Source organism: Macrotis lagotis, chromosome 1, assembly GCF_037893015.1.
Source record: "Macrotis lagotis isolate mMagLag1 chromosome 1, bilby.v1.9.chrom.fasta, whole genome shotgun sequence".
NCBI lineage: Eukaryota > Metazoa > Chordata > Mammalia > Peramelemorphia > Peramelidae > Macrotis > Macrotis lagotis.
In genome coordinates, this window is record NC_133658.1 from 572,022,479 (window position 1) to 572,084,675 (window position 62,197).

General features: G+C 36.2%; 1 protein-coding gene across 3 annotated transcripts; it reads left to right on the forward strand.

Annotated features, from left to right (window-relative positions):
- Positions 1–7,480: 7,480 nt before the first annotated feature.
- TEX55 (testis expressed 55) lies at positions 7,481–57,400 on the forward strand. 3 transcript variants are annotated; one of them, XM_074234106.1, is made up of 4 exons: positions 7,481–7,912; positions 21,725–21,877; positions 24,425–24,487; positions 55,972–57,400. In XM_074234106.1, exons 1-4 carry the CDS (start codon positions 7,682–7,684, stop codon positions 55,996–55,998), a joined length of 474 nt encoding a protein of 157 aa, XP_074090207.1. In that variant the 5' UTR covers positions 7,481–7,681; the 3' UTR covers positions 55,999–57,400. The 3 variants fall into 3 exon arrangements, with proteins under 3 accessions (XP_074090207.1, XP_074090199.1, XP_074090189.1); XM_074234098.1 differs by lacking the exon at positions 55,972–57,400 and adding an exon at positions 28,740–29,394; XM_074234088.1 differs by lacking the exon at positions 55,972–57,400 and adding an exon at positions 28,070–28,145 and having other exon boundaries at positions 7,482–7,912.
- The last annotated feature ends 4,797 nt before the right edge of the window (positions 57,401–62,197 follow it).

Here is a 62,197-nt window from a genome sequence, read left to right on the forward strand (position 1 = left end):
GAAATTCTAAAAATTAAAGGAGAAACTAATAAAATTGAAAGCAAAAAACTATTGAATTCATAAATAAAACCAAAAGTTGGTATTATGAAAAAAAACAATAAAATTGATAAACCACTGGTCAATTTGATTAAAAAAAAGAAAGAAGAAAACCAAATGGCTAGTATCATAAATGAACAAGGTGAACTCACAATCAATGAGGAGGAAACTAAAGTAATAATTCAAAATTATTTTGCCCAACTTTATGCCAATACATTTGATAATCTAAGTGAAATGGATGAATATTTACAAAAATATAAGTTGCCCAGGTTAAATGAAGAAGAGATTAAATACCTGAACAACCCTATCTCAGAAAAAGAAATTCAGCAAGCCATTAGTGAACTCCCTAAAAAAAAATCTCCAGGGCCTGATGGATTCACAAGTGAATTCTACCAAACATTTAAGGAACAATTGGTTCCAATCCTATATAAAATCTTTGGAAAAATAGGGAAAGATGGAACTCTGCCTAACTCTTTCTATGAAACCAATATGGTACTGTTACCTAAACCAGGAAGAGTTAAAACAGGGAAAGAAAATTATAGACCTATTTCCCTGATGAATATAGATGCAAAAATCCTAAATAAAATCTTAGCAAAATGATTACAAGTCATCACTAGGATAATGCATTATGATCCAGTAGGATTTATTCCAGGAATGCAGGGTTGGTTCAATATTAGGAAAACTGTTAGTATACTCAATTATATCAACAACAAACCTATACCTATCAGATATCATATGATGATATCAATAGATGCTGAAAAAGCTTTTGACAAAATACAGCATCCATTCCTATTAAAAACACTAGAGAGTGTAGGAATAAATGGACTGTTCCTTAGAATAATTAGCAGTATCTATCTGAAACCATCAACAAGCATTATATTCAATGGTGAGAGGCTAGAGGAATTCCCAATAAGATCAGGGGTCAAACAAGGGTGCCCATTATCACCACTACTATTCAATATTGTATTAGAAATGTTAGCATCAGCAATTAGAGAAGAAAAAGAAATTAAAGGAATTAGAATTGGGAAGGAAGAGACAAAACTCTCGCTCTTTGCAGATGACATGATGGTCTACCTAGAGAATCCCAAGAAATCATCTAAAAAACTACTGGAAACAATTAGCAATTTTAGCAAAGTTGCAGGTTATAAAATAAATCCTCAACTTTTCTAAATTTGTCTAGCAAGAAACAGCAGGAAGAGCTAGAAAGTGAAATCCCATTCAAAGTAACCTCAGACAATATAAAATATTTGGGAGTCTATTTGCCAAGACAGACTCAGAATCTTTTTGAAAACAATTATAAAACACTTCTCACACAAATTAAATTAGATTTAAATAACTGGGCAAATATCAACAGCTCATGGATAGGGAGAGCTAATATAATAAAAATGACAATTCTACCAAAACTAAACTATCTGTTTAGTGCCCTACCAATCAAAATTCCAAAAAATTACTTTAACGAGTTAGAAAAAATTGTAAGTATAAATTCATATGGAGAAATAAAAGTCAAGAATTGCCAGGAGCTTAATGAAAAAAAAGTGCAAAGGAAGGTGGCTTAGCCCTACCCGATCTAAAATTATAAAGCATCAGTCATCAAAACTGTTTGGTATTGGCTAAGAAATAGAGTGGTGGACTAGTGAAATAGACTAGGTGTAAAAGCAGGAGATGATTATAGTAATCTGCTGTTTTATAAACCCAAAGAGTCTGGCCATTGGGATAAAAACTCCCTCTTTGATAAAAATTGCTGGGATAATTGGAAGTTAGTATGGAAGAAACTTAGATTAGACCAACACCTCACACCCTTTACCAAGATAAGATCCAAATGGTTATGGGACATAGACATAAAAAAACAATACTATAAGCAAATTAGAAGATCAAGGATTAGTCTACCTGTCAGATCTATGGAAAGGGGAACAGTTTATGACTAAAACCAATTAGATGATTTCAATTACATTAAATTAAAAAGCTTTTGCACAGATAAAACCAATGTAACCAAGATCAAAAGAAATGTAATAAATTGGGAAAGAATCTTTACAACTAATGATTCTGACAAAGGACTCATTTCTAAAATATACAGAGAACTGAGTCATTTTTTTATTTTTTTTATTTTGTTTTTTAGGTCTTTGCAAGGCAAATGGGGTTAAGTGGTTTGCCCAAGGCCACACAGCTAGGTAATTATTAAGTGTCTGAGGCTGGATTTGAACTCAGGTACTCCTGACTCCAGGGCTGGTGCTCTATCCATTGTGCCACCTAGCTGGCCCCCAAGTCATATTTTTAAAACAAAAGCCATTCCCCAATTGACAAATGGTCAAAGGATATGCAAAGGCAATTTACAGATGAGGAGATAAAAGTAATCCATAGCCATATGAAAAAATCCTCTAAATCATTAATTATTAGAGAAATGCAAATTAAAGCTTCTCTAAGGTACCACCTCACACCTCTCAGATTGGCCAGTATGACCAGGAAGGATAATGATCATTGTTGGAAGGGATGTGGGAAATCTGGGACACTATTACACTGTTGGTGGAGCTGTGAACTCATCCAACCCTTCTGGAGAGCTATTTGGAACTATGCCCAAAGGGCAACAAAAATGTGCATACCCTTTGACCCAGCAATAACACTACTGGGTCTATACCCTGAAGAGATGAAGAAAAAGGGTAACATTACTTGTACAAAAATATTTATAGCAGCCCTGTTTGTGGTGGCAAAGAATTGGAAATCCAGTAAATGTCCTTCAATTGGGGAATGGCTTAGCAAACCATGGTATATGTATGTCATGGAACACTATTGTTCTATTAGAAACCAGGAGGGACGGGATTTCAGGGAAACCTGGAGGGATTTGCATGAACTGATGCTGAGTGAGATGAGCAGAACCAGAAAAACACCGTACACCCTAACAGCAACATGGGAGTGATGTTCAACCTTGAAGGACTTGCTCATTCCATCAGTGCAACAGTCGGGAACAATTTTGAGCTGTCTGCAAAGGAGAGTACCATCTGTATCCAGATAAGAAGCTGTGAAGTTTGAACAAAGTGCAAGCACTAAGCCCCTTAATTTAGAAAAAATACAGATATCTTATTGTCTGATCTTGTTACCTCTTAGACTTCTATTCTCTTTAAGGATATGATTTCTCTCTTATCACACCCAATTTGGATCAAGGTACAACATGGAAACAAAGTAAAGACTGACAGATTGCTTTCTGTGGGGGGGGGGGGAAGCAAGATTGGGGGGGAATTGTAAAACTCAAATACTATCTTTAATAAAAATTAATTTAAAATTAAAAAAAAACCTTGAGTTCCAAATTGTCTCCCTTCACTTCCATTCCAATCTCCCTCATTGAAAAAGCAAAGTTATCTGATATTGATTAAAAATGTGTAGTCATGAAAAAAATCACAATAGTCATATTGTAAAACTAAACATAACCCCCCAAAAAAAACAGTCTCATGAAAAATAAAATATATTTCAATCTGTTCTCAGATACCATCATCTCTCTCTTTAGGATGGACAGTATTCTTTATCCATGAACTTTTTAAAATAGTATTTTGATAAGTAGATTTCAATATAATTAGTCTTCTTTAGGCAGGCAGGTGACACCATAGATACAGTGGAGGAGTCAGGAAGACCCGAGTTCAAATGTGACTTCGGTGTGACTCTGGGCAAGTCATTCAACCCTATTTGCCTCAGTTTCCTTATCTGTATAATGAAGGAAAGAGCAAACCACTTCAGTATCTTTGCCAAGAAAACCCCAAAGAGGATCATGAAGAATTAGACATGACTGAAACAAATGAATAACAAAAAAATTTTTGCAGTGGCATCATAAGAAGGCTAAATCCAAATATTCCTCTCATAAGCTTAGAGTACACTCCCACATAATTCCACAAAGCATCAATGAGAAGAATAGGAATAACAACAGCATTCACTAAACATAGGGAGCACATTGGTAAGACAACTCATTTCCAGTACTGTGGAGTCCCAGTATCCTTTCTCTTCTCATGATATGCTCATGTTGCTACCACTGGGTGAAATATCTATGCTTATCAAGTCACTCAGTGGGGTTCCCTGAGCTTATTTCTTTTCACAACTCAATTTCTGTGACTAATGAAAAGCCTGAAAAACAGAGTTTTCTGGATAATCAATAATCAATTTATCAATTATGTTAGCAAATAATAAATTAATTGTCAGTGGACTCCCTCAGTAACCAAAAATAAAACCATGGAGATCCTTGAATGCTTAAATACCTTCAGAAAAGAAAGTGTCTCTGACAGGTAAAAATCAATATTTATGGATGAACAATTAATGAGGGGAGGGCATATTAATGAAGAAGTGGGTCAAAAGTCTTCAACTCCTCCTTTTGAGGTGAGGCTCAGTCACTTCTAGCAATCTGGAGAAAGGAATTCATCTATAGTCAAACCACTCTGGATGGTTTTCTCCTTCATAAACTGGATCATCTTTGATTCTAATTAAGGGTTCCAACAACAGGAACTTATTTCCTAAAGGTAAGCATTCACCTAGATTAGATTCTTTTGTAAGGTCTTCTAGTTGGGTGGGGTCCTGCCCAAGATTGAAGAGCATGTACTCAGAGGATGAGTTTATCTCATCTATCAACAATATTCTTTAGAAAGTGACTATGACTTGCAAGGGCCGGTCTCTGAATGAGGAAATAGGTGAACTCTCAATTCTAATTTAATAATTGGTAATTAATATAATAGAAAAATATTCATTTCTCTCATTTTCCATGACCAAAACTATTCCTCTTAGCTCATAAAGCTCCAGTCTTTTGCCATGACTGGTCTATTTACTAAACCTATAACTCAGAATTCTATATCCTATCTATATGTCTTAGACAGGGTGACCCCATTCCCACATGGAGGATACACTCCCCTCTCCACTTATGCCTCTTATAATCCTTAGCTTCCTATAAGGCTTAAGTTTATATGCCACCTCTTATGGGAAGCTTCTCTTCGTTCCCCTAGCTGTTCAGATTTTTTCCTCAAATTATGTGTAAGCCAGCAGTCACCAAATCACAGATCACACACACACACACACACACACACACACACACACACACACACACACAAAATCAGCAAAATTAAAGTCAATTAAGGGATGTAATTGGTTGTTTTTTGAATCTGTACTCATTGTGCCAAGTTAATACCCTACACATAAAATGCTCTTAATAAATTAAATAAATTCTCTTGGAGCAGCATGGGTTCTAATGAAACTCAGATTCAATCCAATATCAATGTAAATCTAGTAGAGTTTGAGTGGAAATTGATTGAGAAAAATTGTTTAATTTCTTTGTTGATCATTAGGTCAAGTGATATGCTCACCACTCTCAATTCTCCTTTCCCCATTTGCTATGTGAAAGTAAATGCAATCAAAAAAAAAAAGAAAAAAAAAAAGAAAGTAAATGCAATCAATGAAATATAACCTGAATGTGAAAACCAGGGAGGGGAAAGGGTAGAGAAAATAATAGTATATAAAAAGAACACTGGCTCAAAAGTTCAAATTCCATTTCAGTTACTTTCTACCTATATAAGTGACATAACTAAGATTCAGTTTCTTCATTTGTAAAATGGAGATGGAACTAGAATATTTCTAAATTTCTATCTTCCTGCCCTTTGTCTATGAGCTAGGAACAGCCCTCTTTCCCTACTTTAACATGTACTCATTAAGCTGAGTGCAATGCCCTAATGGAAATTATTCCAACTATTGGGTGTTATAGGAATGCATCCTTTTTCTTTCCTTATACTTTTCAGAGTTCACTTGCTCCTCAAATTACCTAACACTGCCTAAATAAACAAGATCTCTGAACCTTCTAATTTCTCATTCTAAGTTTGATTGATCTTTCTCTTTAACCCTTCTATAATTTATCAAGTATACCTGTTTGCCAATGCTAAACCAACCTGTTGATTCCAAGCTTATCTGGAGGTAAGGGAAAGGGTACTCTGGATAGATGACTAGAAAATCAGGAAGACCTGAATTTAAATGCAGTCTAAGTTCCAAGCTGTGTGACTCAAGGCAAGTCATTTAACCTTACCCATTTCCCCCTCAGTATAATAACATCTTCCTAGGCTTTTTCTGAGGATGTTTGTTAAATGCTTTGCAAACCTTAAAATGCTACGTAAACTTGCAAAAAACCTAAAAAAAAAAAAACCCATTAATTAAAAAAAGGACGGCTAAGTGGTGTAGTGGATAGAGCACAAGCCCGGAGTCAAGAGTACCTGAGTTCAAATCAGGCCCCAGTCACTTAATAATGATCTAGCTGTGTGGCCTTGGGCAAGCCACTTAACCCCATTTGCCTTCCAAAAATCTAAATAAATAAATACACAAACAAACAAATGAAGGAATGAATGAAGAAAGAAAGAAAGAAAGAAAGAAAGAAAGAAAGATGCTATAGAAAGAAAGAAAGAAAAAAGAAGGAAAGAAAAGAAAGAAGGAAAGAAAGATGCTATGGAAGGAAAGAAAGAAAGAAAGAAAGAAAGAAAGAAAGAAAGAAAGAAAGAGAAAGAAAGATGCTATGGAAAGAAAGAAAGAAAGAAAAAGAAAGAAAGAAAGAAAGAAAGAAAGAAAGAAAGAAAGAAAGAAAGAAAGAAAGAAAGAAAGAAAGATGCTATGGAAAGAAAGAAACAAAGAAACAAAGAAAGAAAAGAAAAATGCTATAGAAAGAAAGAAAAAAGAAAGAAGAAAGAAAAGAAAGAAAGATTCTATGGAAAGAAAGAAAGAAAGAAAGAAAGAAAGAAGGAAGGAAGGAAAGAAAGATGCTATAGAAAGAAAGAAGGAAAGAAAGATGCTATAGAAAGAAAGAAAGAAGGAAAGGAAGGAAGGAAAGAAAGAAAAAGAAAGGAAGAAAGAAAGAAAGGAAAAATGCTATAGAAAGAACGAAAAAAGAAAGAAGAAAAGAAAGATGCTATGGAAAGAAAGAAAGAAAGAAAGAAAGAAAGAAAGAAAGAAAGAGAGAGAGAGAGAGAGAGAGAAAGATGCTATAGAAAGAAAGAAGGAAAGGAAGGAAGGAAAGAAAGAAAAAGAAAGAAAGGAAGAAAGAAAGAAAGAAAGAAAGAAAGAAAGAAAGAAAGAAAGAAAGAAAGAAAGAAAGAAAGAAAGAAAGAAAGAAAGAAAGAAAGAAAGAAAGATGTAAATGCTAGCCAGCTGATCTTATAAGGCAGGCACCTTTAGAGTCTCAGCACTTAATAATGAATGTTCATTTTAAATTCTGGGCCCATTTCCAGAGATTATATTCACATGAGAAACAGAAGGCTGAAAGAGGTGCTCAATTAAAAAAAATTAAAAAGCAAAGCAAAGTCAACTTTCCTTTCCAAGGAGCACTGCCATGATGGGAAGGCCGGCTTTCAGGAGCCCTCAGAGCCTCGAGGCGGGATGCCGCGGCGGGAGCAGAGGGTCTCCATCCGGGTGCCCGCGGCGACTTCCGGCTGCACACACACACACACACACACACACACACACACACACACACACACACGCGCCCGGACCCGGGGAGGACAGGCCCCGCCCTGGGTGGGGGGGGGAGCCGCTCCCAGCATCCTCCACGCCGAGTTTGATAGAGCAACAAAGAGCAAGTGATGCGGAGGGGCGGCCCACGAGTGCGGGCCGCTCCACGAGACACAAGGGTCGCGGCCGCAGAGGGACCATGAGTTTTGCGAGCAGCATATTGGATGAAGATGATCTCAGCGAAAGGCAGGTGGTGGAACACATGTCATTCAGACCCGAAGAAAAACTGCCCAGCGAAGATCCAAACAGGACTTACGACAGCAACGAAGTCGAAGGGTATTCCGACGGGGTCCACCCGCTTTCTGACGGGGCCTACGCGCTGGATACTGCGAGTATGCGATCCAGCACGTCCTCCCAATTACAAAACCAGGTAAAGGGGGTCCGGGGGTCCGCGGGGCCCCGCCCCCTCCTTTCCGGAAGCGCATGTGGGAATGGAGCCGGATGTTGTCCGCCATCCTTGTGGGCCCCTCGGCCTAACGGCCGCGGCCTTTCTCTTCCCCCTCACCCTCCCAACGAGTGTGGAAAAGAAGCTGCCAGTCCCGGGGCCTGTGTGGCGCAGTGCTTCGTGGGGTGCCAATGGGGGATGGGGACGGGACGTTGGGGGGACTTTACATTCAGCTCCGGAGCCCTCTCGTTTTTTGTGGGGGGGTTTTTTTTTGCAAGGAAAATGGGGTTAAGTGGCTTGTCCAAGGCCACACAGCTAGGTCATTATTAAGTGTCTGAGACCCGATTTGAACCCAGGTACTCCTGACTTCAGCCCACAAGTTCTAAAGCTCTCCAAGTCTCAGTTGATGCCGTGTTTCTCCTTCCACGAAAGACTTGGGTAATAGGGATATTTATTTGTTTGTTTGTTATTTGACTGTTTTTTAATTGATGTTTTATTTTTACAAATATGTTATAAAGTTTTTCAACCTTCATCCATATTCATTCCTTCCACCCTTCCTTTTCACCCCACCCCCTCCCCTCAACATCAAACGGTCATACATACATTTGTGATAAATATGTTTACAGAGTAGTCATTTTCCATATGAGGAATTGGGATGAAAAGAAAGAGATACATAAGAGACATTTTTTCTAAAGTGTTCATCAGATTCTGAGGTTTTTTTAATTTTTGTTTTGTTTTTCTTCCGCTTCATGGGAATAACATTGCCCATAGAGGATCTAATACGGTTGTCCTAACTCTCTGAACTGCTGAGAGCAGCTGCTTCCATCCAGTTTGATCATCTCACAATGTTGTTGTTGTTAATGTGTACATTGTTCTCTTGGTTCTACTCCCTTGGCTTAGCATCAGATCCTGTAACTCATTCCATGCTTCTCTAGAGTCTGGCCATTTATAGTTTCTTATAGAACAATAAAATTCCATAGTATTCTTGTATCATAACTTGTTCAGCCATCCCCCAGTTGATAGGCATCTCCTCAATTTCCATTTCTTTGCCACTACAAAAAGAACTACTATGAATATTTTGGAACATGTAGGACTTTTCCCATTTTTTTTTTTGATTTCTTCTGGAAAGGCCTAGAATTAGAATTGCTGGGTCAAAGGGAATGAACGTTTTTATTGCTTTTTGGGCATAGTTACATATTATTCTCCAAAATGGTTGGATCAGTTCACAACTTCACCAGCATTGCATTAATGTCCCAATCGTCCCATAACCTCTCCAACATTGATCATTTTCCCTTTTTTGTCATCTTAGCCAATCTGATAGATATGAGGTAATACCTCATTGTTTTAATTTGCATTTCTCTTATATATGTATGTATGTATGTATGTATGTATGCATATATGTGTATATGTTGAGCTCCCCTGTCCACCAGGGGATTCATTCAGCTCAGGAGAGAAAAAGAAACACATATACACTCAGATGGGGATACTAGCAGGACAACTAGCAGAGCCATTTATTGAAAGTATCAAACAGTTCTCATAGCAGAAAACCACAAAATTAGCATACAGGATAAAAACAATGATGTAACTCTATTTTGGGCAGGATGTAACCTAGCAGGATGTAACTCAGGTCAAGAAGTTCCAGAACAGGGCTGTCAACAAGTGAGGCTACAAATGATGCAGTTGTCTTATCAAATCAGATTTCCATGGAAAGCCTTCAGTTGGAGGGCCACCAAAGCTTAAGTCTTAGTCATAATTGACCTCCAACACAAGCTTGCTGAAACAAAAATCAACACTTCCCTCTTTTTCGGTTTACACAACAAGCTCACAATTACCCAACCTGATGCTCAACCTGGGTTATACAATTCTGAATTCTATTGATAGTATATATAGTAGCTTTGGTTACAGCAAAAATATTTTGATTAAACTTGGAAAACAGCAAAGTAGAAACATCCAAAGAATCAATATATGTCTGATCTTGTTATCTCTTATACTCTATGTTTCTTCCTTAAGGATATGATTTCTCTCTCATCACACTCAATTTGAATCAATGTACAGCATGGAAACAATGTAAAGACTGGAAAATTGCCTTCGGGGGGAAGTAAGATGGGGGGGAAATATCGTAAAATTCAAAATTAAATAAATAACTAAATAAAAGAGAATCAATATAAGACACAATTACATAATACTCTGGGACCAATGCCCAAAGAGGGTAGGATGATGAAACCACTTAATCATCTTATTGGCTGTCTTTTCAGGAATCAAGTCCCACTCAGAGGCTTCTTGGATGTCTTTAGCCAACTTATACAAATCATCAGTATCAAAAGATAATTCTTTAAAATGAGAGACAAACAACAAATGATCAATATCATAATTATAACAATCTGAAAACAAATAATATCATGTAACCATGTACCAATTATAGGTGGAAAAGACAGCAAATCATACAATGTCTTGCTCAAATTTATATATTCTTCCCTAACACAAATTGTTCATTACAAACGATTGTAATGCATTAATCGAATGATAAAGATTTTCTTAAAGTCTTCTTCTGAGCCTTAAATGCTCTAGTAACATTTTCTGACAATTCTTGAGTATATTTTGCTTTTATCTTTTCCTTATTCCTCAATTCTTCACATACACATGCTCAAATAATGCAGTTGTAACAGTTAATATTATTTCCCCTCTTTTTCTCAGTAAAAGTCACAAATTTCTCTATATGGGGTGTGATACTATTTAAGCCAGAACAATTATACCTAACTTCTCAACATCTCTTCTTTGATATTCCCAATAATAACTTTGTTATATCTCAAACAATTTTCAGCTTCTCTTCAGTCATACTTTTCTCTCCATAGTATAGTTTTGAATATGTCCAATATTCAGTTCCTTTTGCACTCACCAAATTGTTCACAATTAATATAAGAATCACAAGTTGTTCTATAAGTCCATTTTGTGCTTTCCTTTTTGTGTGGTCTGTCCTTTCTCTTATGCTTTCTTTTTCAATTTCTTAAGTGTGAGTTATTCATTTTCTGTATTACTTTGATCATCTGGTCTGCACGGTCTGATGTTCCTTCCTGACATCCAGACAATTTCTCCATCTGTGGACAAAACAAAAGTATACCCTCGACCCCAGGGTTGATCAAGTCCTTTCCAATGTCTATCTTTTGTACCCTTCCACATTACTCTGTGAGTACTTTTAATATTATTTATTATGTTATCTATGGTAATTTTGTAACCAAAGTGTTTTTCAATCAGAGTTATCATCTAAAGTCAAATAGTTAATGAATACAATGCTTTATTTAGGTGTGCCCAGTATCTGCTCTCCCACATTCCCCCTTTTCTGTTTATGTAGGAATATTTATAATGACCTACTCTTCCTCTCAATTAACCCATGGGAATTATAAGGAATCCCTGTAATATGTTTTATATTGTAATATAGACAGAATTGTTTAAATGCCATAGAAGTATATCCAGGGCCATTATCTGTTTTTATAGATTTTGGTGTCCCTGTAAAGCAATAGAATAAATGATCAATCACACCTTGAGTAGCCTCTGAACTTTGTGCTGTTGCTATTGTATATGAACTAAATGTATCTACAGTAACATGAATAGATTTCATTTTTCCAAAAGGTGCATCCATCTGCCATAATTCATTAGGAGTTTGGCTTCTAGGATTCTTAAAATAATTTGGAGGGATAGGTAGATACCCCTTTGTGGAAAGGATTTTACTATATTCCTAGCTTGCTCTCTGGTGATTTTTAATTCTTCCTTTTAGTAAAGAGGCAATATGATTACTTTCATTATAGATAGATAGATAGATAGATAGATAGATAGATAGATAGATAGATAGATAGATAGATGATAGATAGATAGATCCAGACAATCCAGGGTGGGAATTTATATGTTCAAATAAAAAAAGAATTGTATCTATTTCTACTAACTAATTAGTAATTCTTTAAAGAGTTGATATAATACCACATCAGTGCTATGATTAATAAAGGTTGTTTCTATGCATCTGACGACATGATAATCATACTTACTATCTGTAAAAATGTTAAGGAGTTGTGGTCATTCTCCTAATAGCAATAATATAGCATATAATTGCTTTTCTATCATTGCATATATGCTTGGACCTACAGGTTTAGAATAAGGTCCATTACATTGTTTAAAAAATTCAGGGAACCCAGAGGGTCATTTCCCTCATTATTGCTACAAAGCAATCAATCATTAGTTCTAGGCTCAAATATTATAACAGTAAAATAGCTTATATAGGCAAAACTAAATCACATAACTTTTTCAACATCTTACTCATCAGCAAGTCATCTAACTATGGGTTATATATTTTTCAATTTTCCAATCATCTTTCAAAGTCCCTCACATATACTCAGTATTATTGGAAATAATTGCAGTTAATATATACTTCCTAATCTCTTATACACTCTTTTTCTGACTTTACCATATAACTTGTTTTAAATTGAACATTTAACTCTTAAACTACATGAAACATAAGATCTCCAGGCTAACATCTCATTGCCTTAAAGCAGAAACAAAACAAATTCTCTTAAAGTTAACCTTAGACCCGAATATCTTTCACACTCAAATTTCTTTCACATCTCTGTATTATAAGCTTATTTTCTTCTTATTCCAAATACACTATTTTCAAAAAAAGAAAATAAGATTCTCTGTGAATTTAGTTTTAAAAATATATAAATTTTCAAAAATCCTAATGTAAATTTTTTACTAAGGCCAGTGTTACAAGATACATATACAATTTCTAATATATAATAATTTCATAAACATGAGATGGAAAAACAAAGCTTTTCACAAACTCTCTGGGCCAAAAAAAGACCTCAAGAGATATAACCTGTTGGCAAGGTATTCTCTAATTTTCTTATAACAAATCTTTACAAATATAATGGATGACACTTTAATTCATTCACATTTTGTTATTGTAACACAATTTTAAATTTTCAAAAGAATTGTTTGAATCTGTATTTATACAAAATTTACTAATTACTAAAATTATTTAAAAAAACTAAAATTACTAAAATAACATATTTTCAATTTAAAGTATATTCCCTATACTCCCTAAAATTTTGTAATAAAAAATTCTTAAGACTAAATGTTTCTAAAAAATTTTATGATTACAAGATTTTCTTCATAGCTCTCTTAATAATCTTATAAATTCCAAAACTTATATTCAAAATTACCTTAAATTATTTTCCTTTTCAAAATATAAGTCTGCAAATTTTTTTATCTGTATCAGCATTTTAACTTAATAAGAGCTTTCAATCTTCACTGACAAAATGATGTTCTAGGAATTGGAGATGCCTCACATTTTGAGATATCAAAGTAGTATGTACTAATTCTTTACCTATACTGTTTATCATTCCTTGGTCATCCCAAATTTTTCAAATACATGAACAATACCCCATTTGTTTTTTGTTTTTATCAATTATAAAGCCTGATTAAGAGCATGTAACTCAGAAGTCTGTGATAACAAGGGTTTTGGCAGACTCCCAGCCTCTATCAAGTCTATTCTGACCTTATCTTATTTTAGTATTCCCATTAGTACTTTTTCCTCCTATAACTCTAGAGGAGCCAAAAAGCATTATAACCAAAACAAATCAATATTATTTTTTACAAATCCTTTAATTCAGTTCTTTGCACACAGGATTACACATTATAGATTTACCCAATTTGAAGAAACAGTTAACATTTACTTAGGAATTGCTGTCATATCAGACTTTTCACTTTATGAGGATTATTACTTTGCCAATCAATTTACTGCCAGATATTGCAAAAGTAGGAACTTAATGCAATTTTCAGATTATCCGAACTTCATTTAAACACACATCTCCATATAGACTTACAGCTCTCTGTACTTTCTTCTCTTATTACATTGATTTGTAAAAAAGAATTTTAGGGACAATTTCAATTTCTACTAAGTCCCTTATAAATATGATTTGCCAAATCATTAAGTAAAACTCTTTTAGACAATCAGATCATAAAATAAACAATAGGAAATAAGAGAAAATTAATACAACCTCTTCTTTCCCAAAAACAACAAGATTCTCAGGAAAATTTCCTGTGGCGCTGATCATGTGTTTTTGAAAAAAGAAAAAGATCTAATTTTGAAAAGAGAGAAAGGAAAGAGGATTGGCCACTCAGAACACAAAGACATGAAAGCAGATCTGACCAGGCAGAGATTGCGAAGCCCCCTGCCTGTATTTTGAAACAAACACATATAAAACACACAAAAAAAAACAGAATCAGAGTACTTTAAACCAGAGAGCGCCACCCCCACCCCCGGAACTCCCAGGAAAACCCCACCTTGCTCTCACACTAGAGAAAATACATAGAACATTCAGTATATGACAATACATTTTTTCCATAGAAGGGTATTAATATTTAACACTTACAAATTCTAACTAGTATAACTTTTGAGAAGGCAAACAGTCACTTAAAAATCTCTCAGTCTAATTGGAATATCCTTTATCCCCTTTCTTCAAATAGAGTAAACTAAATAACTTATTTTTTTAGAGGGGACAATCCCAAGTCTTTTCTGGGGGGGGGGGAATCTTCCATTTTCAAACCCTCACTAGACCCATAATTTTCTGTAATAACTAGCATTATCAGAATCTATATTGATAAACTCCTGAAGCTACAATGTTATGATATCATTCTGGTAAAAGATTAACTATTTAGTTTCCCCTTATTGCTTTATTTATTTATGGCATTACATAGTACCCAAATTATATACTTTAAAATTAACCTGACTCTCTTTTCTTTTTTGGAATATTCTTCCCAAAACTTTCAAATTAAAAATAGCATTTCTTTTTATGATTTCTTTATATACAACATATTTGGAATATACACTGTCTTTCCTGATTCTTTTAAATCCAAATAAATTTCCTTTATAACACTTGTTTATCCAAATCTTCATGAAGATTTGGATTCTCTCCAGCTAGTCCTATTTCTAAAAATATTCTTTCTGCTAAATTTCAAGGTCGAAAGATAAGAGCCAGAATTGTAAAACAGACAAGCCATGGAGAAGGAGGAGGAGGAAACATTCTGGCAGAATCACAGTGAAGAAGTGGGAAAAAGAAAAAGTCAACAGCATTTTATCATATTGATATTCATTTATCTGTTCATACACTGTTCTGCAGTCATGTAGATTCAAATTACCTTCTTATCCCAGAAGCTGATGTCTTTGGATTTGTCAAACCTAAATTTAATTAGTAGTTTGTTGTTGTTATTTACTTGTTTCTTTTGAACCTATTCTAATCCACTGCTCCATTACTCTATTTCTTGGTTGGTTTTTTTTAATGTTAGGTAATGGGGTTAAGTGAGTTGCCCAAGGCCACATACCTAGACAATTATTAAGTGTCTAAGGTTGGATTTGAACTCAGGTCCTCCTGGCTCCAGGTCCAGTGCTATATCCACTGCACCACCTAGCTGCCCTCCCTATTACTCTATTTCTTAACCAATATCAGGTAGTTTTGATGACTGCTGCTTTAGTGTATAGTTTTAGATATGGTAGAGCTAGGCTACCCTCTTTTACATTTTTTTTACATCAGTCCCCTTGCTATTCTTGCCCTTCTGTTGTTCCAAATGAATTTTGTTGCTATTTTTTTTCTAGCTTGTAAAATAGTTACTTGGTTGTTTGATTGGTTTGGCACTGAATAGGTAATTTAATTTAGGTAGAATTGTCAATTTTTATTATATTAACTTGACCTAACCATGAGCAATTGACATTTTTCCAATTATTTAGATCTGACTTTACTTGGGTGAGAAGTGCTTTATAATTATGTTCATACAGTTTCTGGGTTTGTCTTAGGAGGTAAATTTCCAAGTTTTTTAATGTTGTCTATAGTTACTTTAAATGGAATTTATCTTTATCTCTTGCTCTTGGGCTTTGTTGTTCATATATATAAGACATGCTGATGTTTTATGTGGTTTATTTTATATCCTGCTACTTTGCTGAATTTCTTAATTCTTTCAGGGATTTTTTTTAGGTGATTTTCTTGGGTTCTTTAAGTATACCATCCTATCATCTGCAGAGATGAAAGCTTTGCTTCCTCATTGCCAATTCTGATTCCTTCAATTTTTTTTTCCCCTTGCTGCTTAAGTTAGCATTTCTAATACTATATTGAATAGTAATGGTGATAATGGGCATCCTTGGTTCACTCCTGATTTTATTAGAAATTCTTTTGAGTTTATTCCCATTACATATAATATTTGTTGATGGTTTTTAGATACTATTTATCATTTTAAGGAAAACTGCATTTATTCCTAAACTTTCTGGTGGTTTTTAAATAAGAATGGATGCTTTGTTTTATCAAAGACTTTTTCAGCATCTATTGAGATAATCATATGGTTTCTATTGGTTTTGCTATTGATATGTTCAATTATGTTGAGTATTTTTCTAATACTGAACTATCCCTGCCTACCTGGTATAAATCCTACCTGATCATGGTGTATTACCCTAGTAATAGCTTGCTATAGTGTCATTGCTAAAATTTTAATTTAAGGGTTTTGCATCAATATTCATTAGGGAAATAGGTCTATAATTTTCTTTGTCTGTTTTGGTTCCTTATTTATGTATCAGCACCATGTCATAAAAGGAGTTTGGCAGAACTTTTTCTATTTTTTTAAATAGCTTCTGTAGAATAGGAATTAATTGTTCCTTAAATATTTGGTAGAATTCACTTGTAAATTTATCTGGACTTTTTTAGAGTTTATTGGGAGTTTATTGATGACTTCTTCAATTTCCTTTTCTGAAATGTGGTTATTTATTTCCTCTTCTGTTAATATGAGGAGCTTGTATTTTTGTAAATATTCATCCATTTCACTCAGGTTATCCAATTTATTGGCATACAGTTCGGCAAAGTAGCTCTAAATTATCTCTTTAATTTCCTCCTCATGGTGGTTAGTTCACTCTTTTCATTTTTGATACTAGTAATTTGGTTTTCTTATTTCTCTTTTTTAATCAGATTAACCAAAGGTTTATCTATTTTATTGACTTTTTCATAAAAACCAACTCTTAGTTTTATTTATTAGATCAATGGTTTTCTTGCTTTCAATATTATTAATCTCTCCCTTCATTTTTCAGAATTTCTTATTTGGTATTTAATTGGAGATCTTTAATTTGTTCTTTTTTCCTAGTTTCTTTTAGTTGCATACCCAATTCACTGATCTCCTCTTTCTCTATTGTATTCATATAGGCATTTAGAGTTTCCCCTTAAAACCATCTTGGCTGCATCCCACAAATTTTGGTATGATATCTCATTATCATTTTTCTTGGATATAATTATTGATTAATTCTATTATTTGCTGTTTGATTCACCCATTTTTTAAAAATTAACTTATTTAGTTTACAATTAGTTTTTCTTTTTTTATTAGATTTTTTTTTCAAGGCAATGGGGTTAAGTGACTTGCCCAAGGCCACATGGCTAGGTAATTATTAAGTGTCTGAAGTCAGATTTGAACCCAGGTACTCCTGACTCCAAGGCCGGTGCTCTATCCACTGCACTACCTAGCCACCCTACAATTAGTTTTTGGTTTATCTTTCTATGACCTTTATTACATGTAATTTTTATTACATCATGATCTGAGAAGTGTGCATTTATTATATCTACCTTTCTGCATTTTATTTTAGTTTATGATGCCCTCATCAGAGAAAGTGCTAAGCACAGCAGAATTGAAATGGGTCAAAGGATATTGACACACTTTAAGTTTAGAGTTATCACCCCTGCTTTTCATCAGGGCTTTTTGTCTCAAACTTAAGTGATGCCATCCTGCGCCTCTTAAATAGAGAGTCAAAACCCAGCTGTACCCAAATCCTCTAATTTCAGTCTCTTCAATTATATTCAACTCTTTAATTATCCTAAGGGAAGTAAAATTCTTAAGAGTTAGAGAAGTTTTATATCTTCCCTTTTAGGGTTGTATACAATTTGATGGTCTTGACTAACATTTGTTTTGTTTTGTTTTTTCCTTCTTTTCATTTACCTCTTTATGCATCCCCTGAGTCATGTATTTGGCTATTGAATTCTCTGTTCAGTTCTGGTCTCCCTTTCAGGAAGTTCTAGAAGTCCTCTATTTTGTTGAACATTCAACTTTTCCCCTGAAAATACACACTGAATTTTTCAGGGTAGTAAATTCTTGTTTGTAATCCCAGATCCTTTGCCGTCTGGTATGTGGTTATTCCAAGTCCTCCGGTCCACCAGTGTTGAGGCTGGTAGGTGCTAGGTGAGTCAGAATGGGTTTCCTTTGTATTTAAATTTTCCCTTTTGCTGCTTGCAGTATTTGCTCCTTTATTTGAGAGTTCTAGGATTTGGCTATAACAGCCCTTAGAGTTTTTTCCTGAGGTCTCTTTATGGAGGGCTTTTGTGTATTCTTCTAGTGGTTATATTGTCTTGTTCTAGCAGATTTGGACAGTTTTCCCTGATAGTTTCCTTCATGATGTTCTCTAAGTTCTTTTTTGATCTAGGCTTTCTAGTTGCCTGATGATTCAGAAATTATCTCTTCTGGATCTATTTTCCAGTTTGTTTGTATTTCCTGAAAGGTACTTTACAATTTCTTCAGTTTTTTAAATCTTTTTATTTATTTTTTTGATGGAATCTTGTAATCCCGTGGATTCATTGATTTCTATTTGTTCAGTTCCAATGTTTAGGCTTTTATTTTCTTCAGTTACCTTTTGTATTTCCTTTTTAAAGGTGTTGAATTCTCTGGTCAATTTTTCATAATTTTCCTGCATGACTGTCATTTCTTTTTTTCCCATTTTTCTTCTTCCTTAGTTTTTAAATTCTTTTTTTAAGCTCTTCTATGTGCTTTTGGATTTGAGTCTAATTCATAGATTTTTTTTGAGACTTCCCCTATGAGTAATTTTTCACTGATTTCTTTTCTGACATGGCATTGTTTTTATTAGTTTTTTTTAGGGTTTTTTTGCAAGGCAATGGGGTTAAGTGGCTTGCCCAAGGCCACACAGCTAGGTAATTGTTAAGTGTCTGAGGCCGGATTTGAACTCAGGTACTCTCGACCCAGGCCAGTGCCTTATCCACTGTACCACCTAGCCACCCCCATTATTTTTTTATTAAATATTTTATTTATTTTGAGTTTTACAATTTTTCTCCTAAGCTTACTTCCCTCCCCCAACCCCCACAGAAGACAATTTGTCAGTCTTTACATTGTTTCCATGTTATACATTGATCCAAATTGAGTGTGATGAGAGAGAAATGATATCCTTAAAGAAGAAACAAAGTATAAGAGATAGCAAGATCAGACAATAAGATATTTTTTTTTCTAAATTTAAGGTAATAGTCCTTGGTCTTTGTTCAAACTCCACAGATCTTTCTCTGGATACAGATGGTATTCTCCATTGCAGACAGCCCCAAATTGTCCCTGATTGTTGCACTGATGGAATGAGTGAGTCCATCAAGGTTGATCATCATCCCCATGTTGCTATTAGGGTGTACAATGTTTTTCTGGTTCTGCTCATCTCACTCAGCAATCAGTTCATGCAAATTCCTTCAGCCTTCCCTGAATTCCCATTCCACCTGATTTCTAATAGAACAATAGTGTTCCATGACATGCATATATCACAGTTTGCTAAGCCATTTCCCCATTTGAAGGACATTTACTTAATTTCCAATTCTTTGCCACCACAAACAGGGCTGCTATGAATATTTTTGTACAAGTGATGTTTTTACCCTTTTTCATAATCTCTTCAAGATATAGACCCAGTAGTGGCATTGCTGGATCAAAGGGTATGCACATTTTTGTTGCTCTTTGGGCATAAGTTCCAAATTTCTCTCCAGAAAGGTTGGATGAGTTCACAGCTCCACCAACAATGTAATAGTGTCCCAGGTTTCCCACATCCCTTCCAACAATGATCATTATCCTTCCTGGTCATATTGGCCGGTCCAAGAGGTGTGAGGTGGTGCCTCAAAGAAGCTTTAATTTGCATTTCTCTAATAATTAATAATATAGAGCAATTTTTCATATGGCTATGGATTGCTTTGATCTCCTCATCTGTAAATTGCCTTTGCATATCCTTTGACCATTTGTCAATTGAGGAATGGCTTTTTTTTTGAAAATTGACTTAGTTCTCTGTATATTTTAGAAATGAGTCCTTTGTCAGAAACATTAGTTGTAAAGATTGTTTCCCAGTTTACTACATTTCTTTTGATATTGGTTACAGTGGTTTTGTCTGTGCAAAAGCTTTCTAATTTAATGTAATTGAAATCATCTAGTTGGTTTTGAGTGATGTTCACCATCTCTTCCTTGGTCATAAACTGCTTGCTTCCCTTTCCATAGATCTGACAAGTAAACTAGTCCTTGATCTTCTAATTTGCTTGTAGTATTTTTTTTAATGTCTAAATCTAAATCCTGTATCCATTTGAATCTTATCTTGGTATAGGGTGTGAGGTATTGGTCTAATCTAAGTTTCTTCCATACTACCAATTTTCCCAGCAGTTTTTATCAAAGAGAGAGTTTTTAATCCCAATAGCTGAACTCTTTGGGTTTATCAAACAGCAGATTACTATAATCATTTCCTGCTATTGTACCTGGTCTATTCCACTGGTCCACCACTCTGTTTTGGTAACTGATGCTTTTATTTCTCCATATGAATTTACTTACAACTTTTTCTAATCATTAAAGTAATTTTTTGGAATTTTGATTGGTGTGGCACTAAACAGATAATTTAATTTGGGTAGAATCTGATATGGCATTGTTATCAACTGCGTCTGCAAAATAGTTTTGTATTGTGAGCACTCTTTTAACTTTTTTGCTCATTTTTGTTGTTTTAATTCTACTCCTGAGGTATAGGGAGTATAGATCCAAGCTTTTTATGCTGGGGCTGGGGTCTGATTCCTGGTTCATTGTTGGCCAAGATGTTGCCTTGCAGATCAGGCCTTGCCTTTGCAGAGGTTTATTTCCTCCTTTGTGTCCAGGTTCTGACTTAGCAGTGGTTTGTTCCCAACTCAGTCCTGTCTTTTGCCCCAGTGTTCCCAAGGTTCAAATTTTGTTTGGGGTTGGGACCCTCCCTGCTGGCTTTGCTAGCTAGCTTCTGGGACCTCTTTTGTCAAGCTGTTAGGACCTGGACTGCATTGTTGCTAAAAGCCTTCCACAGGCTTTCCCACTCTCCTGCTGCCTAGGCTATATTTCCCCTTTTCCTCCAAAGAGACAGACCTTCACTGGGTCTCTCTTTTTCTTGATGTTGTTTGTAGCATGAATGTCAATGCAAGGCTTCACATTTATCTTTGGTAGTAAAAAGCTTTAGGAGCATGTTAGCTTCACGTGGCTATCTTGGCTCCGCCCTGGCAGCCCTCAATTCACTGCATTTTTACAGAATTGAAAAGAGAAGCTGTGTGGTATATTGGAAAGAGGGCTGGATTTAGAGTAGGGAGACCTGGGTTTGATTTGACCCTCCAAGAAAGAAAGAGTGGTAGCTCTCTCCAGGACAAGGCTGCATACAAATTCAGTCTTGTTTTTTTAAAGAACCAAAGGGAAAAAAGCCTGTGCGTGCACACGTGCACACACACACACACACACACACACACACACTTCTACATACCCCTCCTTTGCTTTTGTGTGGGAAAAATTTGATCACTTTATCCATGCCCTTACTTCTTTATTTAAGTGAAGATATATTGGGTCTCTTACATTTTCAGTAAAAAACATTTTATATTTTTAATTGGTTCTTCTTGCTAGACTTCCTAATGTACTGTTTCTTCCTTTTGACATTTTTTCTGCAATTTTGAGATTTATTAAAAAGATTCTTTTTTAAATTTACAGATAGATAGTCTACTACAATCTTTACCAGATATAAATTTGTTTGCTCATAAAGATTCATCTCCACGACAATCAGCACAAGTTTCCACGATTGAAGATCCTTTTGAAATAGCTCAGAGATATTTGGAAAAGCACAACATTATACAAATATTCCAGGTGAGTCTCTCCATATTTTTCATCAACTGACTTCCATACTAACTTAAATAGAATAACTTTTTACCTGAAGAGGAGGGAAGGGGGGGTCACCTTGTATCACAAATTTTAAGTAACAGTGGAAGGGGAAGTTTAATGGAGCTTTTGAACACCTACTGATGTTGAAGGTACTATGTAGCTTGAGGACTCAAAGAATATGATCTTATTGGGATAATTGGCCATAATTAACAATACTAGGTAGTAAATGATTGTGTTAAATGAATGGAAGGTAGGCAATCTAGATCACCTATGGACTGAAAGACTGAGGAAGAGTATTTAGGACTTGATCTGTACTTTGAATTGAAAGATGGATAGGATTTATTTAAAAATTATAGGGGCAGCTAGGTGGTGCAGTGGATAGAGCACCTGCCCTGGAGTCAGGAGTACCTGAGTTAAAATCTGGCCTCAGACACTTAATAATTACCTAGTTGTGTGATCTTGGGCAAGTCACTTAACCCCATTTGCCTTGCAAAAAAATTAAAAAAATAAAATTATAGAGGAGGGGATCTACATTCTAGGCAGGGACAGTAGTAAAAGATCAATATATTATCAGTGGAATGACCACCCCAGAATCTTCATTCTTTTGGATGGAAAAATGTTGCTTAAAGGTTACTTTTTTGTTGAAATAGTAAAAACTGTTGACATACAGGGTGTGGACCATCTTTAAATGGTGACATTCTTTAAGTAACATAGAATTGCAAGACTGGATTCTCAAGTTTATAAATACTTTAACTTTTTTCCTCAACTTCTGTTTAGTACATTTTTAACACTTTCTAGTAATGTTATTGATGTATACATTTATTATATACATGCAAAGATTTTTGTTTGAAGTTATCATGGTTTGCTAAAGTGGTATCTGAAAGTATATTTATCTAGCAGGTGAAGAATTTGCTATCCCAGTTTATATAAAGAATGAAGGGTTTTTATTACCATCCCAATTGATATAACTTATGAAAGGTTTTAAAACGCAACAAATAAAAAATATAAAAAAATTTAAAAAATTTAAAAAAACACACAGCAAATAAAAGAGAAAATCTTTTATTTTAGAAATCCTTAAATTAGAGGATGTTTTGCTCCCCAATACAGAAAAACCAAACGAACTCTTCTTTAAAGTGGAACTCTTAGAATAATCTTCACAAGAACTTGTCTACATAGTGTTCCTCAGTAGCTTAGTGGAGAAAGTCTCCCTTTATATTCTGGAAGACCTCAGCTTTTTGATTCTAAAGGGGAAGAATTTTGTATTCATGAGAATTAAAAGTATATGTGGAACATTACAGATTTCTTAGAAGGTCCTACATAAATCCAAATTTTAATGATCATTTTATCTAAAAGATGTCTCATGCATCATCATCCAGAAGTAAATTAACATTTTCTCAGTTTGCATTGTTCCTCCCACTAGCTTCCAGGTTTTGTTTTGTTTTGTTTTGTTTTGTTTTTAGGTTTTTGCAAGGCAAAAATGGGGTTAAGTGGCTTGCCCAAGGTCACACAGGTAGGCAATTATTAAGTGTCTGAGATTGGATTTGAATCCCGGTACTCCTGATTCCAAGGCCACTACACCACCTAGCTGCCCTCTAACTTCCAGGTTTTAATAAGATAGTTCCATTCAGGAAAGAAGTTGGTGATTAGGGTTTGAGAATGAGAGAACTGTGAGTTCTTGTGTAATGAAAATGAGCTCTTGGGGTGGCTAGATGGCGTAGTGGATAAAGCATCAGCCCTGGAGTCAGGAGTACCTGAGTTCAAATCTGGCCTGGGTTCAAATCCGGTCTGAGACACTTAATAATTACCTAGCTGTGTGGCCTTGGGCAAGCCACTTAATGCCATTTGCCTCACAAAACAAAAACAAAACGAAACAAAAAAAAAAAAAAACCAAGAAAATGAGCTCTCCAGGAAGCCAAGCAGAGGGGACTAGCAGAACAAGAGGATAGATTCCCTCCTAGGAAACTCCTACTCATCTCTGAAAGACTTTTTTTAAGGAAATATTTTCTCTTTCACCTCAGAAATTAGAAAGTACATATTCTTACTTAGGGAAAGCATATTAATTTTTAAAATCTTTTTGGATCAATTTGGGGCTGTCTGCAATGGAGAATACCATCTGTATCCAGAGAAGGAACTGTGGAGTTTGAACAAAGACCAAGGACCTTAAATTTAGAGGGGGAAAAAAACAAACCCTGATATCTTATTGTCTGATCTTGCTATCTCTTATACTTTATGTTTCTTCCTTAAGGATATCATTTCTCTCTCATCACACTCAATTTGGATCAATGTATATCATGGAAACAATGTAAAGACTGACAAACTGCCTTCTGTGGGGGAGGGGGAGGGAAGTAAGATTAGGGGAATAATTGTAAAACTCAAAATAAATGAAATCTTTAATAAAAAAATCTTTTTGGATGCTTGTGGGTTACTTCAGAAGAGAGAAGTAACCAGATATATCCTGAGCTTAGCTCAGAATTCAAAGTTTTTATTCTCTCTCTTCAACTTTCTCTTTTTCTTTCTCTCTCTCTTTCTTAGCGTATCACTGAAAACTTAATATATGAACAGCCTGAAGACCCTTTGCAGTTTTTGATGTTGCAGGTATGAACTAGACCAAAAGAAAAATAGTACTTTACTTTTGGAACCAGTTTCACATCGACCAGTGGCCTTAGAATCAAATTTTGAGAGTAGAGAAGGGAAGGAGATTTCATTAATGGAATGGAGTTCTTTAATCAAGGGTAAATCAATCAGATGGAAGTGAGAGACTCAGGAAGTCTTAAAGAGGTAATATAAATTGAATTGAAATAATTGTATATGAAGCAAGTTTATTTGCTGTCTCCAAAAAAACTACTAACTTAGAGGGCAGCTAGGTGGTGCAGTGGATAGAGCACTGGCCCTGGAGTCAGGAGTAACTGAGTACAAATGTGGCCTCAGACACTTAGTAATTACCTAGCTGTGTGGCCCTGGGCAAGCCACTTGACTCCATTTGCCTTGCAAAAACCTAAAAAACAAAAAACAAAACTACTAACTCAGTTTCTATAGAAAGTAGAGAGAATAATGGATTGGAAGTCAGATAACCTAAACCCCAGGCTCAGTTCTGTTACAGATTAGTTCTGTGACTTTGAGCAAGTCGATTGACATTTTTTGAGCTTCAGTTTCCTTAGAAGTAAAATGAAAGAGTTTGACTAAATAATTCTTTGGATAGATGGTGACCTTTCTGGGAAGAAGATGATGAATTCAGTCTTAGATGTTTTAAACTTAAGGTGATAGCAGAATATCCATGTAAAAATTCAGGAAGTTAGTAATTAGATCTCTTGAAAGAGATCAGATTTGAGATCTAACTCCTATTCAGCTTTGTTATTCTTCAGTCATTTCAGACTTTCCATGCCCCCATTTGAAATTTTCCTGGCAAACCACCTGGTGTGGTTTGCTATTTTCTTCTCCAGTTCATTTTATAGATGAGGAAACTGAGTCATAAAAGGTTAAGTGCCTTTCCCAGGGTCACACAGTAAATATTTGAGGATAAATATGAACTCAGGAAGATGGTTCTTAATTACTTCAGGCCTGGCATTCTCCATTGTATCATCTAATTGCCTGCCAAATTTAGCGTTATGCCTGTATTTAAAGTATGGGAATAAGACTTGGAGCCAGTAAAGAAGAAAGCAAAGTGGAGAACAGTCTAAAATCAAGAAAGCCAGGGAGAAGAGAAAGATTCAAGAAATTCTAATACACAGAAGCACAGGTCAAGGAGAAAAGCAGACATGATAAAATAGAAAAGAAAGATGGGGTTAGTGAAGACACAGAGATGTTTTGAGGTGAAAGTGAGTAAGGAATTAAGGACAGCCTGGCAATATTTAATGTAAGAAACATGTTTATTTATTGAGAGTGAGGGGAGACATTATAGATTTGGAAGACTTGAAGAGAACAGAAAAGTTTAAAATACCTGCTTTGAGAAATATTAGGGCAGTGATTCCCAACCTATGTGCCAGGGACTCCTGGGAAAACAGCATTATTGCAAGGAGTCCACCTCATTAAATAGCCGGGTAATAAATTAAACAAATATACTTTCTATAGATTGAATAAATAATGGGGTCTTCAACATATAGATGATTTTTTCAAAGGTCTGAAGATGCTGTTATATAATACAACAAATTAAAAGTTGACTGAATTTTACTTTTTTATATATTTCTTCAATCAATGACTATAAAAATGAATTCTACAATGAACCATTGTATATGCTAGCATATGGGGTTCAGAAAAAAAAATTGACATAAAAAAAGACCTCATACTTGAGAAGGTTTAAAGCCAGTGCACTATTCTTCAGTCAGTCATCTAGCATTTATCAGGTTGCTCCTTTGGGCCTAATATTTGATATGCAAAAATGAAATGGTCTCTGTCCTCAAAGAGCTTATCAGGGGAAACAACATCTACATTCAAGTTATGTACAAAATTGAAGAAAGAGAAAAAAGGCCTTTACCATTAGTCACTGAAGTATCGGGAAAGACCTTGGGGAGGAGGTGGCATTTGAAATGGACCTTGAAGGAACTAAAAGGGGTCCTACTAAAATGAGGAGGAGGTAGAACAGCCTGTGCAAAGACTCAGATGGAAGATGACATATTATGTCTAAGGAATAGCAAGAAGGCCAGTATGATGAGTTTATCAAAAAAAATAATAATACAGGAAGGGAAATAATGATTCAAGCTATAGAGGCAGGCAGAGGTTAGGACTTTTAAGTACCAGAGAGAGAAGTGTTGATATTTGTTCTGAAAGGCAATAAGGAACTAATGGAACTTTCTGAGAAGGGAAATGACATTTTAAGGCCTGTGTTTTTTGGAATATGTATGTAAGGTGTATGGATGATGGTTTAAAGAGGGGAGATGCCAATTAGAGAACTATTACATTAGCCCAAATGAGAGATGATGGACTGAGAGTGATAGCTATGTGAATCAAAAACGGGGAGGGGGGTATAGATGCAAGTAATATTATGGTGGTAGAATGGACATAACTTGTCTTGCTGAATGGATATATGGAGTGAGGGGTTACTAACTCCAAGGTGATGAAGAATCATGGTTCCCTCAACAGAAATAGGGAAATTCAGAAGAAAATAACAAGCTCTGTTTTAGACATGCTGAGTTTGAAATAACTGAAATATTAAGGTCTGCTCAGGAGCTGGGACTTGCATTCAGGAGAGAGGGTCCCAACCTGGATATCTTGGTCTTCTACATACTAATATGTTTACAGGAGATAAATGTAGAAGAATAGGCTAATATACCTGAAATAGTTTTGTATAGGGGTGTGTGTGTGTGTGTGTGTGTGTGTGTGTGTGTGTGTGTGTGTAGCTGCACAAGGGCCAGAAATTAATGGATTCTGGATCATTTTATACTTCTTCATAGTGATGGGAATCAACCACTGAAATAGGAACCTTGAACCAACAATCCATACCATCCTGAATTGCTTGCTCCAGGTTCAACTACCATGATATAACTATCCTTTTTTTTTTTTCCTTAGGATTTTGCAAGGCAAATGGGGTTAAGTGGTTTGCCCAAGGCCACACAGTTAGATAATCACTAAGTGTCTGAGCCTGGATTTGAACCCAGGTACTCCTGACTCCAGGGCCGGTGCTTTATCCACTGCGCTACCTAACCGCCCCTATAACTATCCTTTTAACTCATAATCAGTGCAGAAGAAAATTCTAAACTGGGAACAGTGATTCTCAAGATCAGAATGAGATTTTCAGACTATGAATACCCAATATGATGTAGTAATCATAGGATCATAGATCTAGTACTGGAACTCATGTTGGAATGGACCTTTCAAGGAAAAGCTCCAGTTCTTCCGAGGTAGTTATATAACCTGAAGACCCAGAAGGGTTAAGCAAACTTGTTCTTGTCACATTGTTTATAATTAGCAAAAGTCAATATACTGTACCAGACCCAACAAACTGTACCACACTATCTCAGAAGCTAGAACTTCCCAATAGAATAGACAGAAGGTTTGTGTGAAAGAGAACCCCCAATTATTTCCCTTCATGTTCCATTCCTAGCTTCTCAGGGAACAGGTACACTTGAGCACAGCAATAATTATTTTAGCAGCCATAATCCAGAGGTACTAATATGCTATAAATAGTAAATTTCAAGTAGGACATAAGAAGAAACTTGCTTTTTTCCCCTTTTTTGTCCTCAGATTCGTGACTTAATCAGAGAGAGAGATCAAAAATAAAACCTTCAAATAAAGAACTTCTCATTCTCAACTACCATTATTCTCAGAGTCAAAATGACATTTTTTTTTAATATTTACCACAGTTTCTTCATCTGGAAAATGAGTTTGGATAGTTGACCATTGGCAGTTACTCTGCTTAATTGGATCCTCTATTTTCATATTTGATCTGTAAGATGTCTCTTGAATTATCTAGTTCTCCCAATATCTGAGGATATCCTATACTCATTAGTCCCAACTTTTCAGGGCAAGCCTGTTGATGTTTTTTAGGGATTTTTGGTGAATTGTGCTAGCCTAGGAATCCATCACCTGGAGGCCCCCTCCTGGCAAAGAGTGAAGCTGGTCCTCCAATAGGGGTCACATCTGCCTCTGGAATGGAGCAGTACTTGGGGCCTGTCCATCAGGCAGAACCAGCCAAAATTTGTGCCACAAAGTATCATTAGACCAAAAAAAACCCAAAGCTCCCTCAATACCGTGGTGGAGAGAATCAATTGGAGATTCTGAAGAAGAATCTCACAGAATGAATATAATAACTAATAACAGTTATATAGTTCCTGTTCTGCTCCAGCCCTAGTACTAAAGACTCCTTACATTAATCCTAGGAAATAGGTTTTTCTCTTTTATCCCCATTTGATAGGTGAGAAAACCAAGGCAGGTAGGAGTCACATAGCTATGACTGAGGTTGGATCTGAACTTGGTTCTTCTGACTCCAGGCCTGGCTCTCCATCCTCAAGGCCACCTCATCATGGTCCAAAAGTGGAAAGAAGAAGTATGAGTGAGGTAAATGTTAACCATTGAAGGGAGAGCTTACTTGACTGTTCTCAAAAATCCATTCAATTGTCAATTACTTATTATTTATGATTCAAAAGATCTGCATCCTAATAAATATATATATGCCCTGAGAGGCTATGAAAGGGTCTGAGCATGCATACACACTAGGCTCCTAACACAGAGCACAAATGGAATGTGCTGGTTTGAAACAATGCTGTAAGGAATTCCCACTATAGACACTGATGAAGTTTCTTTTCAGCCAGTCTGAAAGTTATAATAAGCAACTTTCCTAGGATTACCCAGCTACAGTGTGCTAGGAGTAGACTTGAACTCAGATCTTCCTGACTCCAAGCCTGACCTTCTGTTCAATAGACTGCTTTTCCTCCAATGTATTCATTCATTCTAAAGTGCTTTAAATTTTGCAATGCCCTTAGCAAATATTATCTCATTTGCTCCTTACAACAACCTGGGAGGAAGGGGCTATATAATATATTTCCTCATATAATATATGAGGAAACTGAGGCAAACAGAGATTAAGTGACTTGTCCAAGATCACACAGGTAATAAGTATGTGAGGCCAAATTTCAACTCTGGTTTTCCTGACCCCAGAGCCAGCACTCAGTCCATTATGCCATGTAATGTGTGTTCTCTCCCTCCTCACCTCCTCCTCCTCTCCCTCACCTCCCCCCAAACACACATATTTAGGAACAGTCTCATGATTTGATAAGTGCAGTGAAGCCCCTTTGAGGAAACTCAAATCAATAGAGGTTGATGCTTAACTCTGCAGTATAAAGTCATAATTACCTGGAGCAGTTAAGTGACTTATCCAGTGTCATACAACCAATGTACATTAAAGGCAAACCTTCCATTCAGTTCTTTATCCACTATGTCATACTCTGTGTGTGTGTGTGTGTGTGTGTGTGTGTGTGTGTGTGTGTATGCTCTGTGTTCCTGATAACTTTGGTTCCCAGGAACAGCCTAGCAACTTAGCTTATTTCAGAGATACTTATCACCAAATTAGGCCCAGGTGATGAATCTTTGGACTAAGAAACTCTCAAGTCATTTACTAAAAGTCAGTGTGGGTATTCACACCAATAAAATCATGGATCCTTAAAGTATAAATATTACATGTCCCCATACCTCATAAATATATTTACATAAATATACATACATGTATATTTATGTGTAAATATAATGTGTGTGTGTGTGTGTGTAAAATTTCAAAGATACCAGTTACCTCTATCTACTTTCTAATGGAAGAATGCTATTTCCATATTTTTTTAGTTTTTCCATAAATACAGTTTTTCCCTTTATCTGTGCAAGCTGTGGTGATCTCAGATTATGATTCTAGCCATCCCTAACAATTGAAGTCCTAATTCCACCTATCCCTAGCAACCATAGCCTTGATTCCATCCAACCCTGGTAATCTTAGCCTTCTAGTTCTTATGTTGCAGCAAAAGGCCAACCTGTACACACCCATGGGAAAGGCAGTGTCACTTCCTCATTATCTTTATCCTTTGAAGATCATATCTTGTGTGCAATGTTATAACCCGTCCAACTGGTATTTAAAGGCAAAAAGACTACATTGGTATGAGATTGTGTGAGTATCTGCCCAGAAACCATGACTGATGATGATACTACTTCTGTGAGGTGAACCTTTTACTCAATTTCTCTCTGACCTTTAAGTAGACTTGGTTCGCAGCACTTCAGCTGACACTCTGGCAACACAACCTTTGAAAGTGCCAGTAAAAGTGGTAGAGATATATATTATACTTCTTTCTTGGTAAGTCACATAAGCAACTTTTTAATAGCTGGATTTTATCTTTCAAGGATTATCCTCATAGCATAAGATAATTGAAGATCATTAAATTGTTTGCCTGAAAGGTCAGAGTTTAAGAGTGGCAAAAAGAACTAGTGATTATCTAGGCCAGGGGTTCTTAAGATTTTTTTGAGTCTTGGACTTTGACAGTCTAGTAAAATCTATGTACCCCTTCTCTGAATTTTGTTCTAGATGCATAAACTTAAAAACATAGAATTACGAAGGAAATCAATTATCCTGAAATTCAGCTAGCAAAATGTTTGAAAGAAGTTCATGAATTTCAGATTAAGAAGCTATTTTAAACCAATCCATACCTTAAAAAGAATGCACTGAACAATGAACAAATATTCAATATTGTGACATTCTTTAAAACAAAAAAGGTTTTTGTGAATCCATAAGTCTTAAAAAATAAAAACATGCAACCAGGGAGCCTTGCAGACCTATATAATGGCTGTATGGGACAGTAGTAGCAACCCTGACACTGGATTCAGAGGAGCTGGCTGCAATCTGACTTCTTATGCTATATACCTGGGTGACCTTAAACAAGCCACTTAACTTATTTAGCTTTAGTTTCCTTGTCTATAGAAAAGAGTTGGACTAGATGGTATTTGAGGACCCTTCAAGTTCTAAATCTATCATCTTAAATTCTTTGGAAGCAAATGATCAGAGAAGAATAGGAATAAAATCAGTGATCCTATCGATTTATCAATGGATAGTGTGCTAGCCTTAGAGTCAGGAGACATGAACAAGTCACTTCATCCTGTTTGCCTCCATGTCCTCATATTGTAAAATGAACTGGAAAAGGAAATGAAAAAATCATTCCAGCATCTTTGCCAAGAAAACCTCAAATGGACTCACAAAGAGTTGGACATGACTAATTAACATGGGTTTTTTTTTCAGTCTTCCTGGTACATGAAAGATTAGAAACAAAGTTTGTTATCTATTATAAAAGTTAAATGTTGAGATTAACTTTGCTATTTCTTCTTACTCTTCGCTTTTCAGCTTTTTTGTGCTCTTTCCCCTTTAGATTGTAAGGTTCTTGAGGGCAAGGACTTTTTCTTGCTTGTATTTGTTTTCCCAGCTTATTATTTATAATTCAGTGGTTTATTAGCTTATGTCAAGACTTTCCTAGTTCTCATTCCCCTATAACTAAACAACTTCAGGCAAAATCACACTAGTCCCTGTGGTCCCTCCAGATATTTACTTGCTTCCTCACCACTACTGTCAGTTATGTTGCCAAGCTTCTCTAAGTAATTTTTACCACAGATAATATCACAATAAAGATAGGATTCTATTGGCAGGGGCCTAGCTGGAAACTGAAGCCCAGAAGTAGAATGTAACATAGGAAACAATCTGGCCAAGTAGCCTTGTTCAAACTGGTGCCTCTCTTCTCAAATACAGGAGCTGTTCAGCCATGATCATATGAATAACTCTCATTTGGGTAGCACTGTAACATTTGTCCTTCTATGGTAATTATTCTTAATCAGAGCACATGTTATTAGGAGATAGGATTCAGGTAGGTACTATTTGCATTGTGCAGATGGTGAAAAGTGGTTGGTTCTTGTGAAATTTGTGATTTTCTAGGTTTAGGGTTGTAAGGAAATTGTCCCAGCTGTTCAGAGGCCCTACTGTGGATTAAGTATCCTATTGAGTGTTTCTCTAAGAATCAGTTTTCTTTGTGGACTATCTAAAAGGAGAGTATAGTATCAGAATCAACCCAAGCAAACTTGTGTGACAGTGTGACAGTATCTATAGAATATAAAAGTTAATCAACAAGAATTGTTTAAATGCCTTCTATGTGCTAGACAATGGCAATACAAAGACAAAAATTAAAGTCTCTTCCCTCAAGGAAGATTCTCTTTGAATATAATGATAACCTGGAGATTAAATATTAGAGAGATCTAGAGTAGGAGAAGATTTACGGATGATGAATTTAAAGAAGCATTGCCTAGACTCCTGAACCTCTAGCAGGACTTCCTGTTCCTAGTCTCTTTACCATCCTTTACCCCACCCCCCTAGGAAGTGAAGCTAGGGTATCTTCCTTTCTCTTCCTATACCTCTTTCTATACCTTCCTATACCTTCTTTCTCTTCCTATACCAGTTAAAGATTATAAGAAAATTAATGAATATGTTTGTGTATTTTTTCTCACCCATTCGAAAATTCTTACCATTTGCATTATCCTGTGAATATGTGTTTTTGCATTTTGTGTATATATGTGTGTGAGTATGGATGTGTGCTTGGAAACTATGTCCCAAAGAAGTCCTGAATTCACATAGAATTAACACAGTTCATATTTTGAATGCTTCTCGATAATCATATCTTGGACAAAACAAAACAAAGCAAAACATTTCACTGGTGGGTCTGAGAAAAGAAGGAAAAAAGTACTTCTTTTCTTTTAGTAGCAACATGCAGAAAGAAGAGAGAGAGAGAGAGAGAGAGAGGGACACTCAGGCCCTGTCACTCATCCCCCGTTATCCAGGGTAACAAATACAATGGAGATCTTGACCAATGGTCACCCAATGTAAGAAAGACAAGAATCAATAAGGAGATAATTTTATTCTTCTCTAATCAACTTGTTATCCCAATATAAGGAGTGGTCCAAAACCTCTTGTTTTTTTGCTGTTTATAATATTCTCTCTTTTATTTGAGGGTTCTGGAATTTGGCTATCCCAAACATCCCACAACAACCCCTCTTTCCATCTACTCATCTGGGTGTCTCAACTTGTACTTCCCCAGAAAAATTGAGGACTTTCACCAATATCTCCCTGTTTTCTCCTCATCATCATCTCATATTATTCAAATATTTTCTATCACTGTCTACTCCTTTACCTCTGTGTCACAATAAGAAGTGGTCCTTTCCCTTGCCAATGCAACCCCCTCCATAGACATCTTGGATCCCATTCTCTCCCATCTCCAATAAATTGTCCCTATAATCATTACACTCTCTCAAATATGCACATATTTCCCCCATCCTTAAAAAACCTTCATTTGACTTCTGGGGCAGGAAGCTAACAAGCTCCTAGAGTCTTTCCCTACCAAAGATACATGAAGCCTCTACTCTGACACTCACTACAAATCCCACTAAGAAAAAGAGAATATTCAAAGAAGTTTTCAACTGCAGACATCATGGAAGATCTTCAGGTAAGGTCTGTCTCTTTGTGGGGAAAGGCGAAGAAAAGTCCAGGAGGCAGAAGAGTAGGGAAAACCAGCAAGAGGCTTTTAGCCACAGTACAAGCCAGGTCCTGACCACTTAATAATAACAGAGGTACCAGCAGCTGGATAGCAAGCCAGCAGGGAGGATCCCAATAGCAAACAAAGTCTGAACCCAAGACAACGTAGACGTAGAAGTGTGAGGGGAGGACCTCTGCAAAGGCAAGGTCTGGACAGCATAGGCAACATCTTGGCCAACAACAAGCCAGGGATCAGACACCAGCCCCAGCAAAATAAAAGCTTGGGTCTATACTCCATATGCCCTAGGAGCAGAACTACTACAACGAAGATGAGCAAAAAAGTTAAAAGGGCACTCACCATAGAAAAATACTTCATAGCTAAAGATGACAGCAATGACATGTCTGAAGAAGAAAGCTATGAAACATCACTCACAGGAGAAATTCCAAAAGTCTATAAATTGGACTCAAATACAAAAGCTCATCAACTTAAAAAAGAACGTAAAAACCAAAGAAAGGAAGAAGAAACATGAAAAAAAATTAAATCATGCAGGAAAATTGTGAAAAGTTGACCAGAGAATTCAACACCTTTAAAAAAGGAAACACAAAAGGCAATTGAAGAAAATAAAATCCTAAAAACTAGAATTGAACAGTTAGAAACCAATGAATCTACAAGACTACGAGATTACATCAAACAAAATAAAAAGGCTGAAAAAACTGAAGAAAATGTAAAGTACCTTCTAGGGAAAATGAATGACCTGGAAAACAGATGGAGGAAAGACAATCTACAAATCATTGGACTATTAGAAAGCCTGGACCAACAGAAGAAAACATCGTGCAGGAAATTATAAGGGAAAACTACCCCAATCTACTAGAACAAGGTAACAATATAACAATTGAAAGAATCCACAGAACCCCTCCAGTAAGAGACCCCAGGATAAAAACTCCAAGGGCTGTAACTGCCAAATTCCAGAACCCTCAAATAAAAGAATATTACAAACAGCAAAAAAAAAAAAAAAAACAATTTAAATACAAAAGGAACACAATCAGACTAACACAGGACCTACCAGTCTCAACATTGAAGGACTGGGAGAACTGGAATAACATATTTCAGAGAGCTGAGGACCTGCGATTACAACCCAGAATGTACTACCCTGAAAAACTCAGCATATATTGTCAGGGGAAAAGATGAATGTTCAATGAAATACAGGACCTCCAGAATTTCCTTACACAAAGATCTGAACTGAACAGAGAATTCAATTGCCAAATACATGATTGAAGAGTTACATTAAAAAAAGGTAAATGAAAAAGAGGACTGAAGAAACAAAACTTTTAAATAAATGTTGGGCCTAACATGGAAGATAAAACAATTTTAACTCATTAGAACTTTACTTCTCTAATAATTAGAGGTTAGAATATAATTGAAGAGAATGAGCCTAAGGTATATAGGTTTAATTGGGTTTTGTCCTTCAACTGAAGAGGTCCAAGATCATGTCACTATGAGATTAAAAAAAAACCCTAAAAAAAGCAGGAGTATCAACTTTAACTTAAGTTTCATTACACTCTGATTATCTTTAATTACAAGGTGCTAAGCACCTTGTCTAAACCTGAGACAGTGTCTCAATTACTTTACAATCTTTTGTAAAGCTAGTGAGACCTCTAGAGCCCCCAGTCCATGGAGATCTTCAAGATATTTTCAGTTAATTAGGTCAGGATGCTTCACTTAACAAGGGGTTAAGTACCCTGGGGGGGAGGGTAAAGTGGGAGAGACAAGAGACCTTGGTTTACTTAAGGTTTTATGTCCCCTAGGTGGGGGGGGGGGAGGTAAAGTGGGAAAGAGAATAAGTCAAGGGGGAGGGACACAAATAGTTCAAGAAATGATATAGCTTTGGAGGATATTTTGGCTTGTAAAGAGGATTATGTGCACTTGAATGGAACTTGAAAAGGGGGTAAGGTAAAAAATGATTATAATTACAATTTGATGCAATTTAAGTCAGTGCTGCTAATCAAACAAGTAAACAATCTGTGATGATATCTTGATAATAATAGGAGTGTATCAAGCAAATTAGAGCACCAAGGGAAAAGACACTAAGATTTATAATTTTAGAGGGAAAAAGGGAGAATCTGAATGCTGTGTAAATTCTATTCAATAGATTTAGCTCAGTGAGGAAATAAGATACATTCCCACTTTGGTTTAAAAATCTAAATCTACAAGGAAGTAGGGAACTGGGAAAGGGGAAGATAAGGGAAGAAGGGACTGATGAAAGGGAAGTATAAGTGAAAATAAACTGAAACTTAAATTTCTAAAAATCGAAGGGGAAAGGTAGTAAAATTTTGGTGAGGAGGAATAAGAGAAAAGGAAAAGAGATAAATAAAAATGGGAAAAGATAGCATAGAAGGGAAATACGGAATTAGTAATCTTAACTGTTAATGTGAATGAGATGAATTGTCCCATAAAATGGAAAAGGATGGTAGAATGGATTAAAAAACAGAATCCTACAATATGTTGTCTGCAAGAAACACATTTGAAACAGAAAGATACACACAGGGTAAAGGTAAAAGATTGGATTAAAATATATTATGCTTCAGCTGAAGTAAAAATAATCTGGGGTAATGATTCTAATCTCAGGCAAAGTAAAAGCAAAAATCAATCTCATTAAAAGGGATAAGGAAGCTACATCTTCTTAAAAGGCACTGTGTGTGATAAAAATTTACTTTTAAAAATAGAGACTCCTCTTAGCAAAAAGGAAGTTTTATTTTGGCTTTTCTTGAAGAAAAAAGTATACTCCAAGTCTCACAAAGGTAGTGAAGATCAAGGAGCTGCCCTGAGGTGACAGTCAAGCAAGATTATATGGCCTAGCACAATTTCCCCCCCCAGCCCCCCTCTCTTCCAACCTGATTGGTTAAGGTTTTCAGAGTTACAGTCTTTAGGTAAAAAAATTTACCCAGCAATAAAGAGAAGAATAAAAGGTTTTCATAAAATATTACCCTACCATCCAGATGGCCAGGGTATCAGAAGAAGATTTCTAATGATCTCCTGTTAAATGAATTAATGTCGGAGTATACAAGGCCTTCTTAAAGCTTAGCACTTATCAAACAAGAGAAGGCAGGCTACTGTTCTCACAGTCTATTATCAAATAGGTAGCTAAGACTGCAAGGTCTCTTCTCTGGAAATATTCTACTATTTCCCTCCCTAACAGAATCAATGCAAGATCTTTCTAGAAACAGTCCACTGTTTCACTCCCTAGCAGAATCAGGAGGGTGTCTGACCTCTCTCCCTCTTTTAAGAATAGTCTGAGGGGGCCAGAGCCAAGATGGCGACAAGAGTGGAGGGTGTCCTAGGAGCTCTCTCATAAATCTTTGAAACTAAGGACTTCAAATTTTCAAGAGACAGAACCCACAGAGGGACCCAATGAGGCAGTTCTCCTATTCAAGGTAACCTGGAAAAGAGAAGAAAGGCTCTGCTCCCCAGGATTGGAGGGGTGGCACACCAGAGAGAAAGAACTTCAGCCTCCCAGAGGCAGCCCCAGGGCGCTGGGAGCCATTGCTCTCAGCAGCCAGGAGTTTCCTGACCTGAGCACCGGGCACAAAGTGGGGGACCTCTGCCAGAGTGAGCATGTGGAGCCCAGCCCTCAGGGCACACAGCAAGCTGCTTGGCCACTGCATTCCAGATCCAGGAAACAGAAGCAGGCAGAGCAGGTAAACAGGAGCCCCCAGGGCATGAGCCCATTGAACCTAGGGAGGGGAGTGAAGAGAGAGAGATTGCTGAGCTCTGTGCTCTGTCCTTGGAACAGGACTCTGGGGTTCTGACCACATTCAGATCCTGATTACAGTCCAAGCCCCCCCATAGAACAGCAGGGCCACCCCACACCTGAGCTCCGTGGCAGAGGAGGGGATCTTGTGGTCATTTATAGACCAGTAGGGAGAACAGCCTCACACACTGAGACTCTTGTGGGAGTGTCCCAAAAGCTCAGGAAGCACACCAAAAACAGGCTTAGACTGGGAAAATGAGCAAGCAGAGAAACAAGAGAAACACCATTGAGAAATACAATATCTATGAACCCAAGAAAGATCAACATACTCAGTCTGAAGATGAGGAAGCACAAGCTCCTGCATCTAAAGACTCCAAGAAAAATAGAAATTAGGCTCAGGCTATGACAGAGCTCAAAAAAGACTTTGAAAATCAAATGAGGGAGTTAGAAGGAAAAACTGGGAAAAGAAAGGAGAGAGATGCAGGAAAAACATGAAAATTAAGTCAGCAGCCTAGTCAAGGAAATCCAGAAAAATGCTGAAGAAAATAGCATGCTAAAAACCAGCTTAGGTCAAATGGATAAAACAGTTCAAAAAGTTATTGAGAAGAATGCTTTAAAAAGCAAAATTGGCTAGATGGAAAAAGAGAAGAAAATTGAGGAAAACAAATCCTTCAAAGAATAGAACTCAGGGAGATTGATGAATTTATGAGAAATCAGAACTCAATACTTCAAAACCAAAAACATGAAAAATTAGAAGAAAATGTGAAATATCTCATTGAAAAAACTGATATGGAAAACAGACTTAGGTAAGATAACTTAAAAATTATTGGAATACCTGAAAGTCATGATCAGGAAAAGAGCCTTGACATCATTTTCAAAGAATTACTACAGGAAAATTGCCCTGATATTCTAGAAGCAGAGGGCAAAATAGAAATGGAGAGAATCCATTGATTCCCCCCTCCAAGAAAGAGATCCCAAAAAACCAACCCCTAGGAATATTATAGCGAAGTTCCAGAACTCCCAAGTCAAAGAGAAAATATTACAAGCAGCCAGAAGGACACAGTTCAAATATCGTGGAGCTGCAGTCAGTATCACACAGGATTTAGCAGCAGCTACACTGGAAGCTCGTAGGGCTTGTAATATAATATACCGGAAGGCAAAAGAGCTTAGAATGCAACTGAGAATCAGCTACCCAGCAAAAATGAATGTCCTCTTCCAGGGAAAAAGATGGACTTTCAATGAACCAGGGGAATTTCAAATGTTCCTGTTGTAATGGCCAGAGCTGAACAGAAGGTTTGATCTTCACATACAGGACTCGGGTGAAGCATAGAGAGTGGAGGAGAAGGGGAAAATATGAGGGACTTGATGATGAACTGCATGTATTCCTGCATAGAAAAATGACACTGATAATACTCATATGAACCTTCTCAGTTAATAGAGCAGGTAGAGGGAGCTTTTATAGTTGAAGCACAGGAGAAAGCTGAATTCGAAGATAAAATATGGTGTAAAAATGGAGTCAGTAGAAGAAAAGGGAAATGTAATGGGAGAAAGAAAAAGGAGAGGGGGAATAGGCCAAGATATTTCACATAATAAGATTTTTCTTAATTACAATGAGCTACTTCAATGATATGGAAGAGGGGAAGGCAAGGGGGAATGAGGGAATCTCCACTCTCATCAGAGGTGGCTAGGAGAGGAAACAGCATATATACTCAATGGGGTATAGGCATCTGGACTAAGAAGGAGGGGGGGACAGGGGGAAGGGGGAGTGATGTGAGTGATGGAGGAGAGGATGGACCACAGGGGGAGAGTGGTCAGATATAACACATTTTCTTTTTTACTTCTTGCAAGGGGCTGAGATTGGATGGCCTGTCCAGGACCACAGAGTCAGGTGGATGCTGGGCCTAAGGGGTGGTATGGGGGCTCAGGGCCTCTTGGCTCCAGGGCCAGGGATCTGCCTGCTGCGCCACTCAGATATGCTACAGCAGAGTCAGAATGAAAGGAGAGAGAAAAATATAGTACATGGTAGTGGAGAAATATGAAAGGCAACAGTGGAAAAATATGGAAGTAACTTTTGTGATGGACTTATTATAAAGAATGTGACCCACTCATGACAGAGTTGTTGGTGTTGGAACAAAGACTCAAGCACATTTTTTTTATTATTTTGGGGGGCAAATGGGGCTGGGTAGCCCACCTGGGGTCACATAGCAGGGTGATCATTGGGTGTCTGAGGCCGGATTTGGACCCAGGTGCTCCTGGCTCAAGGGCCAATGTTCTGTCTGCCACCTAGCCACCCTTACTATTATTACTATTTTATTTTGTTTTGTTTTGTTTTTTTTCTTTTTCTTTTTCTTTTTTTTTTTTTTTTTTTGGTTTTTGCAGGGCAGTGGGATTCAGGTGGCTTGCCTGTCACACAGCTGGGTAATTGTTGGGTATATGGGGCGGGATGTGGGCTTGGGTGCTCATGACTCCAGGGCTGGGGCTCCATCCACTGTGCCACCTGGCCATACCTACAATTATTACTATTTTTTATTTTAATTTTTTTCTCTCCCCTTTATCGCTCAAGTGAATCTATATTTTTTGGGGGGAGGGGATATTTTGTTTACTTTTAAACAAGAATATTTTATTTATGTATAAAAAAATTTGTACAAAATGATAATAAATAAATATTAAATATTGAAAATAAAAAAAGAATAGTCTGAGGGTAATAACAGTCTGTCTTTGCTTTAATGATTTTTAGCCCTGAGAGGACTTCACTAGGAATGTTAACTCTGAAAATGAAGCTATATCATTACTAAATATGTATGCATCTAGTGAGACAAGCTTCCAGATTCCTAGAGGAAAAGTTGAGTGAATTACAAGGAGAAAAAGACAGGAAAAACTTTAATAATGGGAGACCTCAATCTCCCTCTCTTGGAACTAGATAAATCTAACAAAATAAACAAGAAAGTTAAGGTGAATGAAATCTTAGAAAACTTAGATATAATAGGCCCCTGGAGAAAACTTAATGGGGACAGAAAAGAATATACCTTTTTCTCGGCAGTACATGGCACCTTCACCAAAACTGACCATGTACTAGGGCACAAAAACCTTAAAATCAAATTCAGAAAGGCAGAAATAATACACACTTCTCAGATCATGATGCAATGAAAATTACATGTAATAAACGGTCAGGGAAAGATAAACCAAGAACTAATTGGAAATGAAACAATTTTACCTTAAATAATGGGTGGATCAGACAGCAAATAATAGAAATAATCAAAATTATATCCAAGAAAATGATAAAAATGAAACATCATACCAAAATTTATGAGATGCAGCCAAGGCAGTTTTGAGGGGAAACTTTATATCTCTAACTGCCTATATGAATAAAATAGAGAAAGAGGAGATCAATTAATTGGGTATGAAACTAAAAAAGCTAGAAAAAGAACAAATTAAACATCCTCAAATAAACTAGAAATACTGAAAATCAAGGGAGAGATTAATAAAAATAGAAAACAAAAAAACCATTGATCTCATAAATAAATCTAAGAGTTGGTTTTATGAAAAAGCCAATAAAATAGACAAACCTCTGATTCAAAAAAAGAAGATAACCAGTATCAAAAATGAAAGGGGGGAACCAACCACCAATGAGGAAATTAAAAAGATAATTAGGAGCTACTTTGTCAAACTGCTAAGAAATTGGATAACTTGAGTGAAATGGATGAATATTTACAAAAGTACAAACTGTCCAGATTAACAGAAGAGGAAATAAATTACTTAAATAACCTCATTTCAGAAAAAGAAATTGAAGAAACCATCAATAAACTCCCTAAGAAAAAGTCCAGGTCCAGATGGATTTACGAGTGAATTCTAATAAACATTTAAGGAGTAATTAATTCCTATTCTACAAAAACTCTAAAAAATAGGAGATGAAGGAATTCTATCAAACTCCTTTTATGACACCAACATGGTGCTGATACCTAAACCAAGAAGAACCAAAAACAAAGAAAATTATAGACCAATCTCCCTAATGAATATTGGTGGAAAAATCTTAAATAAAATTTTAGTGATGAGACTACAGCAAGTTATTACCAGGATAATACACCATAATCAAGTTGGATTTATACCAGGCAGGCAGGGTTGGTTCAACATTAGGAAAACACTCAACATAATTAAACATATAAACAGTAAAACCAACAGAAATCATATGATTATCTCAGTAGATGCTGAAAAAGCTTTTGATAAAATACAACATCCATTTCTATTAAAAACCCTAAAAAGTATAGGAATAAATGGAGTTTTCCTTAAAATAATAAATATTATCTGTCTAAAACCATCAAGAAATATATTTAATAGGAATAAACTCAGAGCATTTCCAATAAATTCAGGGGTAAAACAAAGCTGCCTACTAGCGCCATTACTATTCAATATAGTATTAGAAATGCTAGCAGTAGCAACAAGAGAAGAAAAAGAAATTGAAGGAATCAGAATAGGGAATGAGAAAGCAAAACTTTCACTCTTTGCAGATGGTATGATGGTATACCTAGAGAACTCCAGAAAATCATCTAAAAACTCCTTGAAACAATTAACAAATTCAGCAAAGTAGCAGGATATAAAATAAACCCACATAAATCATCAGCATTTCTTTTTATGAATAACAAAACCCAAGAACAAGAGATAGAGAAATTCCATTTAAAATAACTGTAGATAACATTAAATACTTGGGAATCTACCTCCAAAGAGAAACCCAAAAATTGTATGAACACAATTGTAAAGCTCTCCTTGGGGTGGCTAGATTGTGCAGTGGATAGAGCACTGACCCTGGAGTCAGGAGTACCTCAGTTCAAATCTGGCCTCAGACACTTAATAATTACCTAGCTGTGCGGTCTTGGGCAAGTCACTTAACCCCCCATTGCCTTGCAAAAACTAAAAATAAATAAATAAATAAAAATAAAGCTCTCCTCACCCAAATAAAGTCAGTTCTAAATAACTGGAAAAATGTCAAATGCTCATTGGTAGTTAGAACTAATATAACAAAAATGACAATTCTACCCAAATCAAATTACTTATTCAGTGCCAGACCAATCAAACTATCAAATAAATACTTTACTAAGCTAGAATAAATAGTAACAAAATTCATCTGGAGTGACAAAAGGATAAGAATAGCAAGGGAACTGATGGGAAAAAAATGTAAAGGACGATGGCCTAGCTCTACCAGATCTAAAACTATACTATAAAGCAGCAGTCATCAAAACTGCCTGGTACTGGTTAAGAAATAGAGTAATGTGGCAGAACCCACAGAAAGACTGAGTGATACATTTTCCCAGTCCAAGATAACTTAGAACCTCCACAGGAAAGGTATGCTTCACCAAGACCTGGGGTGGGAAAAAAAGCCACTGCACAGTCCAGCCTAGCTCAGCAAAGCCCAGTCCAGCCCAGCCCAGAGATCACCAGCAACAGCTTGAAGGGGAGAGGAAAGAACTCTGCTGCACCTGGGTGAGTGTGGAGTGAGGAGCACCGACCACAGAACCTGCAGCGAAAATCCGGAGAAAGTATCCTGCACACCCAGAGAAGGTAAGGGAAGTCTGCAGAGATTTCTCTGCTGTTTGCCTACACTCAGACTCAGGGTGCAGTTTAGGCTTCCTTACTAAGATAGCTGGATCCCGCCTTATAGCCTCAGGCCAGAGGGTAATGCTGTGGTCATCATCTATATATCAAAGCACGGGCTGGAGAGTTTAAGACCTTGGAAAAAAGGATCAGACCATAGAGAATTACTTCAGTCCTATGGAAGAGCAAAACACATACTCTGATGATGATAAAATCGAAGCTTCTGTATCCAAAAACCTCCAAGAGAAATAGAAAATGGGCTCAGACTGTGGATAAGATCAGAAAAGACTTTGAAAAGCAATTCAGGGAGGTGGAGGAAAAATTGGGAGGAGAAATGAGAGCAATGCAGAAAAATCATGAAAACCAAATCAAAAGCTTGGTGAAAGAAATACAAAAAAAAATACTGAAGAAAATAATATGTTAAAAAACCAGTTTAGGCCTAATGCAAAAAGCAAAACAAAAGGCAAATAAGGAGAAGAATGCCTTAAAAAGTAGAATTGGCCATCTGGAAAAGGAGATAAAAAAGCTCTCTGAAGAAAATAACTCCTTCAAATGCAAAATGAAACTGAAGGAAGCTGATGACTTTGCAAGAAATCAGGAAGAAATAAAACTCTTCCCAAAAAGCTAAAAATTAGAAGAAAATGTGAAATATCTCATTGGAAAAACAACTGACCTTGAAAACAGATCCAGAAGAAATAATTTGAAAATTATTGGACTATCTGAAAGCCACGACCAGGAAAAGAGCCTAAACTTCATTTTTCAAGAAATAATACAGCAAAATTGCCCTGAGATCCTAGAAGCTGAGGGTAAAATAGAAATTGAGAGAATTCACCGGTCACCCCCTGAAAGGGATCCCAAAAGAAAAACTTCCAGGAATATTATAGCCAAATTCCAAAACTCCCAAATCAGAGAGAAAATTCTAAAAGCTGCCAGAAACAGACAATTCAACTACCGAGGCTCCATAGTCAGGATTACACAGGATCTGGCAGCATCTACATTAAGGGCTCATAGGGATTGGAATATATTCCAGAAGGCAAAAGATCTTGGTTTACAATCAATTACCCAGCAAAACTGAACATCCTCTTCCAGGGGAAAAGATGGATTTTCAATGAAACAGGGGACTTTCAAACTTTCCTAATGAGACAACCAGGGCTGAACAGAAAGTTTGATCTCCAAATACAGGACTTTGGTGAACCATAGAGGGAGTGGAAGAGAGGTACTAACTATGAGGAACTTGATGATGTTAAACTGTTTGTATTCTTGCATGGGAAGAAGATATTGATAACTCATATGAACTTTCTCATTTATAAGAGCAGCTAGAAGGAGCATATATAGACAGGACATAGGAAGGAGTGGAATATAATGGTATGATGTGGTAAAGGGATGGAGTGAAAGGGCGATGGGGGAAAGTACTGGAAGGAAGGAAAAGGAGATGAAGAAGCTGAGAGATTTCACATAAGAGTCAAAAAAAAGCTTTTTCAATGGAGGGGAGGAGGGAAGGAAAGGGGGAATGAGTGAGCCTTCATTCTCATCGGAAATGGCTCAGGGAGGGAAGCATACACACTTAATAGGGTGAGGAAATCTGTCTTGCCCTGGAGAAGGATGGGAGGAAAGGGATGGGATGAGGAGAAATGGGGGGGAGGGAAGGGAGGAATAGGTGACATAAGAGAGGAAAGATCAAGGGAGAGGGTACTCAGATGCAACATGCTTTTGGACAGGGCCAGGATGAAAGGAGAGAAAGAGAATAGAATAAATGAGAGTGGGGAGGAATAGAGTGGAAGTACAGTTAGTGATAGCAACTGAGGGAAAAATACTGAAGCAACTTCTCTGGTGGATTTATGATAAAGAAAGGAACTCACCCCAGATACAGAGCCATTGGAATCTGAACACAGACTGAAGTAGAAGTTTTTTCCTCTCTATTCTTGAGGTTTCCCATCTTCTTGGGGGGGGGGGTTATGTTTATTCTTATGTTTACACTTATAACATTCATTTTACATCAACGTATGGCATGGAAACAATGTAGACACTGTCAGACATCCTGGGGGGGGGGGGGAAGGGAGGGGGAGGAAAAATTGTAGAATTCAGAGCCTTGAAAAAAATGATGGGTACAATTTACTATTGTATATAATTGGAAAACAAATAAAATGTTAAAAAAAAAAAAATAGAGTAATGTGCCCAAAAGGCCAAAAAAAAGTGTGCATGCCCTTTGATCCAGCAATACCACTACTGGGTCTGTACCCTGAAGAGATTATGAAAAAGGGCAAAAACATCACTTGTACAAAAATATTCATAGCAGCCCTGTTGTGGTGGCGAAGAATTGGAAATTAAGTAAATGTCCTTCAATTGGGGAATGGGTTAATAAATGTGGTATATGTATATGTATATGATGGAACACTATTCTATTATAAACCAGGAGGGATGGGAATTCAGGGAAGCATGGAAGGATTTGCATGAACTGATGGTGAGCAAGATGAACAGAACCAGAAGAACATTGTACACCCTACAGCAACATGGGGTTGATTGACCAACCTTGATGGACTTGCTCATTCCATCAGTGCAACAATCAGGGACAATTTTAGGCTATCAGCAATGGAGAATACTATCTGTGTCCAGGGAAAGTATCATAGAGTTTGAACAAAGACCAAAGACTATTACCTTTAATTTAGAAAAAAAAAAGTTATCCTATTATGTAATTCTGCTATCTCTTATACTTTATTTTTCTTCCTTAAGGATATGATTTTTCTCTCATCACATTCAGCTTAGATCAATGTATACCATGGAAACAATGTAAAGACTAACAGACTGCCTTCTGTGGGGGGGGGGGGGTAGGGAAGGAAGATTAGGGGAAAATTTTTTAAATTCAAAATAAATAAAATCTTTAAATAAATAAATAATAAATAGTTAAGAATATAAACAAGAAAATAATTGGGAAAAATAAAATACCATTAAAAACAAAAAATTTGAAATAAAATCTTTAAAAAAAAGAAATAGAGTAATGGATCAGTGGATTAGGATAGGTTGAAAAGCAAACATGGTAAATGACTACAGCAATCTACTATTTGACAAACCCAAAGAATCAGCCTCTGGGATAAGAACTCACTATTTGGTAAAAATTGATGGGAAAACTGGAAAATAGTACGGCAAAATCTAGGCATAGATCCACATCTCATACTCTATACCAAAATAAGGTCAAAATGGGTATAAGATTTATACCATAGATAAATTAATAAATCATGAAATATTCTATCTATCTAATCTATAGAAAAGGGATAAATTTATGACCAAACAAGAATTAGAACACATTATAAACTGCAAAATGAATGATTTTGACCATATTAAATTAAAAAGGTTTTGCACTAATCAATGATGCCATATTTAGAAGAAAAGTGGAAAGCTGGAAAACAATCTTCACAACCAGGAATTCTGATAAAGGTCTCATTTCTAAAATATATAGAGAATTGCATCAAATTTATAAGTCCACAAGGTATTCCCCAATTGATAAATGGTCAATGAATATGAACAGTTTTCAAATAAAGAAATTAAAGATATATATATATATGAAAAAATGCTCCAAATCACTATTGATTAGAGAAATACAAATTAAAACAACAATGAGGTATCATCTCACACCTATTGGATTAGCTCAGATTAGAAAAAGGGAAGATGATCAATGTTGGAGAGGTTGTGGGAGGACTGGGACATTGATGAATTGTTGGTGGAGTTGTGAATGGATCCAACCTTTCTGGAAAGCAATATGGCACTCTGCCCAAAGAGCAATAAAACTGTTTATACCCTTTGACCCAGCAATTCCAATTCCAGGTCTATATCCAGAAGAAATAATCAAAAAAGGAAAAAGTCCTAAAAGTTCCAAAATATTCATAGCAGCTCTTTTTGTAGTGGCAAAGAATTGGAAATTGAGGGGGGTGGCTAAACAAGTTATGGTACATGAATACTATGGAATATTATTGTTCTATAAGAAACAATAAATGGTTGGACTCTAGAGAAGCACAGAATGACTTAACAGGATCTGATGCTGAGCAATGGGAATAGAACCAATAGAAAAATTTACACATCAACATTAAGAGATAAACAACCCTAATGGAGCAACCCCCTTAGCAGTCCAGAGAGCTAGGACAACTGTATTTGACAGATTATGGACTATATTATCCCCAACCAGAGGAAGAAATGCAAAACAAAACAAAATACACATAAAAAAACACCCCTACCAAATCTGATGAACACTTTATAAAAATTATCTCATGTATCTCTTTACCTTAATCCTAATTTCCCATGCCAAAAATGACTAATTTGTAAATATATTTAACAAAATATGTATGTAAAATGCTAAACTGACCATTCCCAACTGAGGGGAAAAGGGTGGGAAGGGAGAGTGAAGGGGAAACTTTATAACTTGGAAATATACATATACAAATGGATGAGAATAAATTTAAAAAGAAAAAGAAAAAAACCTTCACTTGATCTAACCATCCTTACTTGAACTAACCATCCCATATCTTGAACTCTTCTCCACAAAACTGAGGAAACCACTAGGTGCCTAATCTTCTCTTCTAAATCTCTTCAATCTGAAATCTAATCTCATGAATGGAAAATGTTCTTTCCCAAATTACTGATTATCTCAAATTTCTAAATCTAATGGCCCTTTGTCTTTTTTAATTTCTCAGCCTTTTGAAGTCACTATCCATTATCACTTCTTGAAAGTTTATGTGAAACTTATTTCTTCTAATTCTTCTACCTTTTTTACCACTCCTTCTCACTATCCTTTGATTGATCTTTATCCAGGTCATACTTACTGATATCTTCTGTCTTGGGACCTCTTTTTGTCTCCCTCTATATTACCTTCAATTTCACATCACCAACTACCTTTTGGACTTTTAAACTGAATTTTCCATAGTCATTTTGCAAAAATTGGGGGAATTCATTATCCCCAAATCCTCCTTTCTAGACCAACTTGCCTTTAACTGTGGTGAGCACCATCCTCCTCCTAGTGACCTAGGCTCTCAAACATATTCACACACCTCATATTTCTATTGCAAATTTAATTTTAATTACTTTTATTCAGGTTAAATGAAAACCAAAGCTTATTATCTTCAGTTTTTAAAAGTTGTCTTATGCATCATGTAATTTTGCTCTCTAATTATTTTTTCTTCCTTTTGGATCTGATTCATCTCTCACAATATGTTCAATTTAGATCTATGTTTATCATGAATGCAAATATAAAACCTATATCAGATTGCCTTCTGCTGACAGGAAGGAGGAGTGGGGACAGAAAAAAATTCTAAAACTCAAAACCTGGAAAAAAATTGGTAGAAACTACCATTATATGTAACTAGAAAACAAATAAAATATTTATATAATTAAAAAGGATAAACTGTAATAAGATCTTTAAATAAAAAAAGATATAATTCCCATTGCAAAAGAAAAAAACATTAAATGTAGACTAAAGTTTACAATCTTTAATTTTTAAAAGTTATCTTTTGTATTGTCTTTTTTCTCTCTTTCACAAGATGATTAATATAATCTATGTTTAGCATGTTTATACATGTATAGTTTATTTTAGATTTCTTTCTTTCAGGGGTCTGGGGCAGGGAGGGAGGAAAGGGAAGGAGGAAGAAAAATGTAAAACTTAAAACCTTGCAAAAAAAGATGTGTTGAAAACCACCATTGCATGTTGTTGAAAAAAATAAATAAAAATTAGGGGGGAAAATAATGATAGCATCCTGTTCTTTTTGTGATGGTTAATTGGAAATCAAGGATGAATCCATCAATTGGGGAATGACTAAACAAGTTGTGGTATATGATTGTGATGGAATATTATTGTGCTATAAAAAATGGCAAACTTGATGATTTCAGAAAAACCTGGAAAGACATATTAACTACTGCAAAATGAAATTAGTAGAACCAATAGATCATTGTACACAGTAACAGCAATATTGTATGGTGAAAAATTGTGACTGACTTAGCTATTCTCAGCAGTACAATAATCCAAGACAACCTTTCATGATTGAAGGATTTGTGATGAAACATGCTACTTCCAGAGAAGGAGCAGATATTGGCTGGATACAGACTGAAGCATGCTATTTTTCACTCATTTTTTTTCTTTTGAGTCTTCTACAAAGTGACTAATATTGAAATGTTTTTCATGATTACACATGTGTAATCTATATTGAATTGCTTGCTATTTCTGAAAGGGGGAGGGAAAGTGGAATAGAATTTGGAACACAAAACTTTAAAAATGTAAAAAATCATTTTAACATATAATGGGGGAATAAAATATTATTTTCAAAAAAGAATGATGCCATCCACATAGATAAAAATCACTACTTACTTACTTGATTCTCCCTTCATATCTCTGGTATATGTTCCTTTCTTTCTAATCATATAGCTACCACCATAATTTAGCCCTTCAGAATCTCCTGCCTAGACTATCAAGTTAGCCTTCTGATTAGATTTCCTGCCTCATGAGTCTGTCCACTCTAATCCGTCTTCCACTCAGTTTCCAAAAGTGATTTTTCTAAAGCATAGATCTGACCCAACTCCCACTCCCACCTATTCAATAAACTCCTGAATCTCCCTATTACCTATGGTTCAAAGATGCTAAGATAAGAGATGGAATGGCATGTGCAAAGAAGAGCCAGTAATGCTGGATCATAGAATGCATGGAAGAGTGTATTGCATTCTATGATTCAGCAGTACAGGTCTATTTGTTCTTCCTTGCATATGTCATTCCATCTCTTACCTAGCATCTTTGTACTAGTTCTCCTTGCCTGAATTTCTCTCCCTCCTTGCCTTAGTCTCTTGGTTTCCCAGGGTTTCTTCAATACTCAGCTCAAATTCCACTTTTTATAGGCAGTCTTGACTGATCCTTTTGTTGCTTTATGCCTTCCTTTCTGATATTACTTTTGACTTCATGTATAGTATCTTATAGGTACCTGATTATTTTCATGTTTGTCTCCATTTGAATGTAAGCTCCCTGACTGTTTTGGTCTTTCTTTGAATCTCCAGTACTTGGTGCAGAGTCTAGCACATAGCAAACCTTTATTAATTGCTTATTGTCCAACAGGAGGCATCCTGAGTGAAAAAGGCATCACCAGAAATGCCATCTCTTTACACATCTTACCAGGATCCTAAGCACAAAGGTCCATAAAGAATTAGTACCTGCTGCCATCATCCAACCCCATCTTAGCCCACTCTGACATCATCCTGGTGAGCAACAATCATAATGGAGATTTGACCTAGCATATGTCACTTCCAGCTGATTCCTCAAACAGCCACAATTGATACCTGGAATAAGAAAGTTTGGCCACCCAAATCCTTAGCACTGTCAGTTGATTATCAGAAATTAAATTTAAATCATTCTAAAGAAGACATGTTTGTACATGGAGATGAGGAAAGTGCATTCTAGAAATGGGTGATGGCCAGTGTGAATGCATGGAGACAGATAATGGGTTCTCAAATTCAGAGAACAGTTAGTAGGCTTAGTTTTGATGGAATATATAATGTATGATGGGGAGTAATGTGAAATATGCATAGAAAAAGAAGTTGGAGAAAGAATGTGAAGGGCTTTAAATGCAGCAGATTTTGTGTTTTATCCAAAGTCAATAGGAATTTACTGAAGCATTTTTGAGCAGAGGAGGGACATGATAGCACCTGTGCTTTCAGAATTTCAGGCAGGAGGATGAATCAGAGAGAGAGGGAAGTAGTGGATGCAGGGAGTCCAGTAGAAGGCTAGTACAAAAGTTTGGTTGAAAAGGGCTTGAAAATAGAATCTAGCTATGTGAATAGAGAAAAGGGAACAATTTTAAAAAACTTTGGAAATAGAATGGAAAACTTATTATTTGAGCTGAGTGAGAGTAAAGTGCCTGATTGTTTTTTGCTGATTCCTTTTCTTGCAAACTTTTTTTTTGGTTCTGAGGAGTCTTGGTGATTTGACCAACTTAATCTGGAGCCAGTTAAGCTATGTTTGTAGAAAACTGCCTCTTGAATATGCTAGGAAGAATATTCCTTTCCTTTAAAACCATTCCTTATTACTTTTTTAGTGAATAAATATGATTGAACCATTATTACTTGAAAAGTAACTCAAAATGATGGAAAGAACACTGTCTCTGAACACAGAGGAGCTGAGTTAAGATGCATCCTCAGAAAAGTACTGCCTATGTGTTCTTGGGGAATCCACTTCATTTCCTTATGCAAGACTTTCCTCTGAGATCCCTTCCAGGTCTAGATCTATTACCCTATGGTCCTGATTTGAAAAATATTAGGACTAGATGACTATCATTTCTTTTTTTTTAATTTTTTTATTGCCTTTTGAATTTTACAAGTTTTCCCCCAATCTCACTTCCCTCCCTTCACCCCCTTCACCCCCCCCACAGAAGGCAGTCTGATAATCTTTATATTGTTTCCTTGCTATATAACAATCAAAACTGAATGTGTGGGAGAGAAATTATAGCCTTTTTTTTTTGCAAGGCAATGGGGTTAAGTGGCTTGCCCAAGGCCACACAGCTAGGTAATTATTAAGTGTCTGAGGCTGGATTTAAACTCAGGTACTCCTGACTCCAGAGCCAGTGCTCTATCCACTGCACCACCTGGCTGCCCTGAGAAATTATATCCTTAAGGAAAAAATAAAATATAGGAGATAGCAAAATTACATAATAAGATATTTTTTTAATTAAAGGTAATAGTCTTTGGTCTCTTTAAACTCTACAATTCTTTCTTTGGATACAGAAGGAATTCTCCATCACAGATACCCTAAAATTGTCCCTGATTGTTGCACTGATTAAATGAGCAAGTCCATTAAGACCAATCATCAACCCCATGTTGCTGTTAGGGTGTACTATGTTCTTCTGTTTCTGTTCATCTCATTCAGCATCAGTTCATGCAAATCCTTCTAGGCTTCTCTGAATTGCCATCCCTCCTGGTTTCTAATAGAACAATAGTGTTCCATAAAATATATATATATACCACAATTTGTTCAGCCATTCACCAATTGATGGACATTCACTCAATTTCCAATTCTTTGCCACCACAAACAGAAGAGCTATGAATATTTTTGTATAAGTGATGTTTTTACCCTTTTTCATGATCTCTTCAGGGTATAGACCCAGTAGTGGTATTACTGGATCAAAGGGTATGCACATTTTTATTGCCCTTTGGGCATAATTCCAAATTGCTCTCCAGAAAGGTTGAATGAATTCACAGCTCCACCAACAATGTATTGGTGTCCCAGATTTCCCATACCCCTTCCAACATTGATCATTTTTGATAACTATCATTTCTGAACAAATAAAACCATTCTTTTTCTGGAGAGACTCTTTGCTCATATAGTCACAATTTGTGTTTACATAGTTCATTTTCAAAATACTGGAATTTTATTTTTCTCCCTTCTTTTACTATCCCTCTCTACTAGTACTCAATATGTTTAAGGTACAATATTTAAAGAATTGTAAACACTCTGAAGTACCACCTCACATCTCTCAGATTGATTAACTTGACAAGAAAGTGATCAATGTTGAAGGGGATGTGGGAAAACTGGGACACTAATGCATTGTTGATGGTGTTGTAAACTAATCCAACCATACTGAAGAGCAATTTGAAACTAGGCCCAAAGATCAATTACCCCAAAGAGATCATAAAGATCATTTTAATCATTCTGATAGGTGTGAGGTGGTACTTCAGCATGTGTATTGTGCATGCCCTTTGTTGCAGCAATGCCACTACTAGGTCTGTATCCCAATGAGATCATTAAAAAAAATGGAAAAAGACTCACATGTACAAAAACATTTGTAGTAGCTCTTTTCATATGACAAAGAATTGGAATATGAGGGGGATGTCCATCAATTGAGAAATGACTGAACAAGTTGTGGTATATGAATGTGATGTTGTTCTGTAAGAAATCATGAACAAGCCGACTTCAGAAAAGTCTGAAAAGACATATATGAACTGATGCTTAGTGAAATGAGCAGAAGTTTTGTACACATTAACAGCAACACTGTGTGATGATCTAACTATGATGGACTTAGCTCCTCTTGGCAGTTCAATAATTAAGGACAATTCTAAAAGACTTGTGATGGAAAATGCCAGCCACATCAAGAGAAAAAACTATAAAGTCTGAAGTAGACTAAGCATACCATTTTCATTTTTTAAAACTTGTTTTATGCTTTTTTCTTTTTCTTGTGTTTTTTTCCTTTAGTTTTTATTCTTCTTTTGCAACATGACTAATGGGGAAATAGGTCAAACTTGATTGTTCATGTATAACCTACATCAGATTGCCAGTTGATGCCAATGTCATTCTGACAATTAGCTTTTAGAAAAGACTTTACAAAATTTACCAACATGGCACAGTTAGAATAGTTGATTCAAAACATTTTTCCAAATATGATGATATCAATTACTTGAACCTTTAGTCCTATGAGTATAACAAGTTCCAAGAATTGTCACAATATCTTTTTTTTTTTTTTTTAGTTTTTGCAAGGCAAATGGGGTTAAGTGGCTTGCCCAAGGCCACACAGCTAGGTAATTATTAAGTGTCTGAGACCGGATTTGAACCCAGGTACTCCTGACTCCAGGGCCGGTGCTCTATCCACTACGCCACCTAGCCATCCCCACAATATCTTTTAAGGAAAAGCTAGCCCACTTAGCATGTCTGCTTATGTTAGGTAATTTCTTCCACCAGAATATATAGGTATATGTGCATACATGAGTATGTGTGTTGGTGAGAGGGTGTGTGTGTGTGTGTGTGTGTGTGTGTATACAAAAGTTCTACAGATATTCTATTCAACCCATAGTGTGGACAACAGCTTTACATTATCATCTAAGTTATTCTTACATAGATAATGAGGCTAACCTCATAGGTGAGCATAGGTTTCATTTTGTATGCTTTTGAGTGTTCTAGGACTTGAACCTGCACTCCTTTTTTTCATATTGCTGAAAATCAATGATAACTGCCACTCTACAGTGAGGTGTCAGGGAAGATATTCATATATAATCTGATATTTAAAAAAAATTTTCTTGGGGCAGCTAGGTGGCGCAGTGGATAGAGCACCGGCCCTGGAGTCAGGAGTACCTGGGTTCAAATCCGGCCTCAGACACTTAATAATAATTACCTAGCTGTGTGGCCTTGGGCAAGCCACTTAACCCCATTTGCCTTGCAAAAACTAAAAAAAAAAAAATTTCTCTTCAGTCATTTAAAAAGTCTTTTTTTAAGTTTTCCAGTGAACCAATATCTTCTATTTATTGCATCATTATTTATTATTTGGTTTTATTGTAGAATGGTATCTAAATTTGGTGTTAAGGGTATCAGAGTTTCTACATTTCATTGTGTATTCCTGGGGCACATGATTAATTTTTACTTAAAATCTATGAATGTTTGAAAAAGGTATGTCTTTTGCCTTTCTGAGTTTTCTCTATATTTTTATTAACTTTAGTTTAAATCTCTGTGATTTTTTAAAATATATTTCTGATAAATTTATCTTATCAGATATGAGGTATGAAAATGTCCTACTGTTATAGCTATATGTATAATGAATCTCATGAAGTGTTTGTGTTATTTGAATTTTAATTGGATTTCCTTGAACTATAACCAATTACTGTCTTCCATTTATAATTATAACTTCAAAAAATGCAGATACAAATAATGCAACCACTTCATGGGATTGATTGTTCATACTAATCAGTACCTAGCTGTATCTTTTTTTCTTATCATAAGCCTGTGATGTTGTCCTATTTGGATTTTGCTGTACAATAATTAGATGTATATGTATTTAAGAATCATATATTCTATATAATGCTTTTTGGCATAATATGATTTTGATGTTCTTTTTTGCCTCTTTTAGCCTAAATTCAACCTTGCTGAAATCATTAATGCCTCTACCACTTTTTCTGATTTGATACTGGCATGGTCAATTTGAGACCAGTTTTTTACTTTGAATTTCTTTATACTTTTTTGGATTGAAAGTAGTTTAACAGCAAGATATTGCTGAACTCTACTTTTTAACCCTTTGACTCTTTGAATTTTAAAATCATTAGGGTTCATCTTTCATTCAACAATTCTATTGGAAAAGAAAACATTTCTTTTATTTGTATAAATAATACAGAATATCAGTTTCTTAGGTCAAGGACTATTTCATTTTTTTGGTCTTTCTATCTCCAGCACTTAGCATGATGTTATTAGCACCTAAGCAATACTTAATAAAAGTGTGTTGAATTGAATTATTTTGATTATTAATCTAAACTTAATAGAACTGAATAAACAGTATTCATCTGTCATGTATTAATAAAAATGAAGGTTATTTTAATTGGATTTCACTTTGATCAGGTAAGACCTCACTTTGAGGTAAATTGCTCAGTCCTTCCTTTGAATCCCCTTTTGTTGTGGTTCCTTTGTTCCTTTCTGTTTTTCTGAGGGAAATAAATCCTTCCAATGGTGTTTTAGACAATATAGAATTGAGAGAGTTATTATATTTAAATAGGAATTGTTTTTATCTTACTATAAGAAGTGTGAATTATTTAAAATAATTATCTTTCTTACTGGAAAGCTTAGGTATTGTTTAAAGACTTCCTTGAAGTGGCCATAACTCCCTAAAGTATATTTGTTTCTTTCATATCCATCTCCTGACTTCATAAGAACATATTGAGTTTTGCTAACTATGCAACTCAAGGTTTGAGTCATGTTTAAAATTTATAAACACTGTATTTCAATCTCTATAGGAGTATAATTTTCATTGATATATTTTATTTTTTTATTGTTCCCCTCCCAGAGAATGATTCCTTATATCAAAGAATAAAAAGAAAAACAAATAGTCCAACAAAACTACCCAGTTCATCCATCAAGTCTAACTTTATATGCAATGTCCATAAACAGCTATGACTGAAGAGACAAATCAGTTTGGGAAGGCTCACTTTCCTTATCACCATCAATAATAATTCAGCACCTTCTCGACTACCTTTGCAACCAGTATTGGAGGAATGCCTATGTTGGCAAGGGGCCAATCATCCCCTTCAATTGAAATCAGCTGCCACACAGGAGGTATGTCAGCCTAGCTAAAGCAGGTACTGTCAGAGAAACAGGAGCTAGAATGTAATAGGTGTGTCAAGCTAACTACCAGTCCTCATTCTTTGACCACCATTTCCTCCCCTCAGATCCTGATGGAGACAACCCAGCTCCCTGAACCCAAAAGCCTTGGCAATAGCAATTTTTCCAAGTCAATCACCTCAAACATCATCCTGAAAGCAAGACTTTTTAGGGATGCAGCCTGGCAACTGGCTCCCATGGCTACTCTAGTCGGAGCTACTGAAGACCCAGAAAAAAAGTTTTTGCAGCCAATCTTTGGCACCATTGAATGGTTGGATCTCAAATATTAAATGACATTAGAGAAGTAATAGTAACATTAACCTGCCTCTGCACCCTAAGGGCCATGGGATCTTTCCACCTACTTTACTTCCACATATGTTATCTGAGCTTCTTGAGAGCAGGACCTGTCTTATTTTTCTATTTGCATTCTTGTATTTGTATGATGTGTTTCACACATAAGTAGGGTTTAATAAGTACCTTATTTATTTATTCATTCATTCTATACCCATAGTCCCTCACTTCTGCAAAGAAGGGAAGGAGGTGCATTCTCATATGTCCTTCATAGCCAAGCTTGTTTTTTCATTTCACAATTTTGATTGTTTTGTTGTTCGATCCATGTACATTGTTGTAGTATTATGTATATTGTTTTCCTTGTTCTGTGTATTTCACTTTGCACCACTCCCATATTTCTCTATATTCATTGTTATTTGGTTTGATCTAATATTCCACTATATTCATGTTCCAAAATTTGCTTAGCTATTCTTCTTTGTTTTTAACTTTTTGGTAATACAAATGTCCTATTGTAAGTATATTTTTGTACCTGGAATCTTTCCCTTTACTATTGATTTCTTTTATGCTTAGCAATGGGATCTCTGAGATACAGCTAGGGGCAATGTAGATGATTTCTTTGCTTAATTCCAAATTGATTTCCTGAGTGGGAAAACCTCATACAGCTTTGTCTCACTCCTCTCTAATGATGTAATATTATGTGTTATAATGATTTACATAGAAATCTTATTCCTCCTACAAAATTTCAAGTTCCTGAGGGGTTAAAAAGAAAAAAAGCTATGTATTTGTAACCACACCAGTTCAAAGGTCCACACACAACAGAAATGTAATAAATGGTTGTAGATTTTATCAACTATATGACCAATAAACATGTATTAACACCATATGTGCCAGATGCTATGCTAGTCACTGCAAATACAAATACAAAGAATTAAGCAATCTTTAATCTTAGGAGTTTGCAATCTAATTTTTTTGTGGGGGGAGGTTGGGCAGGGAGACTGGAACTACATCTTTAAGAATCTGCATGTAGTAATAATCTGAATTTACTCTCTCAACCCACATGTGCCTTAGCAGAGCAGGTGCCCAGAGGACAGCTATATCTCATTGTTCTAGGAGTAACCCAAAGGATTATGGGCCCAAGTCCTCATTCTAGTATATTTACCCCCAGCATCGGTTGCCAGTGATTAATGTCCCAATTTCATTTAACCTATTTATATCAAGTAACTTTTAGCAAAATCATATTGACTAAAAAGTTATTTTTAAAAAATGAAGTACAAACAAATCCCCCCAAACTGGCAGCATATCTTTCTCAGATCCAGCAAGAATGGCCACAAACTTAAAGCAGTTGCTATAAAGCATTTGTACTGCCAAATTCTCCTCTGAATACAGCACAATGGTTAGAGTTATTACCTGGCCTGTAGGACAGGGTGTCTTGTCTACTGGGTTGGGTCATTGCTAAGTTAAATCTTACAGGTCAATCCTCTGGGCTTTGGCTTTTTGAAAACTTATCATTCTTCTGACCTTTCAAAGTTTCTAATGTCAATCTTCCTTCACCTAAGAACCAAGAAAAATAAATAAATTCAAAAGGTCCGGAAATACCACCAGGGCCATGCATCCATAGGCATATCATCCTTGGAGAGGAGAATGACTGCTGGCATTATCCCTTCCTCCCTTTCCCTACCGGATACTTAGAACAGTCCTTCCTTATTACCACCAAAAGAGAAAAATGAGTCATCCACTCATTGTATGCACATTCAATTCTGCCTCAGAAAACAAAAAAACTTGACTTCACCATCCTCTGGCATCCTAGGGCATATCATCCTGGGCAGGGAGAGTGGGTTACTGACATTATCCCCTCCTCCCTTCCTCCACCAGATACTTAGAACAGGTCTTTCCTTGATAACCACCAAAAGAAAGAGAGAGATGAGTAATTCGGTTAGTACCTTTTGTATGCACATTCAATTCTGCCTCAGAGGACAATCAAAAGACTTGTCATCAACACCCAGTTAATTAGAGGGGAGGAGAGGATACTTATATGTGTTCAGAAGTGGAGAGCTGAATCCCTCCATTACATGTCAACACAGATTTTGGGAAACAGGAAATATTCACATGGACCCTCTGCTTATGCTCCCAGAACTGGGTTCTCATTGGCCAGTCCCTATTATTTACTAAATAAATATAAAAAAAAATTTAAAAAAAATACTATGTAGCTAAATATAAGGTACCCAGAGATGGAGAGTACTAGCAGGAAAGTCTTCATGTACAAAATTTGAGCAGTGTTTTGAAGAAACTTTTGAAGAATTATATGAGATGTGGGGGAAGATTCTAGGCATGGGAGACAACCAGAGCAAAGGAAAAGAGATAGGAGTCAGGAGTGAGTCAACTTTTCTTTATTCTTTAGAAATCAACAAATGGTAGAAATCAGATTTTGTTGATTGGCTAGACAAGTTGTATCAAACTTAAATAAAAATGAACCTCTGCCTATGTGGAAAAACCACAAAATAACCATCTATGCTGTACTGTATTTTTATTTATTTTGCTAAAAATTTCCCAATAACGTTTCAATTTGGTTTGCATTAGGGAGTTTTGCAGATCACAACTAGCTATGAGTTTGACACTTTTGGTCCAGACTCAGAAAAGTGATGAAGAAAAAATGTTAATAGCATAGATTAAACTTAAAAGTCTGTCAACATACACTTTTTCTTCAGAGAACCAGTTAATAACCATTTATCAACACACTCCCCCTGTGTTCAGAACAGAGAGTAGGCTTAATGTATGAGAAAGGGAATAATGTTTATGGAAGTCAAGAAGATCAACTGGGGCCAGGTTGTGAAAGTTTAAAAACTAAACAGAGAAGTCTATTTTATCATAGAGATAATGAGAGCTCCTGGAATTTCTTGAGTTAAAGTGAAATGTAAGATCTGGGTTTAAGGAGAATCACTTCCTCTTTATGTGGACAGTATACTTGAATAAAGAAAATCAGTTAGTGAACTGTTCTAATAATCTAGGCAAGAGGTCAGGAGGTCCAGAACTAAAGTGGTGACCATGAGAGTAAGAGATGAGTGAAAACAGAATTGGAATTTGATAATTACATAGGAACAGCTTGGCACAGTGGCTTCAGACCTTCCAACAGAATCAGAAAAATTTAAATTAAATTCCTTTTCCCGACTCCCACTGGCTCTGTGATTCTGAACAAACCATTCAGCCTCTTAGCTAAGACTGTTAATGGTAAAACAGTTGCTAATCAGCATCAGTGGAAAGAATTTCCTTGCTGGGATTTCCTTCTACTCACAGTCATGGACTCATTCTTAGCGGAATACAAAGTGCATAAAGGAGTTTATGCAGATTTTTATGATCCATAAAACATTTCTGGTTTTACATAGATCAGATTCAGTCTTGGGTATTGACCTCCAAATCATATCACTTTGGTTTACTTTGTCCCTATCCAGAGTTTTCTCTGGGACCCTTAGAAAATAAATCACGATCAGGTGTCATACTGAGGTAAGAGTTCTCATTTTCTATGCAAGCTCTCCAAGTTCCAATGCAGATGAGATATGACAACCTTGATTTCACCACATAGAACATTCAAAGTACTATAAAGGACTCACACTATCCCTTACCAGTTGCCATAATTCTCTCTGTGAGTTTCATATCCCCATATCTAAGGAACCTATTTTCACAGTCCTCTAAACTTATAGAAGTTGTTTGAACCATCTTCAGAAAGAAAACAAACTTGGGGGAGGCTAGGTGGCGCAGTGGATAGAGCACCGGCCCTGGAGTCAGGAGTACCTGGGTTCAAATCTGGTCTCAGACACTTAATAATTACTTAGCCATGTGGCCTTGGGCAAGCCACTTAACCCCATTTGCCTTGCAAAAAAACCTAAAAAAAAAAACCCCAAAAAACTTGAAGTTGCTGAAGAAGAACAAATAATCTTGAGGCTGCTGGAGAAGCAAGCCACGTTCCATCAGACCTGCATTGTCTGAATAACTCATTATAAATATGAAAGTATCAAGGTGTGGTTTTTGTTTGGTTTTGTTTAGTTGGGAGTGTTTATTAACATTTCTTGATCTCTATAGCTCTGAATAAAAAGAAAATCATTAGCTCTAACTGAGGAATGTAGGTTCAGAATGTTTATGTCTGCCCCTTTCACAGGGTCTATCCTTTTTGATAGATCAAAGGGAAAGGTTTTGTCTGTGCAGACCTTTTGAAATGTGCATCTTAAAGAATGGCTTTCAAGTTGTGTATCAGATCTTTTTATGAAGGTAGGAGAACTGCTCTGGTCATCTAGACAAGATATATATATATTTTTTCCTTTTACCACCTTGGTAAGAAGAGACAGCAATCCTGGCAGGAAATCAGATCTCAGTTTCTGACACATAAACTCCTCTGGATCAAAGTAATCAGTGGCAAACAAATGTATAACCTGATTGGTGCTGCCACGAGGTTTAATCATTCCATGTTCATTCTGTCCACCAAAATTTTCTGTTGTTGTTGGCATTTGTAAGGATGCCATTCACCTATGGGTTCTTCTAAGATCCTAGAGAATTAAACTTCATTTATGAAACTAACTTTATTGTTTTATTTTAGCCAAAAGGGAAATAATGGTTTATATATATATTTTTGTCAAATATATCACAGCTCAGTCCCTAACTGTTTGTAGTTCTAGGGCTACAAGCTAGATCCTCATTCCAGTAACTCATTATACACCTTCAAAAGGCCAGGGGTCAGGAACTCTGGTTATCGGGCTATGTGGTTCTCCCTTCCATAGCTGCCATTGCTTTTCCATAGTTAATGCCATGAATTTGAAGTTCAAGAACTCATCTGAGGCCATGTGATCAAAGGACCTTACCCCTGCTTCTCCCAGACCCCCCTTGGACTGGAAAGGGTAAGAGTATGCTACTTCTGAAACACTAAAAAAGGTCTTGGATTCAAACCTTGTCAAATGCTCACTACTTCTTTGACCTTGGGAAAGTCACTCCTGACCTCAGTTTCCTCTTCTGTAAAAATGAGGGATTAAACAGCAGGTGTGGTAGCTGTGATTATAGCTGCTGAGGAGACTGAGGCTACATTTTGGGTCTCTTTCACTGGGGAACAATGAAATGTGATGGCTAAACTGATCAGGTATCCACACTAAGTACATCAATATTTAAGGCCCCAGACACTAGGGGCCCACCAGATGGCCTGCAGAAAGTTGAGCTGGCCAAGGACAGAAATGCAGTAGGTCATAACTCCTCTGCTAATTACTGGTGAAATTAAACTCATGAGTAGTAACCTTTGCAAGATAACAAGACCTAGTCTTTAAAAAAAAGTTTTTAAAAATGAGAGAATTGGTATAGGAAGCTTCTGAAGTGTACCTTTCAATCTTAGGTCTATGATCCCCATTGTGGCTTCTACCAGTAACTCCATGAGAATAATTGTGTTTCTAACTAAGTATTGTCTATCTCACTTCCCTAGAAAGGTTTCCTCTTAGGTCTCTGGTTTCTGAGGCCCAATTCTTTGTCTCTGATTCTTTCCAAAAAGAATATACTCTGCAATGAAGATTCCCTTTTAAAGATGTAACACAAAGAAATGACTTTGATGCGCTCTAGCCATAGTCAATAAATTCTTCCCCAAAAGCTGAGAC

What these genes read in the sequence shown, in the direction of transcription:
- TEX55 (XM_074234088.1), top strand. Translation starts at nt 7,682, where the DNA reads ATGAGTTTTGCGAGCAGCATATTGGATGAAGATGATCTCAGCGAAAGG. An exon ending in ACATTATACAAATATTCCAG is followed by an intron (nt 21,878 to 24,424) that starts GTGAGTCTCTCC and finishes TCTCTTTCTTAG; the next exon opens with CGTATCACTGAAAACTTAAT. An exon ending in TGCAGTTTTTGATGTTGCAG is followed by an intron (nt 24,488 to 28,069) that starts GTATGAACTAGA and finishes TTTTGTCCTCAG; the next exon opens with ATTCGTGACTTAATCAGAGA.